The following is a 72089-nucleotide window of genomic DNA, read 5'->3' on the forward strand; positions in this document are numbered from 1 at the left end:
GTTCGGATTCATAAGTCAATACCTCTTGGTCAAAAATATATATAGTGAGACAATCAAGGGGTAAAATATTTACATACATTGGTTTAACATAAGTTCCAATCACATGTTGACCAATTTTACTGTGCAATCGTGGAATTTGGAAACATTTTACCATCAAAAGATTCAAATATTATGTGTGTCTTATGACCCACAATTTGTTTACATTTCAAGGCCATATGAATTGCTTCCATTCTTTTGAAATAGTATAAAATAAAAACATTTATGAGTTTCAAAATATTGCTTTCACCATATGAAACCTCAACTAGTTCCTTTTTTTTAATCCCAGGTCAAAACCACATTTGTTGCTTGAGGTTTCATTCATTGTGTTGTGTCAACTTAGATGAATAGTCTTGATGAGCTACATGGGTGGTAAGAGACATATTTAAGCAAAACAAATACATTAAACATTGTTAAGAAATATATAGGAAGCATGGTTTGAAAGAAGCAATGTGATGTTGATCCAATAAGCAAAGTAATGTAATGCAATATCCAATAGGTGTTTTTGATACATTTGACTAAACTAAACAAGAAGAAAGGAGGTGTGTGGTTGAGCTTGGTATGTCAACCCCCCCCCCCCCCCCGCCCTCCCCCTCAAGTGGATGACTACCTTAGTTTTTCTAAAGCTTGACGAATCAATGTTGTCAAACATTGTCCAAAAGTGTATGCTCCAAGTGCTTTAGGAAATATATTTGTTATTTTCCAATAAATTTGGATGCATTGGAGGTTGACATCTCCAAATATGATTCTCTCTTGGATGTAGTGGTAATGCATCTCCATTTTCACGTGGAACATTTAATTCTATGTCAATTGTATATTGCTATGGTTATCACAATATATCCAATTTGGTTTGTCAAATTGTACATTGAAGTCCTTAAGAGTCACTTGAGCCAAATGGCTTCACATGTAGAAGTAACATCCAAGACCCTATACTCTTGTATAATTCTTCTTGTTGCTCGAGGATATGGATTCACTTCACGAGAAGAATACACAACTCTATGTAGATTATCAATATGTTTAACTATTGGTCAATCATCATTTGTGTAGCCCTCAAGCCATATTGGAACGCTTGCTTTGTAGAACATGCATTGATATGTGGTGTTACTGACATATTGCATTGTGTGGTGGATTATTTACCAATACTATCAAATCGCAAATAATGGAAGTAGGAGTTGTTAAATACATCTTCTGTTGCAATCTAACAAGGTTGTAATTGGCTTATAATCCTTCATGCCAAACTTGAATAACAAGTTCAAGGTGCAATTGTGTTGGGAGAGCAAGGTTTGTCGACAATTATGATGAATCATAGGCATGACTTTCAAGACTAATCTTAAGGCTAATGTCACTGGTTTAAGAATAGTATAAGTGGGAAATCATTTATATCAAGGCTTGGGACAAAACCAATGAACCTACGATACATGGGAACATGTAGTGGTCTAGGAGCCTAAGGAGTCGGGCTATATAAAAGAGACTAACTACCCCCTTCATTATGGCATCTTGAGATGACGTCAAACCTCTTTCGTGAGGCAACAATTTGCCCTTTCGGTTTTGTTCTTCGCGACTTCCCATGTATAACATAAGGTAATATTCAGCGGTATGGGAGATTGATGATATTTCATGTTTGTCGATAGTCCATAACTTGATGGTGATCCATTTGGGTGACCACACTTAAATAATTGTTTTGTTGATCTTAATATTCATTTTTTATCATTAGTATTTCAATTCATAATACTAAGGAAGTAAAGTGTGCCCACATCCTTCCTTTCATTCAAACTTGGTAGTGGATGGAGACTTCACTTTCTTGATGGTAACCAAGTGTCAAAGTAATCGGAGGATAAATATGGTTCACATCTAGATGGCATTGTTCAACATGAACAAGCGAAAAGTCTATGCCATGCATGTAAGTCTTCATTTATGACACCCTCAGTGCTTTCTTGATGTCATACAATGACTATTGGGGCCTACATATTGTGCTTTCTTGAAACTTGTCCATGAATCTAGGTCGTATAAACCTCTTCCTAAAAGTTTCCTTGAAGGACGAGATTCTTCACCTCAAATTTATGGGGGGAATCACCCTTATGTCAAGGACAATGCACACAAAGGGTGCAGTGGGTGCAAATATCTCATCATGGTATATGTCATAATTTTTCATCATGAGTTTAGCTTGTACATGTTGATATTGTTAGTGGGGGTTTACTTCAAGTTTTCGACCAATCAACAATAGATGACCTTCTTATGTGTTAGAGGCGAGACAATTCCCCATGTCTCATTGTCATAGCTATATTACATTGCTTTACACTCGTCGAAGATGATGGGCCACTTTGATGAAGAATTTTGGCTCATGTACGATTGCTACTTATTGCACTATGTAGTTGTAGCCAAATGAAAATGTTAGGTTATTGTTATGAATATTTCTCGTGTCTTTTGTAGATATTTCTTCACATTAGGCATCCTCAACATACCATGATGTATTGTGATCAAAGCATGACAACTTGTTTGGTTGCCTCATCATGCTTGAAGTCATGTTGTCATTATAGTCATGTGGTGCTCGACTTGGTTTGATATTAGTATTTGCATTAATGTTAACATTGTCATGAATATGGTCGATTTTGGGGTATATCAATATGCCAATACATGAAGCACAATGCAAAATATCATGCTTGCTATCACAACCAACATGATACTAGAGATGAAATCTAATCATTTATATGTGTTAATGTATTTTATGGTTAGTCTGATGTTAAAAGAGTGGTCACAATGTCATTTGTATGCATTGTCTTCTAGGTGGCATGTCTTCAAAGATATATGCAAAGTGGCACACATTCATGGCCTATTTTTTGCATATTTGTCTTATGTAAAAAGGAGTCTTACCCTAGTTGTCCTCAAGGAGTCTGACAACTTTTAATGTCAGGGGTTTTAACACTTGTATACTTTATGTTAATGGGAGTATTTGATGAAGGCACACCTTTCTAACTTTGCTCAATCTTTGTTTATTGTTTATCAGGTAAGCGTGCATAAGAGACGTTGCCAAACTTTTTCAAAAGTGGAAAATCTTATGTTCTATTGTTGAGGCTCTTATGTATAGTTAGATAGTGCACTTTGAAACTTAGGCATTGATTCATCGTGTGCACAATTATGGACATTGCTTTCCCCCAACATGTGTGCAACATATGCTTCCCCTTTATCACAACCCAATCCACTTACATGATATACCAATTCTTCCTTTCCCCTGTGACATTTTTGCCACGATGTGTATCAACATTGAATTGTTGGTGTATATTCGACCGTTGCAAGTATCTCATTACTTCATCACAAGTAGTGTTTTTCCTATTACAAAACCAACGATGATAAATCTTTGAACCATTATGGTGCTCCACAAATATTTTGAATTCGAGAAAGTGATCAAACATGTCACTCATTGCAAGCATGTGGTAGATATATGTGATTTGAAAGCGGTCGTTGATAATGTTAACACAATGCATGCAATCGTTGAGCGTTATCGTTTATGTGGTTCCCCATAGATATAAGTGGATGACACTAGGAGTCCACTACTCATATTTTGATCATTCAACAATGGATGTCAGTGTTGCTTCCCACTTTGGCATGCTTCACACATACCACTCATTAAAATTCCCTAGATGTTCAAGTACATATGCTAATGACCCCACTTGTTTGCATCACTTGTGATTATTATGATTTCATATGGTTAATCCATTTATGCCATATTCCAATGTTGGACAAAACTTTTCGCCATTTGGAAAACATTGTAGATTAAACTATGTCGTCCTCAATTATGAAATATGCCCTTCTTTTCTTCTAGGAGTGATCAATAAACACTTGCCCTTGAGGTCTTCAACGATGCACCTTTCACAATGACTTGCATGCCTTGGTCCACTATTTGTAGGATGTAGGACTGACACTAAGTTCAAGTTTTAATTGTATGAACACGCAATACGTTATTGATGTTTGATGTGTGCCATCATCACCAAATGAGACATTGTAAATGTGGAAAAGCTCGGGTGTGGTATCGTGTTCCATCTCTATGTCATTTTGTCGCTTCACAAGTTTCATAACCATTCATCAAGATTTGTCATATAGTTAAGTTGATGAAACTCATGTCAATTATTTGGTTGGTCCCTTGAAATATATTCTCTTCAGATGGCTTTTACTACATGCAACACTACAAGTAGGTCAGTCATTGAAAGGAGATGTGGCAATTAGTCTTAGCCAATGTTGTTATTGCGGTGACATGCAGGAAATTATCAAGCACGCTCTCTGGTCGTGCTCAATAGCCCAACAGGTATGGAACAAAGTTATCTCTTTATTCCTGACAATTAATGCAGGTTGCCTCTTCTCTTAGGGATCAACGGTATGAGGGGTCCTCCATTCCAGTCTCATGTTGTATGAAGTAGATGATGCTCTGGAGGCTATAACAATCATCAACAAACATCTAATTATTGTCTGACTCCCCTTTTCAGCAACCTCGTAAGCAAATGCGTGCAACCCATGTATGGAAAACAATATCTACGGGTACGTTATGGATAGAAGTATCATTGTAAAAGACGACATGAGTCCATAATTCCTTTTCTCTTAGATATATTACTAGAATTATGGGGGAGCTTATTGGCGGTTGTGTGGGGGTAATATAACAATATGCCAGGCTCTTCAGAGGTTGTTTTGAAGAAAAGGAAAAAATTATGGAGGAAGTTGGCTTTGTTCACAGTCTCCTCTAATGGACCGTTATGGAGAAATCAAAACCCCTGGTCCTTGCCCTGACCATTTCTTTTGTATATAATAATACTCTCTGATTTTACATTTTTATAGCCCTCTGGCACTTTTCTTAATACTAATGAAGGAAATCATTTTGAAAAGAAAAAATAAATTACCTAGCTAATGTTTTTTTACTTTGACATTTGATTCATTACAAACATTCCATCATAATCATCGTGGTTGGAGTGGACAATATAGTCGGTGAGTTGCCAACTACTATTGGCATCACCCATATTATTGTGACAATTTGCCTCATTGTGGCCGACCTTACCACAATAGCAATGTTTCCATTTGTTGAGTGTTACCATCTACTGCCCAATCTTCTTCTTCAATGCCCACGGGTTGCAACCTCCATAATTGTGCAAGTAGAGCATTTGCCTATTTGACGTCATGCTCATCGTACCAATGTGATTTTCTTCTAAGAACAATATTGATAAGTGATCAATGAACGTTGCCAATATTTCAGACGTGGTGATAGAGAGGTATTCAATGAACCAAAAATTTGTCAAATGTTTCATTCAAAGGCATGTCTCCATGATCTCATCCTTATCAACCTTTAGATTATTTCAGACATGAAAGTCATACAATGATATTTCTCTTCACTGTAGCCTGAAAGACTTAACCTATCATAGTACATATAACATATGGAAGCTAATGACTTTAATTAATTAATTGTGGAGAATTCCAACCACACGTATGCATAAGAGGTTAAGCTTGAACACTTAAACTAAAAGCTTAAAGTTTGAGATATGAACAATCAAGAGTGTTAGGAGAGAGAGAGAGAGAGAGTTGATGGAAATTAGTAAGGTTGCCCGATGGAGACCAGAAGTTTATGGGTTTAACCCCTACATTCCACAATGGCATCTAGTAAATTAGGAGATATGGAGTAATAGAGAGGTGAGAAAATATAATAACGTACCATTAGGGTAACATGATTACATTAAAAGAAATTAGAGAGACTATATAATCTATTACATTTCAAATGACTTTCTTCCACTATCACTAGAAGCACAACAAAGCAATCAATGGTGTTATGAAAAACGATATAGTCCATAAGCCCTCTTACGTCTCTTTTCAACCCATGCACTTACCTTTTGCTTCCATTATACATCCAAATAGCATCACCATAGGGGGATTCACCATGATTTTCCGATAATTATTTATATTATTTATTTCTCCCCCTTTATCTAAAGGCTCGTGTCAATATGTATCTCCAATCATGAGGCACACATTGCTGCACTGCACAAGTAAAACATATCACGTGGTTCCTATCATGTCCATTATTCGAGCATCGTGGTCATGAAGTCTCGAAGATCTTTGCGCCCGTGAAGGGGAGGGATTCGTAAGCCCCCGAGTATACGTCCACAACAAGTGCATCGTCTTTTTCCAAAGCTGATTGCACCATATAAGTTCATACATGATGGGTAAACATATGTCCATCCATCCATCAGTGCGAATTCGCGACAAATGCAAGGAGAGACGAATGAGTTGAATCAATCACACACATATACACACATGTATGTACATATATATCTAATATCTGGACACATAGGGTTATGACACATGTGTGTGTATATATATGTATGTATGTATGTATGTATGTATATATATACATGTATACATAGATATATATGTATACATAAATGGAGACATAGAGTTATGAGGAAGAGGCTATATACGTAAATTTATAGAACTGAAGGTCTATTTATGTAATAACTTGTTGAGATGATATTTTAAGGTTAGTATCATTTCTTCTTCTTCTTCTTCTTCTTCGTCTTTCTCTGTCTCTTGTCTTTTCCACGCAGGTTTCCTGCCTCCCCTGCTCCCTGTTCTTCGATTCTTTCCTGTGTTTTCCTCCGCCATAGCCATAGCCATAGCCACAGCCTTCCCCTCTTTCCTTTATTGTCTCTGGCGACGCCTTCGTCTCTTCCCGTGTTCCTTCCCCCCCCCCCCCCCCTTTTCAGATCCCAGAACCTCCCGGACGACACAACAATCTTTGCCCTAATCCCAGTTTAGTTCTCCTTTTCTTGGAAGAAACCCCCGCCCCCCCCCTACGGTTTCGCTGTTCGAAGCACTCCTGTTCCTATTTCCAGGTATGGGCGAGGATTCCTTGCGGGAAGACATTCTGCACATTCTGCGTTCCCTTGGCTCCAGGGTTTCTCACTTCGTCTCCTTCTTATTTGATCCCATGGTACAGATAATTCTAGACCCTTCTGCTTGCTTTTCGTTCTTCAATGCTTACCATCTAGATAATTTCGTTTCATCTATCGATCACAAAGTGAAACTGTTTATGATAGCGAATTAGTCACAATTCCCACATTCGAATTGCTCTCACCATCTGTTTTTTTTGGTAATTGTTCCGTTTTTAACGTTTTTGTAATTTCATTTCGTTGTTTGTTTGTAGATCGGAAAAGACTCATTCTGTGTCTCATCTCTATAACCAAGTAAATAGCATGTAACTAACTAGTTCTATGTTTTAGTGAGTTCGTCATCATCTAGCTTGGGATTTTCCATGTTATATAATGTTAATTTTGATGAGCACATATCCTGGTTTTCTGCTCGATTTCCATGATATTGCACCATTGAACTGCTACATCTGACTGTTTTAGATGTGCCCTTCACGTTTTTACTCCATGCACGTCAGTTTGATTTGGTGAGCATATAATCATAGTAAAACTATTCCATGTACTCATTTTTCGATTTCTGCACATTTTCTCTCAGATTACATCTTGAAACTAGGAAGTTTGTATTCAAAGTTAGCTGCTTTGTTCTCATATTATTATAGTTTTATGGGTTTTGTTTCTTGATTATCATCGTTCTCCAATATAATATCTTACTAAAGTTTTAAGCTCATCACCATTGTGTTACTGTTGTATGTGCCTATTATCATGGTTCTCCACACGTCTCTCCTAAGATGATATCATGAAACCAGCCAACTTACAGTTAAAATTTGCATATTTGGTGAGCACGGTGTCCAAATAGTCCTGTCTTTTCCATTTGAATTGCTTTTTATCTTTGTGTTCAAGCCGTTTTCCTATAACATCACATCATAAAGCTTGCTATAGTTTTATGTTTAAATTGTAGGTTGTGTTGTTTTAGTGATAATGTTATGTTATATTAGAGAAACTTCTGAAGAAAGAAAGCTCCTTTTTGTCGTGATTGCTTCAGAATGCAACTTCAATAGGAGCATTGGCTGGCTTTGCCATTGCAGTCATATGTACATGGAAGTACCTAAAGGCACCTGCAGATGGCTCTAAGAGGTTAGACAAGAGAGATGGAACACCGTCAACCAATGGTTCTAATCACACAGCGGTGGCTGGTACATCGACTTCTGTCGAGCTTCATCACTCACAAACTGCACAACGCAGTGTCATTATAAGAGAACCTGAAGTTCCCATTCAAGTGTGTTCTTTACCTATGATTTTAAGTGTTTGACTCACATTTTTATAGACATTTAACTTAGATGAGCCAAACTTGCAATAAATTCATTAATAGTGCTAAATATTATGGTAACCAATATGAGATTGGAATTTCTTGATGTCCTGTTAAACTAAAGAAGATGTTAGCAGGATAATCTGTGTGGTAGTGTTTAATAATCATTTATTGTGAGCATTATCACAGTTAAATATTCATAGTTCAAATCATAATCAAAACATATGCTGAGAATTTGTGATACCACATTTGCAGCTTACGATGGCCCAAATTGTGAGGAAACAATTGAATGGTGGCAGGAAGGTAAATTAATTTGCAGACGATTGATCTTTGTCCATATCCAACGTTTCCATTGTTTGAGATTTCTGATAAACGAACTGTAACCTAGGGTTCTTGATATCCTTCTTTACTTTTATTAGATGACCTGTCAGCTGTTGGGAGTAATATTTGAAGAGACAACTCCCCAGGAGTTGCAGGTGCTTTTTGTGAAGCTGATAACTATTGTTTTTTATGTTGTATGGATCATCCAATTGATTGGTTCCGTTTTTGTTTTGTTTAGAAACATGCTGTTGTCAGACCTTCTGTAGTTGAGGTGCTCTTGGAGTTGGCTCAAGCATGTGATTTGTATCTCATATCAAGAGTAGTTGATGATGAAAGTGAGGTTAGTTCATCATGTTAGTCCTAACCTTTCCTGCATATGAATTTCTTTGTCTCATTGCTAGAGTCAAAAGAACGGTTATAATAATATTCCTTTAAGAATCTCTTTGATGGTTGCTATGCTTGTAAGGTCTTCAGGTACGAGAGTGATAATAGATGATGGTGGTCACTGTAGACATAGATGGTACAGCCTAGCCAAAGAATACAAGCCCAGTTTATAGAAGATGGTAGGAGGTTTAATGGTGTTGATTTGGCACCACCTCATTGGTTAGACAAGCAAAGGCATGAAAGCCCAAGCATCTGAGTATACCTTGATAGATGTCAATATTTGAAAATGAAGACGGCTTAAAAATAGGCTAATTGGGATTTGGAGTCACCCTTGAGAAATGAGAGCTTTGCCTTTTGCCATCTAACCACGTCCACCTTTGCCTTCTGTGAACGTGAGACTTATTTTTCCACCCTTTATCCTTCAAATCTGGAGGAATCATAGCTGGTTTATTTTCTTTGCGAGTGTGCTCAATAACTTTGGAAGCTTTATGGTATAGGATGCCAAATTCTTTGTTTAGGAGCAAACTGGTTTCTTGGATGTTGAATTAAGTCATAGTAAGCTGTATATTGGTGGTTAGATTGAAAATTTACCACCCTCTGGAAATTCCTGAAGCCCATGTGACAAAGCTATAAATGCATGGTTCCATGTTGAAAGGCCCATTTCAAGAGGTTTTACATTAACCTTGTGGAGAGGATGGAAACTAATTGAGCTTTCTACGTTTTGGTTATTGAAGATGGATTTTAGCAGCTCCATATGATGTTTTGATTGACCTAACCTCAAAATACTTGTCTGGTGGTTCGTACATAAATCAAATGACATTATTATTAGAGGTAACATTGCATTGAAGGAATGCTTCACAAAAAAAAGAGGTTTTCAAAGGTTATCAAGAAGTTTGTTTTAGCTCATTGAAAGAATGCAATGACTATCTTAGTGAACTCTTTGAAAGATATCTTGGAACTTTCATGACCACCAAAATGGTCCTGCTGGATGCTGGCCATATCAAATTTTGTTCTATCTTGCTGTTGGATTGCTAACCAAAACCTTGCTTTGCATCATAAATCATTTCACATTATTGTTAGAGGCAGCATTGCCTTGAAGGAATGCATCATCAGTAGAAGAGGTTTTCAAAGATCATGAAAATGTTAATTATTACTCATTTAAAGAATGCCATGGCAATCTTAATAGAGTTGTTGGAAGATATCTTGGAAGTGTCTGGATCACCAAAATGGCCCTGCTACAACCTGGCTGTTCACCACATTGATTATTGTTGTGTCTTGCTGCTGGACCACCAGAATTCTTTCTTCACATGTGTAATCATCTCACTGGCCGCCTCTTGTTTGTCCATCTCTTTTCAATGCTTTCACATTGGTTTCAAGTTTCTTCAAATTTGATTTAGTCATATGTAGGTGAGAATGTGGGTGGGGCTCCTTGCACTACAGAAATGAAATGCTATATTAACGTCCTCTTCAAAAGGCTCAAAATTTCCTAGACTCCAAATAAGTTACATATGAAATGCTATATTAGTGTCCTCTTCAAAAGGCTCAAAATGTCCCTAGACACCAAATGAGTTACATCCATGGAGATTTGTGAAATATCTGATAACAATAAAATAAAAAAGATATTTTAATGAGTTATTTTAATGAGTTACATCTGCTAAGAGAGAGAAAAGAAACATTAATGTCTCTAAACAGTAACAGAGTCGTGAAGTCAAATTTTGATTGGTCTGTGGGCCTAGAAGGTGGGTCCCCAATGCCTATGATGATGGCATTGATCTGATGAAGATATGCACATTTTGATTATGGTTCAGGTTGATGTTGGTGATGTCCACATCAAAGAGCCATTATCACTCCTAGGAGGCATGATTTCACTCTGCAAAGTCTGGTTGTTTGCTTATTTATCAAATATTAGTGTATCTAGTAGTATCCATGTGGATCAGATCATCAGTCATGCTGCAAGGAAAGCATCCACTAACATGTTAGGTGCCAAGTGCTATCCTCTCAACAACTTCAGAGATGGTGCTTGCTACCATTTTTTATAAGGAAGAATGTAATGTAAAGCTATCTGGGTCATAAATATGTAAAGAATGTATGTTTTCGCTCTCTTTCTGCATATAAATTTTTCTGATGAATGAAGGGCCTTTCAAATGGCCATATTTGTTAATCGCTTAGCCAGTATAAATCCTTCTAAAGACAATAACTATAGAATTTTCCCAATCCACAATTTGCATCCTACAAAGTGCATTTTAGTTATTAGATATAATATTTATTGTACACTCCCCATATCCACTACTAGTGTCAATTCCTGGCAAAACCAGAATCCTTATTATGCATAATGCATATTGCCTTTCCTAATTGAGTTGTTGTGTCTATAGACATGTTTGTTCCTGATCCGGATGCTTCTAGTATGTTTGTTGCCTTATTGCATAATAATAAAAAATGAAATAAGAATTCCTCTGTTTTCTGTATTAGATTTTTCATTTAATTCCTTTAACTGATTCGGAGAATAATAAATGACGAATGCAGGCCATTGCACTTGCTGCATTGGATGCTGTTGGTCTCTTCTCTACTGCTGGGCTTAATAGAGATAAGGTCAGTGTGGTTATTTGACTGCTACAAATTCAAATTTTTTGTTGATTAGGCCAATAGTTGGCAGGAACTACACATTTTGAGCTTCTGCATGATGCTGATGAAATATTCAATAAACAAATGAGATTAATGATTAGTTTAGGTGAGTGCATTTATTGGAACTAGGAACGGGCACAATTTTAGGCTGATTTTGCAGTAATATGGCAATGTGCCTCACATGTTTCTTTTCGTGTCCACAGTTGGGAAGTTTCTAAATAGTTCTATGTGCTTTGGTTTGTAAGCTATCTCAATTAGATTTTTGACCAGTATGATGAGGCAATGCATTATAGCGCATATTAAAAAATACTTATGCTAACACATAGTGTGTAAATCATGTTCCTAAGCTAATAAGTTAGGACCATATTATCAGGTGTTATTTTGCAGTACAGAAGCAGGAAGGGCATCATTTGTACGGCAACTTGAACCAGACTGGCATGTTGACACATCTCTTGAAACAATATCCCAATTGGCGGTATGTGTTTGTCATTGTTTCTAGAATCTAATGAACTGAATCAAAGTTCACTATCTGAAAATACATCACATCAAGTGTAATGTACAATAAATTGTACTGTAACTTGAAATGGGTTGGCTATTTCTAGAATACAAATGAAATGTATTGAAGTTCTCCAACTGGGAAATCATATTGCATCTAAATAGAATCTATGTATACTTTTCTTGAATTTATTGGATAATGCATTGCAGCGTTATATTCGGTCTGAACTGCACATCTCACCAAAAGGCACTGTCTCCACATCGTCAACTAATGTCGTGGGTTCCGAGTCTCTTGAGTGTTACTTTGGAAACCTCGACTCCAATTGAATGGTTGATTAGTGGGCAGCTTTTTCGACTTTGAACTTTTCAGAGGTGATTGCTCAAATTAATGAATGCTGTAACAGAGGTTCTCATCTGAAATATGTTCCTTCTTGAGGTGTGATTCACCTATTTTGGCTACAACAGCGTCTGGCTTATTTGTATCTACAGGTTACTTGTAATAAGAGTCAAAACAACTTAATGACTATTATTCTCCTTTGTAAGAGCTTCAAAATTCATTTTCATCTAGAATGTTTTACATTTGAGGTGAGCTTGCTTAATATTAATGTAGTTAATCTAAGATATCTTGTCTTTTCCTGCAAAACCTTTTCACCTAGAACTTTTATGATTTGTGAATTTTCTCAATTATAGTTCATGCAGTATCTCTTATAAAGATATTTTTAGTGTACGGTTTTATCATTGAATCTCCCTTCCTCACATGCAATTGGATTAATAACCTGATTTTTGGGAACAAAGTTGTTTCCTCAGTGATCTATCTATATGCATATGACCGAACTGGTAACATGATGAGAACACAGACGTTTTGCCCTCTGATAGTATTTTGTTGGTCGACACATCTTGATTACAAATTATGACTGTTATTTATCCTATGCAACATAAAAACATGTCATGCAGGTAGTGACTTATGATGCTTAAAACAATTTTAGGAATGAGCATGTAAAAATCCTTCGTCTCTTTTTCCAGGCATAGCACATGATACAATCTACTCTATCTAAGCCTCTACCTGTTCCATTCGCATTTGTACAATCCTTGCTCTAGTGGGAGGATGAGAGATTGTCCATCTCACCTTGAATGGTGTTTGGTGAATGTGTTTGGAGATATATGAGGTCTTCCAGGCATTTGTCTTCAGCTCAAATAGGATAACCATATTTCATTTCTGGAGTTTACGTTGTTCATACATGCAAAGAGATTGTGATATGATTGTTTCATCATCATCATTGTTCATACATGCAAAGAGATTGTGATATGATTGTGTTTGGAGATATATGAGGTCTTCCAGGCATTTGTCTTCAGCTCAAATAGGATAACCATATTTCATTTCTGGAGCTTACGTTGTTCATACATGCAAAGAGATTGTGATATGATTGTGTTTGGAGATATATGAGGTCTTCCAGGCATTTGTCTTCAACTCAAATAGGATAACCATATTTCATTTCTGGAGTTTACGTTGTTCATACATGCAAAAAGATTGTGATATGATTGTCTCATCATCATCATTTCAACCCAAATAAAAACAGTAAGTCTCATGGTAGATCATTTTGGGATTTTCCCAATCCCCCAAGAAGCATAGTTTCTCTTTAAATCAAATGCATTAGCTCTATATCCATCTAGGATTGTTGTGGTAGCTCCCATTGTGTGATATATTTATGATTGGCACGACCATCCAAGACATAGGAGACAACTGTTACGCACATGCTTCTAGATGCACCAAATGTGATCTTTTCACTCTAAATGTGTCATTAGATGTAATCATTGCCTTACATCCCCAGACTTTTGAATCGGTGCATGTTGCATCAGACTTAATCCAAGAGTCCTATAATAGGATATAGGACCTCTAATGTGTGAATGTGCCCTTATTTTGAAGGAGTTCTATTGATTGCTACAAGCTATCAAAATCTTGTCTAATAGCAAATATGCTGAATCTAATTTTGGTTCCAACTCCATCACTGATGCAAATGCACACTGTCCAATAACATCATTGACATGATACTTGCAAGTGCCAAGCAACGTCATCCATGTCATGACATTTGGTTGTACTGGAATGGTTTGGACAAACTCTTGAGCTTCAGTCAAGCATCCCACTCGACCAAGCATGTCGACAACACATGAATAATGTTCCATAGTGGGAAAGACAATAGAATCCACAATGGACATATATAACATGGTGTATCCTTCAGGTTTGAGACCCTTGTGGCTACATGCCGATAAAATTGGACTAACAGTGGCATCATCTGGTATGAAGCCCAAGTCTTTCATATTCAATAAGATTGTGATTGCTTCTTGGCCTAACCCATGTTGCGCATATCCAGCTATCATCACATTCCATGACACTTTATTTTTCTCATGCATCTCATCAAAGATTCGGCATGCCTCATCTATGCATCCACATTTTGCATACATGTCAATTAAGGTATTGTTTAGTGACACATCATCTTCACCTTGTCTCCTTGACTGCGCATGGATTCCTCGGCCTGCTTCCAATGATCCTAACACCGAGCAAGCTCTCAAAGCACTAATAAAAGTTAATGTATCCGGTTTCGTGAAACCATGAGACATTACTTCAAACAGCTCAAGGGCTTCCTTTTCATGCCCTTCTTGGACAAATCCAGCAATCAATATATTCCAAGAAACTACATTCCGGTGTGACATGTCTTGGAAGGTTTTGCATGCAAGATCTATACTTTCACATTTCATATACATGTCCATGAGTGTGTTCATGAGAGAGATGTCAGATTGAAAACCACATGCAATAGCATGTTTATGAACTTCTTTTCCCCATTGAAGATCCATAAGACTGCCACAAATTTTAAGTATGGTGATAAATGTGACTCTGTCTGGCTTCAAACCTCTACATCTCATCTCATTAAAGAGTGCACTTGCCTCATTCCACAGACCATGGTAGAAGTATGCTGAAATCATACTGGTCCAAGAGACAACATCTCTAATAGATAAGTTTTCAAAAATATGTCGTGCTTCCTCTACATTCCCGTGTTTTGCATACATATCAATGAGCGAAGTGGAGATAAGATTGTTGGATTCCAACCCACTTTTTATTATGTGAATATGAATGCCTTTTCCTAGGTCCAATCTAGACATCTTTGTATATGCTTTGATTTTGATGACAAACAAAAATGTGTCTGAGACTATTTTTTCTTGCTGCATCGTATTGAACAAATTAAGAACTTCATCACCGTAGCCTAGATCAGAATAAGCTGATGCAAGTGCATTCCAAACACTAATATCTTTGTTCTCAATGGAGTTAAAAACTACCAATGCATCATCAATGCTATGACACACTGCATACATTTCAATCAATGCATTACCTATAGAGATATTTGTCTCAAACCCATGTCTTATGATCAATGCATGTATCTGCTTGCCATACCCAAGGGATGTCAAACATGCACAGGATTTGAGAACAGTTGTGTATGTGATATAGTCAGGATCTACACCACTTCGGTGCATCCCTTTATAAAGCTCAATGGCATCCACATTAAGTCCTTCTTGAGTGTAGCCCATAAGCATCACATTCCATGTAACTATGCTCTTCTCCGATATATGCTCAAAGATTTCTCTAGCATCTTTTAAGCAATGGCATTTGGCATACATATCGACAAGAGTGTTCATAATATGAGAATGTGACTCGTATTCACTATTAACCAATTGAGAATGAACATACTTCCCTTGTTTTAGAAACAATCCTTTGGTGCATACTTTGAGCATACCAAGAACTGTGAGGTCATTTGGGCACACTCCTTCTTGCTTCATATCCTCATAAATAGCAATGGATTCTTCATGCATGTTTTGTTCACAATACACTAACATCATCGAATTCCAGACAACCACGTCACGCTCATTCATCGATTCGAACAATCCAAATGCAATAGACATGTCATTGCACTTCCCATACACTTCAATAAGACAACTTTCCACATGCATTTCCAAGGCGAAACCACTCCAAATCACAAATAGATGCAACTTTTTGCACTCGTCCAAACTTTGAAGGATACCACATCCTTTGAGTATGATGACAAAAGTACCTTTGGTTGGTTCTAATCCTTCTTGTAGCATTTGATTAAACATGTCTAGAGTCTTTTTACCATATCCATGGTTGGCATAAGATTTCATCATAGAATTCCACACAATAGTATCACGAAAATACATGTTATTGAACACACTGAAAGCATCGTACAATGAGCCTGATGTGGCATATGTATGTATAAGGTTGCTGCAAATGAACAAATCCAATTCCAGACCATATTCAATGATGAAACCATGTAATCTTCTAATATGTTCCCATTTTCCTGAAGCAACGTAATCCTTTACTTTAGAAATGATTTGTGCTGGTTTTACCTTCAAGAGATATTGTGGGTGCTCCGTTTCTTTTTGAGGATAGTCATTATTGATAATACTTCCGTATCCTGCAGAGATTCCCCGTCTGAAGAAGAGGAAGGGGCATTCTCTAGGGTTTCTATCGTATTTCCTGCAACACAGAACAGCTTTCATAGCTCAAACCCATAGCTTTCTTTTCTTTGTTTGAAATGGCGTCCTCTCTGTGTCTTTTGCAAAGAAATTCCAACTTATCATTATTTCCCCAAATACCCCTCCCATCAACACACTTCAATCCATTATTATTATTATTTCCCCAAATGCCCCTCCCATCAACACACTTCAAGTCATTATTATTATTTCCCCAAATACCCCTCCCATCAACACACTTCAAGCCATTTTTACTATTATTTCCCGAAATGCCCCTCCCATCAACACACCTCAAGCCATTATTATTATTATTTCCCCAAATGCCCCTCCCATCAACATACATAAACTTAACAATTTATGATGTCTAGAGGGTCCTCGTCGCACCATACATTAGCTCTCCAAGTGTTGTAGAATCAACTATTGCCAAGGACACCACCTCATTCCCTAACTCAAGACATCACCTCAACTTGTCAAAAAAAAGTAACAAAAAAAACCTTGTAATTGTCAACAACGTTAAGAACATCCCCACTTTCTCCATTGAGCAAAAGAGAAACATAGTGAATTCCACGATTGTCACTTTGAATTATTGTCAGTTGTTTGAATGTTTGTGACTTCCAACTATCGTTCAATTTTTTATGAGTCTTTGATTAGTCACATTGTTACTCTTGGCTTAGGAAGCTTTGTCGTGAACATACAAGATGTTACAAGTTTTGGGGAACTCAAAGTTGAACACAAAACATTTTAATATCTAATATCATGCATGTTTACATTATTGTGAGATAGTCTATTGTCTAAGTGTTAGAATTTTAGAATTTCTCTAGCCTTGAACTACAATTTTTTACCACCATATGATCCAGCCATATTGTTATTGTTGCCTTGATTAGCTTTGTAATGAACATACAAACTATCATCTATTTTGGGGGAACTTGAACCCAAAACATCTAATATCTAATATTGTACATGCTCATATTATTGTGGGCCTCTATTGCATAATTTCATGTGGTAGGTATCCATGATCCCCACTGGCATACGTGTATACATCATGATTAGGTGGTCAGCATGTATCAAACTAGGAGTGTTATATCTAGGCAAGATCCTAATGTTTTAGAACCATTTTGACTCAACATCGGTCTTGTGTGTAAATTTGTTGTTATTGTTTTTTTTTGTCTAACATTTGTTTCCTAGTTCAATGTTGTTTTTGGCTTCAACCCTCTACAAGCTCCATTGTTGACTTGGCAAGTCAATTATTAGTTAATTGCACCAAATCTTCAAATATGCCAACTCGATTGAGGGAAACTTATGCAAAATACACTTGTTGTGCCATGATTCAATCTTCAATTGCCTCCAGTCAACATCATTCTATTAAGAACCATGCTCCTCCAAATCCTCATTAGTTTCTCTTTCACCTCTCATTGGGCGTCCATCCATGCCTGATACTCTCTCTTGGATTGAATTATCATGCTGTGTTGTAATAACTAGGATCTGTTGTTGGATTCAATGCACTTCTTTCTTATTCTTTGCCTTATGGGTTTTCCCTCTTACCTTGGTTACAATTCAAATGATGTATTGTAAAAATAATTCCTAGGCTAGAGTATCAATAATGTATCCTTCCATGTTTGATGCACGTTTTACCAAAATTCCCACAAATTGTGGGTTTCATATCCCCAAATTTTGCTAGTAGCATGGTCTGGCAACACCATAAATGTTACTTGCTTGCAACTTGATATTTGAGTCCATTAGTGATTTGAGGTCCATCTCACGACTCACATTCAACTTGTAAATGATTGACGGGAAAAAGTTAACGGTTCACTAGCAATTGTTAATGATATTATCATCAGATATATACTCTACATCATATTGAGAGGGCACAATCTTTCCACAAAGTGTATATGCCTCACTTTGGTTCCTTCTCTTACTTGTTACACCAAGTTTCAAGTTCCAAATTTAAGAAAAAAAAATCAAACTTTCTAAATTGCATTCCTCCACTTCCATCAATGATTTTCCTTCCTCCTGTTCTATCTGTCTTGATAATTTGTGAGAACAATAGGAAGGAGTAACATACAAGATGACACGTTTATTTGGTTCCATACATCAAATTGTTCCTTCTCATGAACGATAAAAATTCTATTCTACTGTATTGATAGTCTCTATTTAAAAGCTAATCCTTCTCTTCCTTTATGTTTACTTTTGTTGTTATGGATCAATTTGTCATTGCCATGTGTTCAAGCAATATGTCATTACCTGCCTTTTGGATTTATGGGATGACACTTTTTAGGCTCCTTTTTCATGGGTCAATGGAATTGCTTTGAGGTTGACACCATCATTACTACCACCAACAAGAACATTGTTACCCCTAACAAGATTTTCAAAGTACCGCCTCCCTAACTGCACCTCACAGTACTATTCTCTAAGCCAAATCAACAAAAACACAATGGCAATCAAGTGCGATGGTGGTTCTACATATCATCTAATGGTTACCTTCTTCTTGACAATGTAAAATGCTAGACCCAGACCAAATCTTACCTTATCATTGACGATCCTCTTATTCTCATGCACAATTAACTCAATATATGGAACTCCCCAAGAGAATGCCTCCCTCTTACACTATGTGGTTTCTCTCTCTCTCTCTCTCTCTCTCTCTCTCTCTCTCTCTCTCTCTCTCTCTCTCTCTCTCTCTCTCTCTCAGAGGATATCATCTCACCAACTTGAGATTGAGAATGGTCGTGCTAATAGAGTCCCTAGAGAGGAAAGGATATGTAGATTATGTCACATTGAGATAGAGGATGAGTATCACTTTACATGCAAGTGTCCAACTTACGCCGAGATAAGGGCCAAATACCAAGACATATTAGGACCTTCTCCAAACTATTAGATACCCTACATATATAGAAACTAGGCAGGTATATCTTAGAGCTAAAACAACATAGAGAGAATAAGCTATAAAATGTTAACCATAACCATTCTAATATTCACCAACATGTAACTAATTAAACTTTTCAGGAACAAGGGAGATGATGAATGTGCACACAGCTACACCACTCGGCCTCTCCCTTGCTGAAGTAGAAAAGCAAAGAACAACTAAATGCCTCAAATGTCGGGCTTCAAAGCAACTCGGATTGGAAACAAATTAAGAAGATAAAGGAACATGAGTTATGCCGCCTAGAAGCTATGGTTGGGGTACCTTTTACATTGGGACCACGGGCCACATCCACATCGAAACCCTTTGACTTCCCGCTTCTTTCCGAGAGACTTGGTTGGAAATGAAACTAGGCCTAGTATACAACCATTTCCTTTATAGAATATGTTACACCATAACATGTTTTTGTATAATACTAGAGCTCTTTAGCTTAAGTTCTATTTTATTTTATTTTATTTTTACTTTCAATGAATGGGTAAATACCCCATTTTGTTGTAAACCAATCATTGTCTCATGGGCCATTTGGTTTTGAAGACGTTAATATTTCTTTCTTTCTTTCTTTAAGTTGTTACGCTACATCTTAGGTTCAAAACCTAATTTTTTCACCCTCTATCACTTCATACACATCTCTTAATTCACTAGATGCCACTATGGAATGTAGGGGTTGAACCCATAAACTCATGGTCTCCATTAGGCAACCATACTAACTAAGCTACATCCATCTAGGCTCTCTCTCTCTCTCTTTTATTATTATCGTAATTACCTTAGCACTAGAAGCACTGCATTGCGGGTTCGAAACCCAACTTCCTTACCTCTCTATTATATACTTCTTATATACTTCTTAATTCACTAGATGCCATTGTGGAATGTAGGGGTTGAACCCATGACCACCTGGTCTCCATTGGGCAACCTTACCAATTGAGCTCTCTCTCTCTCTCTCTCTCTCTCTCTCTCTCTCTCTTTCTTCTTAGCCTATATTAATTGTATGTAAAATCCACTTAGTTACAACACTTCTTAGTCTCCTTTACCTATCATATGCCTATGTAGGGAGAGGGATGTCTTGTAATGCCATTAAAAAACCTAAATATGCATTTGAGGAAATTATTCCCACATGCTCTAGACTAACATCCAAAAATTCCACTTGAGAATACCTTTCAGCTTCTTTATATAGGCTTTCACCCCATGTCTATTATCAAACATGAAAGCATTGCACATATTCGAATTGTGTTGTAGTCCCCAATAACGTAAAAATTGGAACAATATCTCCATCTCATCATTTGAACCATTTTGAACATATTGAGAAAAAATCCATTGTTGAGGTCGCAAACAACAACGGGTTAAAACTTGCCAAATGTCTGATACGTACTTCCAAATGGTACACACTATAGGACATTTAATGAACCTATGTGTACTATCCTCCAATGGAACGGTGCAAAAGAAAAAAGTGTTAGACCCTAGTCCTCGTGTCTTTAAGGCCGACCCTAATGGGAGCCCACCAATCATGACTCTCCATATCAATACCTCTGCACGAAATGGTAGATGGGAATGCCAACCACGTTGTAATATTTTCCACCACCTTGCATTTGACTTAGTACATGCATTCCACAACTTCGTTGCTTTAGGATATAGCCAAGATAATGATGCCATCACATGATGATACAATATATTTGTAGTGACCTGTAGCAAGCGTGTACCATCTTGCAATCGCCAATCCACCCAAGGTGAAAATTTTGTTTTCAATGGCAAAGATCCTTGCAACAATGGTATATCTTGTAATTTCTCCCAAATAAATCCATACTTTGGGGGAATACATAACCATCGTTTGACATCTTCAAAATCCAACAACCTTTGAGATTCATTATCAACCACATCTTCCAAATGTACAATACCCAATCAGAATAAACGATTGAATTGAGATCTCAACTTCTCTTTCCCATGCCAAAACAACACTCGAGAAGAAACAAGCAATTCATTTTGTAATGAATTACAATATTCTCGATCACTTGATGGTCCCCATTCAAAAAGAGATAATGCATCTTGCCATGATCGTACCAAATGTTGTCCACATACAGAATGCCTCTCTTTCTCTAAAAAGTTTGTCTATCTCTCTCAAAACAAGACGGTGATACAACCCTTGCTATCTTCACAAGATGATAATACAACCCTTCACTACTTTGTTAATAGTGATATGGCAAGGAGAAGCCTCTCAAGTGTCGTAATACTAGATAATATAACTCAACCTCGTCTTGGAACAACGTCCCCATACAAAATAGTTGCGAAAATTGCCAAATTAACTTCCCTTTCATCCTACGGAGTTGTTGTGTTATCCTAAGAAGTTCATCAAACAAGAACTCATTTCTCATGGTCCAAATAAACCACATCCCCCAATACCTAAGGTAGTTAAACACAACATGATATGATGGTGTGGGTATAGCGTTATCATCATCAATAGAAACCCACTTAAAAGGTGACAAAATACTTCATCTTATTGATGCCCAAATTTGTGATATAACCACCCAAATGGCTTTAGCAACCGAACATCTAATGAACCTATGTCTGGCATCTTCGTCAACCACCATACAGAAAAACATGTCCCATTCGAAATATGTCTTCGTTTTAAAGCCATCACCAAAGGCAACCCACCAACTATCACATGCTAAAGAATACTGACATCTTGCGTCTAAAACTCTACGCCACCACTTTACATGTGGAGTAATGTACCATGTCTCTAAAACTTTATTCCCTAACCAAGCTCTATCTTCAACCAGCTTATGGATCTATACATCATAAATGTGCCCCACAAAAATGACCAATCTTTCCATGGTTCCTCGACCACCAACTCTAGAATCAGAAAACTAAATTAGGCAATGCCAACATTGATTGCCAAATACACCCATATCCACGTGGTATATGAAACTTATTTCGGATTGTCCGAAAGGCCATCATTTTCATACGTTACTCTAAGATATCATCTTCCACAGCTACCAAGCCAGACTTGCCGTTCCTTTGAACTATGAGTTTACACTTTCTTTTCCATCCCAATGTATTATATTGGAGTTGCTAACACCACTTTCTTTCAATGACTAGATGGTGTGGTGGGTGATGAAGATGGAGGGGATTAGTGATTGATCAAAAACTATATAGGTAATTAGTGATTGATTAGAATAAAGAGCAAGACGATAATATGTTTTGGGGCTTTGTGGATTGATTTTTGGCACTAAACAATTGTATAAGGAATTGTATATATATATATATATATATATATATATATATGTAATAAAACAAAAGTTAATGTTTAGCAACACAATCTATAAAAAAGGGGTATCCATAAAATTCATGTTTAGTTACATATGTATTTAGATGCATCTTATACATAACCAACTCAACAATTTAGTTCTATGATAACGAGAATGACACGATGGTGCCATGGATTGGGTCAAGCATGTGTACATGGCATCGCATAAGGGACAATGCATGACCCCTATAAAGTCCATGAGCTTATACTTTCGTTTGAATCTATATTGTCATTCACAGATTATTATAAGTATGACACGACCATGCACGTGGAGTGGGTTGATGAGGCTAGCACTAGAGCATGTGAACATGGTATCGTATAAAGGGTCAATGCATGTATGTAGAATGATGTCCTTTTGCAAAGTGCAAGGAGGGGAGACAAACACAGGGATAAAAGAAGACCCAAACCCATACATAGACTTAAAGGGAAAAGAGAAAATCTCGATAGAGACAAATTAAGACCTAGGCCTAAAGCCAAACAATGATAGATTGAGAGCGACATGGACAAACAAAGACCGATAGCCAAACAGGGACAAGTATAGAGAAAGAGGACACATAGGCGGTGGACTGAGACCGAAATGGGAATAGAGACATGCAAAGACGTAGACCTAGATGCAGAGGTAACGATATTGGAAGCCCCGACCAACCGAGGTATGAATGAACACACAAAGACTCGTAGCCAAACGAAGACTAAGGCACAGAAAGAGGAGAAATTCGAGGACCACTGGCGAAAATGGGAACATGGAACAAATGTAGACGCCAGAAGGCCATATTGAGAGAGAGAGAGAGAGAGAGAGAGAGAGAGAAAGAAAGAAAGAAAGAAAGATATATTAACGTCTTCTAAGGCCAAAATTGGCCCATGAGACAAATGGTGTACAACAAAAATGGGATATTTACCCATTCATCGAAAGTAAAAATAAAAATAAGATAAAATAGAGTTTAAGCTAAATAGTTCTAAGAAAACAACAAACATGTTCTATATAAAAAACATGTTCTACAATGAGAATGATTCTATACTAGGCCTAATTTCATTTCCATCCAAGTCTCTCGAAGAGAAGCGGGGGGTCAAAGGGTTGCCATGATGTGGATGTGGCCCGTGGTCCCCATGTAAGAGGTACCCCAACCATAGCTTCGAGTCGGCGTAGCTCACGTTCCCTTATCTTCTTAATCTTTTCTACTCCACGTTGACTTGTGTTGAAGCCCAACATCCGAGGACGTTTGGTTGCTCTTTGTATTTCTGCTTCCTCAAGGGAGAGGCCGAGCGGCATAAGTGTATCCACATTCATCGTCTCCCCATGTTCCTGAAAAATTACACTAGGTACATGTTGATGAGTAGTAAAAGGGTTATGATTAACACTTTGTAATTTATCCTCCCTATGTTGTTTTAGCTCTAAGATATACCTGCCTAGTCTCTTTACACTCGGGGTATCTAATAGTTTGGAGAGGGTGGGAGAGGGTCCTAGTATGTCTTGGTATTCCGCCCGTATCTCGGCATAAGTTGGGCACTTGCATGTGAAGTGATACTCATCCTCTATCTCTATGTGGCATAACCTACATAGCCTTTCCTCTCTAGGGACTCTATTAGCTCGACCATTCTCAATCTCAAGTTGGTGAGATGATATCCTAAGTTGTCCAATGGCCACCCTTAGTGCATTTGATAAGAAAGTATCTAGGTATCTTGGTCGTGTAATAAACCCTAACTTAGAGAAGTGCAAGAAGTGTTCCTTATAGTACACCATTTTAGATGGGAGTGGCTCTCGTGGGGTGATCCATTTGTATCGAGTGTAGATTTGCCATATTTCTTGGCGTATCACTTTATTACGATCTTCACGAGAGATTAAAGTTTGATCAGTCCCATGGTTGTACTTAAGGGGAGGTAGGTTATTAATGTCTATGCCATTTGCAAATAACCAACTCACCACAATGCTATACCAAGAGTTGGTGTCTCCAGACACATGTAAGGATCGGGATGCCTCAAAGGCTCGACGGGATATCCTATCTTGTGGTTGACTATGTATCCGATGAATAAAAGCTACCACTTGAAAGAGTGCTTCTACTAACATCGGGGGTAGGCTAAACTCCGCTCTAATAATGACAGAGAGCAAGAGACATGATAGAGAGAGGGCGAATGGGAGCTCCATCTCGCTTCATTACATATACATACATACATACATACTTATTGACATACATACATACATACATACACACACACACACACACACACACACACATGCATACATGCATACACACACACATATACATATGTACATACATACACACATATATACATACATACATATGCATACATACACACACATACATACTTAACATACATACATACATACGTAACATACATAGATACATACGTAACATACATACATACATACATACGTACGTACATGCATACATACATACGCATACATATACGGATAGATATACACACAGATAGAGCGCCTCACTCAACTCTGTTCATCGAAGCAACGGTCTCTCTCTCTCTCTCTCTCTCTCTTCAATTGTGTCCTGTGAGAGAGAAGTACAAACGCTCCTATGCGTTTTCCCCCAAAAAACCCTAGCATTTCTCTGCACCTACCTCCCTTACCCTAACCCTAACCCTAACCCTAACCCTAGCCCTTCTTTCACTCCTTCTGTTCCCCCCAGGAAAGCCTCCCTAGTAATAGGAGCTGAGTTCAAACTAACTAAACCTTAGCAGAGACCCCCCTTAGAGAAATTACCACATTTCAATTCACTCTAGCAGAGACCTTCGAAAAAACCCAGAGTCTTAATTAATCCGATCAGAGAGACCTCTAGACTAAATTACTGTGTCCAATTAACCCTAGGAAAAATAACAGAGCTCATTCAATTAAGCATAGCGCGAATCTTAAAAAACCACTGTTTTTGAATTCTAGCCAAAAATCCGAGACAAAACCGGGTTCAATTGAGCCTCAGAAACCCTGGAAGAAAACCACAGCGTAAAACCTAGCCAAAACCATATAGTTTCTTTTTAGAAAAACCACCCTAAACTCTAGAGACCCTCCTTTCCATCGCTAACCCCAAATTATATATCTTAGTTTCTCTAGCGATCTGGGAGCTTTATTCACTATCTCTCTCTGGCTATGGAGAATGGAGAGAACAGTCCTGCTGTGCTAACAGAAGAAAAAGCAATAGAAACAGAGGAAGCAGACTCAGAAGCTCAAGTTGAGGTCAAAGAGGAAACACCAACTAAGGTTTCTTTGAAAAAGAGGAGGAAGAAGAATAATGATAGTATTAAAGAACCCGTCACTCCGAGTAGTGAAAGGCCATCTCGTGAAAGAAAATCCATTGAACGCTTTTCGAATACGATTGAGAAGGAAAAAATCAAAGAACTCAAAATTGAAAAGGTATGTGTCTGTCCTTATTTTTGTGGAGTATTAATATATTCATGCCATGATTTTGAAGTCAAGAAGTGAAATTAAGGATGAAAATGTTTTTCAAATTTAATATATTTGTGCTATGGGTTTTGGAATTTATACATGAACGTACGAGTAAAAATTCCTTTAGAGTTTAACCCGTGCAATTCATGATTTTAGAGTCCAAACATGAACTGGAGGATGAATTTGGCTTAATTCGTTTGTTGGATTCATGTGTTTTTGGATCCTAACGTATTAAATTTCATGCCATCAACTTTGCAGAATTTAATGATACATTCATGCTATGATTTTAGAGTTAATACATTAAATTAAGGATGAAATGATTTTGGAGTTTCATTCGTGCATGCTGTGATTTTGGAGCAATTCACAAAGTCAAGGATATCATTTGTTTCATTCAATGATGAATTCTGTGTAGATTCTCAGATGTTTTTGGGTCTGAAAAATATGAATTTAATATGAAAAAAACTCATGGTCATTTGAGTGGTGCATACATGGAGGGGGTCACTAAATAAGCTTATATTTTGGTTTCAGGGTAATGGATATTGTCTTAAAGATATTCCCAATGGTGAGTGAACTCTATAAGTCTCTCTAATTTACAACTTCTTTGTATCATGGCATAATTGGAGACATGTTTTAGTGAATGTTTTATTCCCTCAATGCGGATTCTCTTTGTATATGCATGTATAACTGCATAAATAGCTCCGATTGATTGATATAAGTAATTTGTGGGGCAAAAGAAATCCCAGAATTAACTCGTCTTCTCTGTAAAGTGTAATGTGTGTCATCTTGTGGTATACTATATGTGTACTTGTACTATTAAGACATTGAGATTTTAGTAGCAATCCTTATTAGAAGTATCATTGCTTAGTGAAAGGGCAAAATAAGAAAATTAAATCCTAAAATGATATGATAAAAGGTGTAATATATGGCTTCGTCTATGGAACATGCATGCCAAATAATATTTACGAAATATTTTATTTATTGTATCAAGATAATTCCAGGTAAATAAGAGGCACCATCTTTAGTGGGATTGTATGTTTTGGGTTTCTTAGGTGTGCTTTATTTTTTGTGGAATTACGTTGTGTTACATTGCACCTGAAGCTTTGATTGCATCTACTTTCAAGTTTCTTTGAGTTAACACATCACGTGACCTTGGCTTATCTATTTACTAAACTTGAGTTACAGTTGTATTTAAACTCTCCAAGCGGAAAAGGAATGATGAATCGATGCAACTTTTGCACAAGTTGATTTATGGAAAGCGTGTAAAGGTGAATATCTTTGAGCAACTATTTTATGATGATTACTTGATAATGCTAAACATTAGATATGATGGGAGTCATATATGCTTCTTTACATGTAAACATATCATTATTATTACTATCATTGTTAGTAGATATGTTGTACAACTATAGTTTGTGCTTGTTTTGTACTAAAATGTTAAACTCAAAGAAAACTTTGAACAGGAATTCGGTTTTAGATACAGCTATAAATCTTCGCTATAATACTGTCTCTTTAGAAGAGAAAAATGATAATCATCACGATTTTCAATTTATAAAGATTTTCTTCTTTTTGAAGGCAATATCGCACTTAGAAGCATCAAAGGAAAAATTTCTATCTTCATCTGAGTATTGGATACTTCCTATAAAACAATTGAAATTGTTTTTCTCTTATTTGATATTTCTTCTCTCTATCTTCTCTAGTGTATTGCAGTCTACATTATTGAAACCTAGTGTCTATGAATAGAAAGAGCTAATCAATAGATATCTCAATCACTAGCACTTCTAGATGTAAATCCTATTGTACATACTTTTCACGTCTTTTTATCAATGCAGTAATGAAGTTTTATATCTATCTGCTATTTCTATTTGTCATCTATTATTTTCCTTATAATTTGCCTCAGAATCTCTTGTCAGTCACATTTGATCATTTGTTTTTTGTATTTTCTAACGCCAACAGTTCCTGGTCTTACAAAGACATATCCTGGAATTAATAATCAGGGTTTGTTTCCATACTTCATACGACTGCAAAGTTCACAATGGAATTGTACAGATGTGGTTGACATGTTTCAAGCTAGGCGCAATGTCTCCTTTTTCAAAAGCTTTAAAGTTGACCTCATAAATTGAAAAAAATGAATAAGCTTGGCCAACTATTTCCACACATTTCCACCCTGGTCTTTTTTGCTGCAGCACTAAATTTTCCTATTCGTCTTCCTGATTCTAATTTCAAGGTCTACAACACTCCTCTTTCTCCTATCTAATTCAGCGAAGTTAAGAAACATTCTATGACTCTTGGATGTTCTAGGAGGATTTTGGTCATTTTAAAAATCTATGTCTACTTTCTAAATACTAAGTTTTTGTTTTGTTAATCTAGTCTATAGAAGCTTAATGTTTGGGATATGTTTGGGCATTCGAGTGGTAGATGTTCCAGCTACATTCCCCTAGGTTCGAGAATCAGTTTGTCTCTTCATTCTTGATGTCAGTTTGTCTCTCATTGTGAAACAGTTTCACATTTGTCACTTCAAAGTGTCAGATTTGGTTTTGTCTGAAAAATGTGATATGTTCCACCTTATTGCTTAAGGCTAGTACAAGCTCTTCAGCATTAACCTTTAGGCTTTTTAATCCATGTTCAACCTCACTCCTTGCTCTAACATTTGAAATTCATGCTTCTAATATTGTTCTAAGCTAAATAAACATATATTAGAATTTAACTGTTTAAAAGACTTTTTTTTATTGTTTGACTGTGCTTGTTCAGAAGAGAACAGGCGAAATTGTTGGTATGAACTTGCTATGACTTTGATCTGCCTCTTCATTTTGACCTACCTGTCCATGAATCCATAGTACCTATAGTTTACGATTTTAGCATTTTCTTTCGAGGCTTCCTCATCTCACAACACACAACCCAGGGTTTTTTGCATGTATCCAAATTCAATTTGTCTTCTTGGGAAACCGCTGTAGCCACATCTGTAGCTGCGGCAGCTTAAATCTTCTTAAGTTTCTTTGATGACTTGTTGAAAGGAGATTCATTTGTCATCTGCAAATACAAAGTGCTTTTCAAACTCATACTTGTTTGAGAAACTATAATCTCACAAGTAGAAACCTTAAACTTCACTATTTTGATGTTGTTATAGGCTTCTTACCTAATGTTTAATTTGTCGGGTAGCTGTATATAATTGTTTGGAATAACAACAGAAGCAAGAAATGAGACAGAAGACATAAATGACCTCGCAATAACCAGGGAGAGAAAAAAAAAAGGCTATATTAGCAGCATGTCTGAGGTTGAGAAGCCTAGACAGGGGTTGTAGGAAACCTTGAAAAATAAGGATTTGATTGGTCTTTCATTGTCCAATTGGCATACTAAAGAGATAGAGTATATGGTGGAAATTAGATGAAAGCTGCTTAAGAACATGACTAGACTATGGGCCTTTAATGTAGGCCCCAATTGAGAGTAGTTGGCTGGCTATAAGACTCCTTAAATGGGGTGAATAAGATAGGTATACAATCCCACCTAACTCCCAAAATTGAGGAAAAGTAATTGAGTCTGGTATCCAAACCTAGCTCCACAATCAACTGAATATATAAGCAGTTAATATGGCAGGGAATATCCTTATTAGCTTGCTATTGTAGCACTTTAGCTCATTGGGTGTCAATTCTTGTAACAACTGCCCCAGTAAAAACGCAGACATTGTGCTCAGATATACTATATAGGATAAACCACTGTGGTGGTGAATATCCTCAGGAAATGATACCAATTTTAAATTAAAGAACAGGGGCTCCCAATCTATCTGGAAAAACTGCCTTTTTTCTGAATTCCAATGCCCAGAAGAACATGAAGATACACCTAGTCACCCTTCATAGGTGCAAGGCAAAATGGACAAAGTCTCTAACCAATATTAAAATCAAATAACAGGTGCTCCCAATCTATCAGGAAAAACTGCCGTCTTTTCTGAATTGCCCATGCCCCAGAAATGGAAGATGCATCCAGTCATCCTTCATAGGTGCAAGCCAAAATGGACAAAGTCTGTAATGTAGTCTGGTAACTGCTGTTCACCCAATGACATTAGCACGCAATTATTGCGGCATCAATAAAGGGGATTTTCAGATTTTCTACCACAGATAACATGTATTTATGCATATATTATATTTGTTGTATTTATGGAAAATTAAAATTTCAAAGCCACCTGTTTGTATATAATTTGTGTTGAGTCTTCATTACATTTCCTTGGGGAAGAAATCATCATTGTCCATCAGCTTGTCCAAATGAACAAGACTTTGCACCCTAGTGCAAACTTAGGCCAACCATAATAATAAACAGAGAATCTTGGTTGGATATTCAATGCCATAAGATCAGACAAAAGAATTGTCATGCTGCAGCTTGGAATCTGTCTCCATGTACAAAAATATCAAATAAATAAAGAAATATCACAGGGGTACCAAGGTTTGGAGTCAATTAGTTCCTGGAACTGTGTATGTTAAGGGTGAAAACTCTATTTCTGTTCTATGTTGGGGACTTATTGAAGATTGGTGTCTGATTTAAAATTAGCATAATCTCTTGAGGATGCTGCCACTTAGAGATTCCCGTTTTAGAAGACTTTGGCAGTGTTAGGACTCCATGTACAGAAATTTGAAATAAATTAAGAAATATCATTGGGGTACTGAACTGTGGAGCCAATTATTTGCTGGAATATGGTGTAGATTAAGGCTGAAAATTATGTTTCTGTTCTATGTTGGTAGATGTAAACTTAAAAATTAGCACAGGTTGTCGAGGATGTGCCCTATTAGACATGATTATTTTATAAGATTTTAATAGTGTTTGTGTTATATGCTTGTAAATCTAACTGAACTCAAATACCTCTCTGAGTTTCTAAAAATGCCATAAATGAAGAAAGATAAGAAATGAGAGTCAAGAATGCTAGATGAATTGCTGGTTAGTGTCCCCAAATGGTACAAGCACATTGTGGTCTGCTTCACATGTATTAGACAACCATTGTAGGGATGCACATGGCATCCTATAGTCATGCATATGTTTATGACCATTTTGGTGTTATGCATTTTGGAACCCTTGCATGGTCAAGTTAGTTACCTCAACAGCATATTACTGCCTGTCACACTATGGAAGCTGGACATGCTCGGAGTACTCTTATTTGGCTGGTGTTCAAGCTACTGAATTCCATTCACAGCTTTTGTACGATGCTGTTTTATGTGGATTACATTCTATGTTTAAAAATAGCAATATGGCATCTAAAAAACGAACAAAAGAAAGGAAATTTCGAAAGACGACTGATATTGAATTATCTATTTATTTTGTTTTGTTTCTTGTATCTATCAAGGCACTAATGCACATTTTCTCATTATTATTCTAATCGACTGATCTATGATTGTCTATATCAGAAGCACATTTGATGTATATCCTGTATACATCCATTACACTATCATTAAAAAATTAATGTGTAATGGTGTAAACTACTTATACTCTTTTGACTTTCAGTGATTTGAAGAGGAAAAAAACTCTACGTTACTGTAGAGTCTTTGAGATAATTAAAAAACAAAATAAATAATCCCTTCTGACAACATTTGAGGAATTTGGGTAACCTCAGTCTGTATATCTCATTGCCACTACGTATATTTCAGGAGTCAAGCAAATTCATATTATTCACATGTTTCTGTCTCGGTTTTAAGAGTTACTTGCTTATTATAGATCAACAAAGTTGATAATATTATCAATTGACTAGCATTATTAATATTTTCTACTTTTTGTAGCCAACTCTTGTGAAAGCGAACTTGCTTGAGTTTTCAGGTTGTGTCTGGGGTGCCAATGAGGTATGAAATCTCCGAAAGATATTTATAGTAGGACTATTTAAAGACATTTATACTAGGAATATTTTCATGTAAATAGATGCACTTTCTCTCTCTCCCTCTCTCTATATCTCTCACTGCTGGAATGGTTGGAACCCTCTAAGGGAAGAGAGAGTGATAATGAGAATTTGAACACATCCTTGTTTCTGCATATGAGTTTTTATGAGGTTTTGATGGATTTCATCTGGTTTTTCAGGAAAAAGAGAAAGCTCGAATGAAAGAAAAGCTTGAGAGGTGTGTTAAAGACAGTCTTTTGCAAGTTGGTGAAATCTTGGACTTAAATTTACCAAAAACAAGTAAGAAGGTGAGAGGTGTATTCTTGTCTGGTGAGCACTGCAGTTTATTTATGTTCTAAATATTTTGACGATCATATCATTGTCTTTTCGATTTCAGGAAGATGTAGTGTTAAAAATGCTAGACTTTCTCGATTCTCCTCATTCGACAACTGATAAGCTTCTTGAAGAGAGAGAACAGGTGTGTTCTTTTGATTTCTAAAGTTGACATTTTTATTTTAAGAGTATATGTCTCTAACTTTTATTCCCTATTTGTGAGAAGTTGAAAGACAAAAGGCGTAAGAAGACACCTATCAAAGGAACAAAAAGAAAATCATCTGGAGGAACACCTCGCAAGGTACGTATTTGCTGTACCTAATCTTTGGATTGGAGTTCATAATAATAATGTATATCATATTGAAGATCTTGCTGATGATATACAATTTTTCTTTATCAGAGACAAAAAGTTGAATCCATAGATCAACCTGATGAGGATGAAGATGAAGAGGAAGAGGAGAATGACGATGACGAGGAAGGGGTTGAGGAACCTGAAGAAGAGGAGGCAAAGTTGGAGAAGAAAAAAGCTTCAAAAAGAAAATCAGTGAACGGCCCCAAAAAGGCTGTTCAGAAGAGATCTGCAAGAAAGAGTTCAAGATCGGAAGATACTGAAAGTCAAGAAGACCTAGAAGTAGAGGAGGAGGAAGAGGAGAAAGAGGACGAGGAAGAGGAAGAGGAAGAGGAAGAGGAAGAGGAAAAGGGTGAAGTAGAGGAAGAGGAAGAGGAAGAGGATGAGGAAGAGAAAGACGAAGAGCAAGAGGAAGAGCAAGAAGCAAAGGAAAAGGAGGTTGGGTATTCAAGAAGCAAGAGGTCAGCCCAAAAGCCTGCAACAAATGATGCTGAGCTAGAAGACAAATCTGATAAAGAAGAGACAGAGGGGCCAGAGGAAGAGGAAGAAGAAGCTGAAGGGGAGGATAATGATGTGGCTGAAGAGGATTCCGAAGAAAAATCACTGAAGAGAAAACAGATATCCAAGTCTGCAAGCAAAGCAAGTGATGGAAAATCTAAAACCCCTAGAAAAGGCAGAAGTAAGCCCCTTCAAAAGAAGTCAGTCTATGATCCTGATGAAGACTTGGAAGACGAAGTAGAAAGTAAAAGCGCAAAACCCAAATCTTTAATGAAAGTATCTAAAAAGCAAGACTTGAAAAAAGAGGGTTCCTTCACAAATAAAGACAAGAAAAAATCAGCGAAATTGTCTAAGAAAACAAGCGGAGAGGAAACTGAAAAAGAGAATAAAAGAATAAAAGAGGGGTCATCGAAGAAGGCAAAAGGTTTGGGGTTCTTTGCATAAAATCAAATTAAACATATAGTTATCAACTTATGGATAATGAATTTACCCAAACATTCATTTCCAAGCACAAACTTTTGTCATGACCTCCTATCAACAGTCGTAGGTTTCACAATCTTTTGCTTGTGCACTGAACTCATAGGCTTTCAATTATGAGATAACCTTCTTTTGTTTTTGTTTGCTGATCTGCACTGCAATTTTTTGTGTTTGGAACTATCTTTGAGCATCGACTTGCATCCTTCTTCTGTGTCCACATAACGAAGATGTACTACTGAATTGATTATGTGCAGAGGAGACTAAACCAGCCATACCTTCAGATGATGATCTACGTTCAGCCATATGTGACCTTCTTCGTGATGCTGATTTTGGCACGGTACTAAATTGTTTGCAAAATATATATGGAACACAGCATAACATCCTTAAATTGTAGGATACTTAAAAGATTACCTCTGAGTACCAAAAACCACCAGAATACTTCTGAAGCACTTTGTCTTACTGAGGTGTTTGGAGTTAATTTTGTGAAAGACCTTGGGGGTATGCTGGTATTTTTTGGCATTTTGATCAGTATTCTTATCATTTTATTTTTCATATATTGTATTGTTGTATTTCAGATATCCTACAATAATTTATAACTAATCATATTGGATTTATCTTTTGCCTCTCTTTTATCATGCAGGTCACTTTTACAGACGTCGTGAAGCAACTAGGTATAATGCTAAATGGCAATTACTGTGATGTGTGTCTTGAGTTGTTTTAAGTGACGCTTCTGACTTCTTTGATGATATTATAACTTTTTTGGTGTATGTGATGATTTTTCAAACAGGAGCCAAATTCAATGTTGATCTATCTCAGAACAAAGCTCATGTCAAGATCCTTATACAAGAAGAGATTAGCAAACTTGTTGACGAAGATGATGAAGTTGAGGGCGAAGAGGAAATGGATGGTTGATGGATTTAGGTTTAGAAGTATATTCTTAGCTCAAAAGCTAAGGAGATCATGTAGCAACAAACTAACATTAGACTAATGAGGCGATCAGCGTGAGTTTAATGGGCCACTTGATCATGCATAGATAGGATTATAATACTCTCGACATTTGAAATGTCAAGAATCAGTTGCGATGATTATATGGAACCATTTCTTGTACAACTTTGTTCAGTTCTTGTACAACTTTGTTGTGTTCAAGGGAATTGAGAGTGCACCTTGTTGGGGTGAATCACATTGAAATGTCTTAACGAGTAAATTTAGCTCTTGTTTTGAGTTATTCATGGTGATCACAATGGGTTTCTTGCTGTATATTTCCTCTGCAAATGAAATCAACTGTTATGACCATTGCACCGATTTCAATACACATTGTCATATATAGCTTTCAGTTATTGATGATTGTGGTATTATATATTAATGAGTTTGGGAGCTTAATAACTTTGCATACAACTATAATAGAAATAGTACGCTTATTAAAATAGCCTGGATCTCTGTTACCAAGCTTTATGATGTGTTCCCAATTATATTTGGATTTCTTGTGGCCTCTATTTGTAGTGTATCCATCATTGATCTCTATTAACAATATTTGTAATGTGATCACAATAAGATTTGGATGGCTTACGACCTCTATTTGTAATGGATCCATCATTTATCTTTGGAAAGGATAAATGATGAGAGAGAGAGATTCGAAATCATATACTTGTGGATGCTTGTATGGTGGGGTCTTACTGGCATCACCACAAGTGGAATAAGAGTAATATGCTAAACAACTAGAATAGTCTCTTTTAGTGGTATGCAAAAATAATAAGAGATCTTATTTGACATAATTTGCTACATCAACGAAGATTCAAACTCAAATCTATAAGTAGAGAACTTTGTAACCTGATCCTTAACATATTTGAATGCCTTAATGACCTCTATTTGTGTTGTATTCATTGATTGTAGCTCTCCAAAGGATCCATGAACAAACGATAGAGAAGACAAGACAAAGCTAATGATTTTGGCAAGACAACATGATTTAGGATAAAAATATGCATGATGATGAAAATAACTAAATTGCATATTATTTTCCTCTATAGGCATTAAGATTTGATGTGGTATTTGGAAATTCCTCTTGATTAGTAGCTACTAACTTGCTCTTATTTAGATATGTTCAAAGCAAGTAGTCTCATAAACTCTAAATCTCATAAACAAACATTCCTTAGAGGCTTTCCGATAGGGCTAAATTAAACTCTAAGATGACTTGAGTATCTATTTAACCATTTCATAGGAATCTCTTTTTGAAAACCTATACAGGCATGTGCAAGGCAATGCTATATAGAGATTGTTATTCGTGTTTTGGTGTCTCGACAACACTTTTGGCAATTGTGATGATATTTCCACATATTGGATTGGTAAAGTAAATGGCAACATGTATTAAGTAAATAAATGATCCTTGGTTACAATATTATCCTCTTATCACATCCAAATTCTAGATATCTCATGTTTATGCTCCATCATGCTTTGCTTCAATCTTGTGCAAAAGCTTTTATTGCAAAGGAAGAAAACACATGTTTTGACATGATAGAAGACCTTAGACAACGTTGTAGATGAGGATCATTCAACAATCTTGGAAATTGGCACAAGTAACTTTGCACATGTACTTGATTCCTACTGTAAGAATGTCTCTGATTTCCATGAAAATGTAATAGATTGTCACATAAAGTGAATTGAAGAAAGTGTGTGAGTACCAAATGATCAAAGGTGAAAGATCAAACAAGTGAACAACCTAAGGGAATTGATGGAAGGACTTTGATCCTTGCTAGAAACAACAAAAAAGATGCAATAAGAAACCATTGTGATAGGTTGTGGCAAGAAAATGGAATTAGATTGCACAAAAGATACATTGGAAATGTTGAGAACTCCTAGTAGATGGCTAATTGTTCCCATACATGCGATTCTCGGATCAAGAGGATTTGAATGAGCATGCCATGATTTCTTTGAGTATCTGGGAATCTAATCATAAGTTTCAAATACTTAATACAAGGGAGTTCACACTTCAAAGAATCAATGTTCTTGTTATTTAAACTAGCAAGCAATGTGTTTGATATAGGATATTTGCCATAATCTCAATAATGTGGAAGCGTTAATATATCAAATATGTTAGGAGCTGACTAACTTAGGCACACTTTCCTAGGTAGAAACTATAAATGATCAAGATAACAAGAGAGATTTTGCAACGTTGGGATTGTCACCCATGGGGTCCAACTTCAAAGTATGTAATGGTTGTAACTCACCAAGTCATGCCATGTGTTAGGACTTAACAAACTTGGACTATATTGGGGAAATATGTTATGGTTTTATATCTGTTATAAGGAGTAATTTTGTGGCTTTGAAGTTATGCTAAAAGATCAATATTGGTAATTTAAATACTTACTTCTGTATTGTTTGTTATTTATTTTTTTCACATATATTCTTTCTATTGTGAAAAAACCAGCCTAGTTAGCTTCTTACTTCTTACTCAATTTATAGTTGATATAAAGGTACCCATTTGGGTTGGCTTAGCTAAAAAGGGTATGCTAAAAGGGTGGGTCGGCTTAGGTACATGCATCCTAAAAAGGGTGTGCTAAAAGGGTGGCACAAAGGAATACATGCACACCACATTTCCCCCCTAAGAGAAACAAGAGTCTGAGGAGCAGGAACAAGAACAGGAGCAGTGGCTTGTCATAGGAATAGGAACACGAACAAGAGCAATGGCTTGTTGAAGGAGGGGGGCATCTGTTGGAGATAGAGCTCCCAAGTGGCACGATTCATGTTGACAAGTTTTGAGTAGACATCAATGGACGATTCTGGTGGGAGGCGAGGGTCACACCCATAGAGTGCTCGAAAAGGGTTGATCAGTGTCGACGCCTGTAAGGATGTATTCTAGGCGTGAGTGACGAAATGCAAGATTTGATCCTAGGTTTTGTTGCATGGATCGATGTAAGCGGCAATCTCCTTCTTGAGGGTCTTATTGAGGCGTCCAATGAGGTCATTTGTCTGAGGATGGTATGGGGACTTAAGCACCTGTTGGACACCTAGTTGAGTTGCAACGATGTTGAGGACATCCCTGTGGAACTGACGGCCCTGATCAGATACTAGTTAGATGGGGCTAGTGACGGAAAACGGACTAGCAATTGGCAGATAGAGATCAATCCCTCCTGTGGACTGAGGGCCACTTGGACTTGGTTGAGGTGGGGGACAGGAGGACTATAGGCGGATAGAGATCAATCGCTCATGTGGTCTGAGGGCCACTTGGACTTACCTGAGGTGGGGGACAAGAGGGCTATCGTGTAGGAGTGGGATTGAGGAAACTCGTCGTACAAGAAGTTAGTGGGCAACCTAAGGTGCGGGGGAAGAGGTGGATGCTTGGACGGGGGGCATTGGTACCCCGCGTCTCCACCAATATGTGAAATGCACATAAGAGATCAAAACCAACCTAGTTAGCTTCTTACTTCTTACTCAATTTATAGTTGATATAAAGGTACCCATTTGGGTTGGCTTAGCTAAAAAGGGTGGGTCGGCTTAGGTACATGCATCCTAAAATGGGTGTGCTAAAAGGGTGGCACAAAGGAACACATGCACACCATACTATCTATATCTCATTACACTATCCAAATATTTTTTTTGTCATTGGTATCTCATTACATTCTAAAACTATTCTTTATGTTATATGTATCTCTTCAGTGTGAGAAAATTAAATTTTCGCTAATGGAGAATATTATCTTCGAATCTCAATGCTACTTATTAGGTTAGAGTTCCATCGTGTTAGATGGTTTGTAATGTTGATAAGTACCTTAGATAGTATGACACAACAATCATAAATCATCCCTATAACACCAATATGGACAAGTTTATGTTCAATTGATTTCTCAATGATATCGTCAAAAAACTCAAAACACCATGATAAATATTTAAACCCATGGCCCCTTAAATGAGGATGTGTAACCTTGACCATTAAGACATAAATGTATTTTATAAAATATTGTACATCATATGGTTTGGTGTCTTCATGATTCCTACCCTACTAACTGCAACCTTTGCATTCATGATTGCTTTCGTCATAGAGTGCGATACATGTTAAACGTCGAAGGGGAAAGCATGCACATGTCCGAACCATCCTATATAAGCATGTGTTTGAGCATTGATGAACCATTTGGGTTCAAAGCTTGTCTTCATCATATTCTTGTATATCTTGTCTTTCTTGTCAATGCATTGTCGATCTCCACTTATTTCTCTTCTCATTCTTTTTTTCAATTTTACCTTGCACTTGGCTACAATCTTGATAGTTTGAACTAGAATAAACCCTTCTTCTCTATTTCTTTCCCTTTAGATTTAGAAACTTCTCACCTATCTTGTCATAACCATGACAACAATAAGTGAACAAGAATATATGTGTGTTCTAGTTTATCTAGAATGTTTAACAACCAAGATCACGAGGAGAAAGAGAATCAAAGGCTTCTTAGGGACTTACAATAAGTGAATGATGAGAAATCTCAACATGAGGAATTCACTAACTTGAACCTTATGACAACAAGCTCGGAGCACCATGTTTGCCAAAATAACCCATGATAAATCTCCCAACAAAGTTTGATGGTACTCGGTCACAATTTTGAGTATTCCTAAATCAGGTGCGACTAGTTTTACAAATGTATCCCACTTGATATTCAATTGATACGACACAAGTAGGGTTGGTTTGAGAGTCTATTGACTAGTACAACAATAGGTTGATTTGCGCTATTTATCGAGAAAAGTTACCCTATATTAGATAAATTTGATGAGTTTATGAGGAAATTCAAACTTGTTTTGGAGATACTAATAGTTTGAGAACCAATATCAATGAGATTCGAAGTTTAATGGTCATATTATAACTTGTGGAGAACTATTAATGGCCAACGGGCTTGCTATGTGAAAGGGTCCTATTAAGGTTTTCAACTTGTATAAAAAGGCAAGAAATCCCGTGTGAAAGGGGCCTTTGATGCCTCAACTTTGGGCTACCTTTTCGTCCTCATTCTCTCCCCTTTGTGTTTCTCCTTGCAGCTTTTCCCTACTAGTTAGTAATTATCCATTTATTAAGACTAATATATTCCTTAATTATTATAGTCATTAGGTGTGTTAATTCCATATTAATTGTAGAATCATTTGAAGCTTCTAAAGTTACATGGGATCGGGAAAAAAGTACTTTTATGTGTTGATGTATGACTTGGTGTTTGCCATTGGGAGTGATGTCTTGTGATCCCTCGCTTAGCCCAACAAGAAGAAGGTGCCCCCTTGGAACACCAATGACCATTGGAAGTGCAAAATTCCAAGGTATGAGTTAGGGTGGTCCCTTGTGGAAAACACTAATATCTCGTAAGTATGACGACCTTTATAGTTCTTTACAAAAGGCTTTGTCTCCTTTCACATTGGGATGACCCTAAAGCTGTAGATTTATAGTACTGCATGTATCCTCCTCTTTTGGTCCCACATTTGAGTCCTTGGTACCAATGTTGATTATCATTGAGGGTGTGTTACATACAACAAATACTTAACACAACATTTCTTCAAAGAAGAAGACCTTAGATGGCAAGTTGTCGTGAATAGGTGAACTATGTAGTAGTCTATTATGTGAATAGGCATGAGTTTAGCTAAGGTGGAAGTGTGTTTAGCTCGCCAATCCAAACTAATAGTATTACCGCCACCGAACTCCTACCAGGTCATCTTAGTCATCATTTCCTCACGTGGAATTGCATGCATGGGAATCACCAAGGGGTTCCTCTTGCCTCAAAGAAGAGGACGTTTGGAGGCTCATAAGCTCAATGGAACCAACTTTGTGGTATGGAGACTATGCAAATGCAAAGTAATCCTTGCTTCATTCACATCTTGACTCTTGAGCTGACAACGAAATAACCAAAATTCAAGTTAGCTACATTGGCACTTATCCCTGCTTCTTTCACCTCTTGACTCTTGAGCTAACAACGAAATAACCAAAATTCAAGTTAGCTACATTGGCACTTTGGTTTAGATTAACGATTCTTGTATAATAATTCATGAATATTCAAGCCTTCTTAAATGAGGTATTTTGTTTGATTAGCTTTGACCTTTTATGAATTTCATATATATTCCCAAATGATTTTCTTTCAACCAATAGGGAAAAGGCATATTTTGGGGAACTTTTGTTCTTAAGTTTTAGAGAAGGACAAACCAAGTTTACACTAAGAACTCTAGATGCTAATTGAGTGGTCCTTGGTGTATGATAATCCTCGCACTAAGAACTCTAGATGCTTTAGATTTCAGAGTAAAAGGGGTAGGGGGTTCCTAGGGGTTCCCTAAATGTGATATATATGTATTGCAATGGCTTTGGAAAACAAGGATATTTGTTTCTTTTCTCCATTATTTTCCTCAGGTAGTAACTATTCACCAATACGAACTCCAAACATATATTATACATTACACAATACAAAAGTGTATAATCATTATATACACAAAAGGAGCATGTTTAAATCAATGAACATATGGAAAATTAAGAGATAATTATTTACAACGGGGATCACCTTGACAATGGAGGCACGTAGAAGAGAAGCAAATTTATTTTGTGAAAATTGATGAACAATGATTTTTTTAAGAAAATCTTTGAAATTTAAATGTCACATTTTTATGGCAAGGCATATTTAGTCTTTATTGCCTTATTAGTTGGTAAATATAAATTTAATGTTTCCTCTACGATCAGGTGAGAACATTCTCTTTAGGCCTCCAAACAAATTTGTAAAAAACTAAATAGATTGACTTTGAAAAACTAAAGAAATGTAGGCAATGCTTGAAACAAGGATATATATACATATATATTGTTCATACATTCATTATTCTATGTTTGGTGGGATTCTTAATAACCCATTGAGAGATGATTTGCAAATGTGTTATCTCCTTATTTATGTTTTGGTTTGTTTATAAGTAGGATATGTGTACGTCTCATTGTCCCTTCAAATGGAACATGACATAATTACTTCCTCCCCCAACTTATTGAGACAACATGTATTTTGTGCTTAAAGCCATATTTCCGTGTCTCCAATTTAAGTGCTGGATTTTGGAGTTAGTTGTGAGCGTAAAAACATTGGCGCTTGTAAACTCACTCTTTACTTGCTTCCAAATTTCCTTCGGGAGGTATTAAGTATCCTTGCATACATGCATTGGTGTTTGCCCAACACTGGCTCTTGATGGATTCACACTGCTTAGAAGAGTCATGAGCTTGAACAACGTTAGAAGTTTAATTCAATCATCGTTACATGTCTTTTAGATTTTAATAGGATTTCATTTGTCATCAAGGATGAATGAATCTATTGACACTTGGTTTCTCACATACAATAGCTCAACTTTTGGTGTTTCTAAGCTAGTCTCATTGTTTTGACACTATATATTTGAATTCAACTAATAAGAAACATGAAGCTTTGCGGCTTCTTAGACTTGTTCACATATTTGCTATTTACTTGACAAGTACATGTTACCTAAGTAGTTATAACACCTCTTTGCTTGACCTTGTGCCTATAATATATAGTAGTATATGCTTTGGCACTGTCCCACATTTCCTATATTTGTGTTGCTCTCCATAATGTGTATTCCCCATCATTCTAACCTCCAGAATCCTCAAACTCCTACCAAAACCGAGGTAATTGTTCTCTAAAACTTAGTCCCATAGGCCAGAGTGTTGGCCCAAGGATGTGAAAGAAATATCTCAGAGGGTAATAGATCTCAATAGATCTCTCCGCCGTGCTAGACTCCATCATGTGGCTACTCACCCCATGGTTAGCATTTCCACCACCCTATTAAAACCTATGGAAAAATCATTATGTCTTCACTTGATTACATGGACCACATTTCGCCTCATCAAATGATGCAAGTAGAGCTCTCTCTCTCTCTCTCTCTCACACACACACACACACACACACACACACACACACACACACACACACACACACACACACACACACACACACACACACACATATGTATATAATTCATATCAAGGAAGATAATAGGGTTTATCTATCCATCTCTATGACTATGTAAAAAGTTGCATATGACCTTGGGGAGATGCTCCTCGAGCAGAGTTATAGAATGAAGATTGAGGTTTTGGGATAGATAAACCGAATGTGAACCCCAAACCTTCTTTCTAATCACAATTAAGTGCTAGCTAAAACATTTTCATTTCTCGAACAAGCGAGACCACATATCGAGAGTGTTTACGACAATTATACTGTATTGTTTCGGCCGGATGACCTACACTCTAGGCCTCGTGGCCTCTCTCTTTTGGGCGCCCGGACATACACTTCTTCTTCTTCTCCATTTATTTTCTAGTTCCTACTATACTTTCTTTAGGATTGATTTTCTAGTTTCTAATTCTTACTTCTTCTTCTTCTTCTTCTTCTTCTCTGCATCTCTTTGTCTCTCATCTAAACCCTAAACCCTAAACCCTAAGAGCTCCACCCCACCATAGCCCACCAAATCTCCCATTTACTGTCGAAGCGTATAATGGATCGGAATCCATCCTCAGAGCATCCAACCACCCCTTCCTTCCTCTCTAGCTTCCTTCAATCTTGCAAATGCTTCTCCATCCTCCGCAACGACCAGGATGATCCCGATGACGATGCCATCTCACCCTCTGCTCGTCTCTTCTACGATCCCCACCCAATCTACTCTGACGAGACGACAAAATTTACGCAGCTTCATCTCTGCAGGTTTAATGGTATCTTTGAGGAAGAGAAGAAGAAGAAGAAGGCCATGAAAGCTTCCATTTCGTGTCATTCTCGCCGTGGCAAAGCTAGGAAGATTCTATTGGATAGTAAAGAAAGATTATTGAAGAAGAAGGAGAAGCAGAAGAAGATTGGTACAAAGGAGGGGGATCGTTTCTTACGGAATCTATGGTCTCAGAATGAGAAGGATTGTTCTAAACCTGCATGGGACATCGTGAAATCCAAGCTTTCATTAGAGAAGAAGGAATCTGACAACAATTCGAAACAACGTTGCCATATGAAGCATGAGGCCATGAGGTGCAGGGTTTTGAAGGAGATGGAAATGACAAGGAAATGTTGCTACCACGAGAATGGGGCTATTATTGGAGGTTTCATGGATGAATCAAGGGATGCATCATGTGATTCTGCTAAGCAGAACAAGAATGGGGTTATCATTGGAGGTTTCATGGATGAATCAAGGGATGCATCATGTGATTCTGCTAAGCAGAACAAGAATGGGGTTATCATTGGAGGTTTCATGGATGAATCAAGGGATGCATCAATTGATTCTGCTAAGAAGAACAAGAATGAGGCCATTATTGGAGGTTTCATGGATCAATCAAGGAATGTATCATGTGATTCTGCTAAGAATGGTGGCACTCAGTCATGCTCTTTGGAGGAGGAGGATCGTAGTCATCGGAGGCGTCACAAGGTGAAGCGCGGGAAATCTTCGAGAGCTTTGGGCAAGTGTGAAACGGACGCCGGACACTGGTGCACACATGATGGTGGGTTCGGAGTATCAAATCCGATGATTAGCCGGGCCGGGTGCACACATCCCGAGGAGGACCACACATATCGGGGGTTCGGATCGGACCACGAGCCCGAGCTTGGGCCGAGCCCAATGAATTGCTTGAAAACCACTAGAGCTTGGGGGAACTGCATCCCCATGGTGAAGTATTCTTATAGAGCCTATGATGATTTCTACGAGTCCATGTGGTGTCTTGTTGTCCGAAGGCGGAGCCTCGCGAAGAAGACGGACCTTGGAGACTTGAAGGACTTGTTTGCTTGCTACCTCCTTATCAACTCCCCAATGCATCACCACCTCATCGAGGAGGCCTTCATTAACCTCTTAACCTACATTTCACTACATGCAAACAGCCCACACTCCATGGATCAACCTTCGAAGCATTAAGTAGATGTTAATTTTTTCCAAGGTCTTTCTAACCCACGAAACATGTCATCCACGACCACCATTTGCTTAGACCTTGTCGAACCACTAAGTAGTACTACCCCCAACAAAGTCTCTTAAATTCTTCTTATGTGCAATGCATATCAAACTCAAATTTCTCGACAAATAGTCCTGCTCTATGTTTTTCTCTCTTTGTTCCACTACCCACCCACATGACAAATCTTTCAAATGCTTACAAATCGCCACATAGTATTTTCTAAGGTCTTAAAATTTACCATAATGCACATAGGTTTGTTGTTCCTTCCTAATGCCGTGCATTATCATGGTTTTGAGTGCATCTTGGTGGTGATCGAGCAATTCGTGAAAGTGACACATTTCATCAACCAACAAGAAATCATTTCCCAATCTTACGTTGTCTCATAACACATTTACAAGTATCACGATCCTCTTGCCTTATCATGACACTTTTAGACAAAATATTATGTCAACTTAACTAGAAAAGATACTTTTACATTGAATTTAGGAGGCTTCAAAGATAAATCTTGATATACATAGCTAATGATCCTTAGGATGATGATATTGTACTCTTTGAAAAGAAAGATAAGTTCTCAAAGCATTTCAAGAAAGGGTGATAATGCAAGAAACATCTTAGATATCGTTTTCGTGTCCTTAATCTTAATTTTCGTGCAATTTAGCCTAATTAACATTATAATTAGTGCTAATTACCACAATTTGTATTGCAAATAGCAAGTTAATTTGGGTGGTTAGTGCTACACATTGTTAAATGCCATAGTAATCACGATATTACTTGCAATAAGTTGCAATTGCATCACTAATCACAATGTTAATTCCTGTTTTTTTTACTATAACCATCATTTCTTTTTACCAATGCATACTGCCTTATTTTAAAAATTACACACGGTGGGCCAAAACATTTTGTGTAATATATTATGGGTAACATTGATATGATTCTCATTATAACAATGTTGGTATATTATACATTTTAGATAATAGTTGGAAATTTATATCTTCAGTTAAAAGTTGTATAAGTTGCAATGGGATACAATTTAGTTAAGTTATTATAGGAGACAAGTATATTTGGTATGGTTCCTGACCCCAATGACATCATAATGGTAAATTGTACAACTAGGATAATCTTTAAACGCCACTTTTGTACTTCTACTTGGATAAGCAAACATGTTGTCCCTATTATTTCCAAACAATAACTTCACCTTTTTTGTATTGCTTGTCTTATTGAATTATAGACCATTGCTGAAGTGAGAGAGTAAGAGTGCTAGGCGACAACATATTTCGGCAGTTAGTTCAAGGAAGCTACATATATTTGTAGATAACTTGCTTTGCATACCAATAAAAAGATATCTTCTATTTCCTACCCAATAAATGTTCAAGTTACGTAGCCAAGGAAGCTCCAATAGTTCTTAGATAACTTGCACTCCAAATAAAAAAAGGGATATCTTATATTCCCTAGACCATCCATAAATAAAAATCTCCAAAGGTCATAAAAAACTATAGAATTATTGACCAATCACTACCGAGAGGTGTTCCATGTTTGGCCATTGTCAATGTGTCATCCTTAATGAATCATGGCCTGGTGAGGAATGGCTAGCTATCCAGTTGAAGGATGAGTTTAGTATCTTATACTAGGAGATCGACAACATTGTCTCATGAATGTATAAATATTTAAAACATCTACAATTCTCTAGTAGCTTTTGATCTTAACAAAATGGCTAGTCCAACAACTTTGAAAATAGTTTCAATCAATGGGCTTGAGAGATAGGAAAGACTCGGGACTCAAGCTTGCTACTAAAGATACGGAGAACAATGGGCATGTATGAGAAATGCGCAACTTGGATAAGGAAAAATTGTTAGTGAAGAATCATAATTGTCAAGACACACATGGTAGCAAAACATATTGTAGATTGATGTGTGCTTTCACATCGTAGCAATGCATTAATTGCCATTGAGTTATGTTAAGCTAGTCTTAACTAGTTTTGTAAAAAAAAGGAGTCACAATTTCTTTGGCTCCAAGATATCTAATTAAAGAGGCAATGGTGTACACATTTGATTGAATTGCATAGGAGGCGCATGCCTTCTAAAGTAAGGAAAATGTTTATGTTCAAATAACATCATAGGGATAAACCCTAAGGAACAAGGAACATACAATAAACCATCCAACCATGTTCATGGTACTTTGAGTATATAATGACACAACAATTTACATACTTTGTACTTATTACACATCAACAATACCCAAAGGTGTGCATGTCATCTACTTGGAGTCACTAAGTTCTTATAAAACATACTAGAAAAAATGTAATGTCTCAGTAAGAGAGGAACTTGCACAAAGGGCTATCATTGGCACACATTCAAGTGAAAGGATGATAGTCAGAATAGGAGCCAAAGTTTGATGACGAGCATTCGATCCAGTGAATGTTGTTGATGGTCATCTAATCAAAAGATTCAACAATACAATAGAGATCCATGCCAAAAGACCGCCAATAGGCCTACAAGACAAAGGTTCTTGTTGAGCATTCGAGCTAAACGACAATCAACACACACCCACACGTTGAAGGTGTTTGTTGAGCATCACCCAAGCCAAAACACCATGCTCTTGGTCGAGAATTTGAACCAAAGTCGAATGGGGGGGCATCCATTTGAGTGAGGCGCCATCTTAAAAAACAAGGGTAGATCATGGGCACATCATCATACAATAGCGAGGCGAAAAGAGTCACCAACCAAGCGAAAAGAGTCACCATCCAAACATGAGAGCCAATGGATCATTCACAAATAAGGAGCCAATGGACTATTCACAAATAAGGGCTCCATACCAAAAATGTACATTGGTGTGTGTCTCTCTTTGTTGGTAGCCAAGTTCGTGTTCATACTAGTGGGTCTTGTCGGCCAAAGTGTGGGAATTCATATAGGCATATGGAGGAGATGAGAGATGAGAGATGTGTATGCCACTTGGATGTGTGGGTGATGGTTGGGTGAATTGAGGGCCACATAGCAAGCCAACATGTCCTCCATGTCTTGGAGGTGTGTGAGCTCCATGTCCATCACCATGTCCACCATGGACATATAGAACTCCTCAATTGGCTCATATGTGAACTTCACCTTGGTCACACTCCCACCCATCAATTCCCTCATAACCCTAATCTCATCACTCTCCTCCTCCTCCTCCTCCTCCTCCTTGCCTTCTCCCATCAAATCCTTAACCCTAATCTTGCCCTTGTTAGTGGCTTCTTTCATCACTTGCCTAACCCTAATCACATTGTTATTGTTGGTCTCATCCTTCTTCAGTACCCTATTCCTTATCTTCTTATTCTTTTTCTTGTTCTTGCTCTTGCTTTCGTCCATCATCATATCCCTAACCCTAATATTACCCCTTCCGCTGTCTTCCCCATCAAACAAAACCCTAGAAGAAGCTACATTCCCTCCTCCTCTTTCCTCCTTTCCCTTGCCCGAAACCCTAAAACGCCCCCCCCTGTCAGGCTCAGGGTTCTTGAACTCAGGCTCGCTGTGGAGAAGTGTCAGCTCGGTGATCCTCGATCGAACGTCATCGTCTGAGAAGCAGCGCCATGATCTGAGGCAGCGCAGGAAAGGATGGAAGAAGTCATGGCGGGAGTAAGAGGAAGAGGAAGAAGCAGAAGAAGTGGAAGTGGAAGTGGAAGTAGTAGAGGAGGAGAAGGAGGAAGAAGAAGAAGAAATCAATGCCGAAGAAGAGCAGGAGAAGGATGAAGATGAAGAAGAAATTAGTACAGAGGAAGAAGAAGAAGAAGAAGAAGAAGAAGCCATGGATGAGCAGAAGGAAGCTTTCATGGTGAGCACGGGAGAAGCAGAGGGTGTGAGGGGTGGGACATATATATAAATTTCTGAAACAATAAGAGAGGAGTTTAGCCTCTTCTAAGGTCTAAAACCTTAGGAAATAGATAGATAATACATATAAGAGAGAACAACACATTTGAACCAAATAAAAAGATAAAAAAAGGAGATTTTATTATAAAAAGCTAGCTAAGGACCCCCTTCACCTTACAAACACCTTTTATTTTTTTATGAGGATAAAATATCACGAGGTTTCTATGAAACTTTGCACCCCTTGGTTTGTTTTGGCCTTGTTTCTCTTGTTTTTTTCTCGTCCGCGGTTTTTCTGCTTTCGGCTTCACACACACATGAAACTAAATGGTTTCATCTTCACATTCGGCTTTCGCGGGGGGGGGTTTTTTCCTCTCTTTCTTTTTGGTTTCTGAAGCACATGATCGCAAACCACATAGGATTTGTTTTTCTTGCGTTAGAAACTCTCGGTTTTATCTATCTACTCTTAAAGAGCGAGCAAATTCTTGGCTTTACCACCCCCCACCTTGGGAGTGCTCCTTTACACTTCCAACTGGAGAGTACATATTAGTTTTTAGTTAGTTTGCGTCGATTTACTTGTGGGCCAAGTACGTGTCAATTTGGGAAAAAGCGAATCTTTCATTGTGCCAAGAATGTGAATGCCTAAGCTTGTGTATTGTCTGATTCCCTACATTTGGAAGAGGCAATTCGAGAGCCTCCTTTTGAGTAAACTCTTATTTACCCATTGGCAAGGAGAACATGAGCATTATAAGTCGTGATTTATTGCAAACAACACTTATAATGGTGTAACATATATTCAAGATGTCATGAATCGCAATAGATAATGATCAATTGATGCCACTTCTCTTGATACTTGGAAGATACAATGCACATGTTCAATGCCAAACTATTTGCCATCAGATGGATAGTGGATAGAAGAATGTTGTTCCTTATGAATGTTCTTTTGATGTCAAACTATTCGACATAAGATGGACAATGGATAGAAGAATGTTGTTCCCTACGAATGTTCTTTCGATGTCAAAGTATTTGGCATAAGATGGATAGTGGATAGAAGAATGTTGTTCCCTATGAATGTCCTTACTTTTCTTACAACACACTCCCGACTTGGAAATTACAAAAGAGTTTAAACCATTTTGATAGCATGTATGGTATACACTTTCTTCTCTCATCATGGACACTTATTGTGGAACATGTGTACATTAAATGTGTGAAGGAGGTAATGCTCAAGAAGTGAAGAAAGAAATCCACATTACTATTAAAAGATAGTTTTAAGTTTTTGCCTTACTTTTGGTTTATTTGTTCTCATTTGTACGACTTTCTAACATATAATAAGATTGCCCCAACTATAAACAAAAGATTGTCGGAATGCCTTGAAATCATTTCAAAAAACATATTATGGCTATGTAAAAGTACAAAATATTTCTTGGAATGATATGGGATCATCTCTACACCAATTGATGGGGTTCACTTACAGAAGAAGTTTTGAAAGTCCAAGTCAAAGAAGTATTGATAAGTTCTTAAACCACCACATTGTCTATCGTGTCTTTTGTCTCTCTTAAGCATAACATTGCATCTTATGTATTTGAAACCTTTTGCGGAGTTTTGCGGCATCATTTGATTTCTCAATAGTAATATAAGTGTTATCCATTACAAATCATTTGTGGTAATTTACCTCATCATTTTGTTTCTCAAACATAATATAAATTGATATTGAAAAAGCCAAAGGAACATATAAGCAACCTCATATTATGGTTACAAGCAAAGTGATAAATTGTAATGTTTATAGCCTTCTAGTCTTTTGTAATGGTTGTAGGCTTAGTGGTAAACCTCAGTGTTTGAAACTTGACAATCTTTTATAGTCGTTGTAGGCGAATTATTAAATCATACCATAGTCTTGAAATAAATTTATAATGGTCTTAGGCTAAGTGCTAAACCATAGAGTTTGTGATCAAAAGCTCCAACCTAATAATTACAAATATTGGTTGGGATATAATCATATATTCTACATGTAAGTACATTTTATGTTGCGATACATTTTACATGTTCATAGTATAGACATCCAGTTTAAGGTTTTATGTTATTCAAAAGGATGAAAACCAGTAATTCTTCCTCAAATGGGGCTTTATATGAAATTCAATTTTCATAACTCGAAAATTAATGCCTTTCAATTTCTTCATGTAGGCTTTCACCCCATGTCTATTATCAAACATGAAAGCATTGCGCATATTCCAATTGTGTTGTAGTCCCCAAATACTATAAAAATTGGAACAATATCTTTAGCTTGTCATTTGGACCATTTTGAACATACTAAGAAAAACCCATTGTTGAGGCATCAAATAACAATGGGTTTAAACTTGTCAAATGTCCGATAAGTACTTCCAAATAATACATGTTTTAGGACATTTAATGATCCTATGTGTATTGTCCTCAACATAATGGTGCAAAAATAGCACATACTTGACCCTAGTCCTCTCTCTCTCCCTCTCTCTCTCATACAAGAACACATTTGAGTCTTTAGTGGGCTTTTCCCTTTTGATACTAACATCCCATGCTCTTAAATTTGTTGTTTCCTTCTGATTGTTAATGACTTGTCCCTCCAATAGTGACCTTCAATACCCTTGCATGATTTCCTTTCCTCTTGTTTCATTCCTTTTTCACAAGCTCCCAATCACCCAATCTCCCTCATGTTTTCAAAAGTTCCTCCCATAGTTCATTTTCATGGTTATAGGAAAGTGTTTTTTTTTTCTATCTTGTTACTATTTCCCCCTCCCCCCCCAAAAAAGAAGAAGAAGAAGAAGAAGTGACTTTCCCATTAGTTAGGAAAGATTATTACATACATACTATACAATGTGACTTATACATAAATAGGGGAATCACCCTCCGACCAAGTTCAAGAATATTAGACTACGTACATATCATTTCAAACTGACTACTTAATGTAAGTTGGTACCTATAACTATAAACTAGTGCCCTTCATCACCGGCCAGTACAAGCCGGATCTTGTGGCCTACAATGAAGGGAGGGAGGTGAGTAGGAAACAACCATCATGGGGGTTAGTAGTTCCACCTCGGGCTTCTGTCTTGTTAGTATGTTACTATTATTTGTAGTATTATCTAAAAGTAGAATGCTTGTACATAATCATACAAAAATTTTGTTATGTCGGTGGAAAGCAAACAACTTGCACGGAAAATGTAATGAAATTTTTTGTGGGGGTAAATCCATTGTACTAAATTTTAATCGATCAAAGGTTTTGGTAAAAATCAATCATGTGACCTAATTAACACTTTATTGAACCAACTGTCCAAGTGCCTTTATAGTTACGACATTTGCTCTTCAACGGTAAATTTCTTTTAACATTGATTTATGTACTACGATTGTCACAATCATGCTTGGTCTATGAAGCTCAACAAAATTTTGCAGATTCATTGATATGGTCCACGAAGTTCAAAAGAATTTGGTAAGTTCATCGATATGGCTCATCACTGCAAAAGGACGTTCCAAATTGTTGGTCAATATGTTCATGCTATAAAGAATCAAGTGTATATATGCATCAAAAGAAATTAAGATGTGTGTGTCTGTGCGCGCACCCCAATCATTAAGGAACTTTTGTAGTGTAGAATTGTACAATACGTCAACTAGTCAATGCATAAGTTTGTTTTATCGTTCATTTTGTCAATGTCTTCACATTGATTATAGCAAGTTTTGTTACAAAGTGTTGTGTATGTCTATGAATGAAAGCAATAACTAAACACTACGAAAATAATATCAATGAAACATGAAATGACAAATCTCATGGCACGAGGATGATGAAATATAGATGCGTTTCGAATCTAGAAAAACCCCTATATGCCTAGGGTAGCACAAGCATGAAATGCAACTAAAATATTGCTATCAATATTGTGAAATGCACATAAGAGATCAAAACCAGTCTACTTAGCTTCTTACTTCTTACTCAATTTATAGTTTATACAAAAGTACCCATTTGGGTTGGCTTAGCTTAAAATGGTATGCTAAAAGGGTGGGTCGGCTTAGGTACATGCAACCTAAAAAGGGTGTGCTAAAAGAGTGGCATAAAGGCATACATGCACACCACAATATAATATATATATATTGAGAGAGAGATGAAAACAAAATGTGACATTAACTTCTACAAAAGTTTCAGCATATATAACCTCAAACTTTCTTCTTCGCCTCTTGTTTTAGAGGGAAGAGTTGGTCTATGGCGTTCAACTTCGCCCCTTTTTTTATGAGTTTGTCAAAAACTCTTCTTTATGTCAAGGAAGTCACTCAAAAATTGTCTTTAGAAGTGTGTTAAACCAAACTCCAGCTTGGTCTTCTAAAGTTAGACCAAGTATGATTTTTAAAATCCACTCGTCCCAGTAGAGAGCGGTGTCATGTTGCCAATGGCACACATTGTAAAATCGTCTCCAACAGGAGGAAATTATTTATTGTAAAATATGCATGAGGTAGAGTTCCAAATCTGGCTCTTTTTCTTTTTAAAGAAATGTAAATACCACTAGATGAACCATTATATACTAAATAAAGAAATTCTTATAAATCTACACATTTAATTATTGTATATAAGATTAAGCATGAATTCTAAGTGGGGACATACTCTTTGCCCTTAGTGCATCTGACATCTTAGTAAAAGGTAATCTTTTAGATAGGTGCAAGGGAGAATACAAGTGCAATGGGGCTGACAAATTTTAGAGAAGAGGGAAAATATGCTAAGATGTATGTCATTGTAAACTAATGCTTCAAATAAATAAAAACACATTGTTTTCATTCATGCAAGTGTTTTCTAGCATATTGGGTAAAAGTAATCTTACTTGCTGAAATTTGTCAATCTTTGATGTACTTTGTTTGCTAACTAATGCTAAGTAGTGTTTTTTTGGGGAAAAAATAAAAGAAAAGAAGTAATCTTATTTGCATTAAGGTCGTGGATTAATCATTTAATATGCATAAAGAGTTATGTTTGTTTAATCATGTGTTATGCTCCATTGATGGAGCATATATAAACTATCTTAAAGTTCGTGGTTTTAATACATAACTCACAAATGGCTTTACAGATCATCTTCTCACTCCTTGAATCTCCACTTGTGAATAGAGGCCCAATGCCTATCTACATTCATGCAGCGTGCACTTCGCTACGGATGGCGCATTGGCTCGTGTAATTTGCTTGAACCTCTCTATAAGGTCATAACCACTAACAATTCCAGTAAAGTAGGGTATGAGCTTGCCTATTTGGGTAGGATTGATTGTTACTACCATTTATACTACTAGGAGATTATGCAGGTCTTTCCTCTCTCTCTGCCAAAGTTTGCACCATTTGAATGGATTGGAGTGTGGCAACTAGTTTTGGGTTGGGGAGTCAATATTTCTTGTGTTTGTGTTACATGGTTAGGATTAGGTCGCCTAACATGAGTTTGTGAATGTCACAACATAGTGACATCAAATACATAATTGGGGAGGATTAAACTTGCAACCTCACATCAACAAGATCTCATGCTTGACCATTTTGATATGAACATGTATTTGCATATAATAGTTTTATATCGTATAGTCTAGCACATGATAAATTTTAGAATTAGAATATTCTAGTTGTTAATATATTCTAGAAATATTGTACGGTATATTCTAGAGATATTTCTCGAGTATATTCTAGAGATATTCAATCTCGAAACTTGTATAAATACTTGTAACCTCTTTAATCCCTTTCAGGGGATTCTAAAACAGAACCCATACTACCTCCCATGAATTAAAAGTCCATGACACCAAGCGCTATACTATACCCCATTGAAATATTCTATACTTGTTTGAATAACATCAATTAAACCTATTCTTCTCTAGGAAGCAGTAATACGATTCTGAGTGGTATTCGCGAACCCGTGTCTGGTTCCTTGCTATACGGAAACAACATCATCTCTGGTGCTATCATTCCTACTTCTGCAACTATCAGGTTACACTTCTACCCTTAATGCTTTTTCGGCACTGTGGTCTTATACTTAAAGTTCCAAGCCTGGAAACGGGAAAATTCATAATCTAACTGATGGGATTCTATCCCGGCGCAACGCCAATCATTGACACATCAATCTAGTATTATTGTTTCATTCCATCTTGTCTCGTTCTTCATCTCTGTCTTCATGCTCTTGTGTTGTTCCCAGCTTCTTAAGTTCCACACTCGTAGCCCCATCATCCATGCTCTGTCTGAGTCTGTTGTGGGTGTATCCGTGACAATGAATTGCAGACCCTACTTGAGGTTACTCTTATCTTTTTGAAGTGCAAGAGAAATTGAAAATGGACCTAATTATGGTAATGTTTGGTGTTCACGAGCCTTGGCTATTCCAGTGTTCAACATTTCTATTTAGGATAACAAACTATTGTGAGATCCTAGAGAGTCTCCTAAGATTGGACTCAATCTCATCTAAAATTTCCTTAGGATGGTAGCCCTTAGCAAGCATCTTTAACGAAAGAGCAATTTCTTTGTTTAAAAGCTTTAACCTCTACAATTGCATGTTCTTTGTTTTGTAGTAGGTTTTCTAAGGTAAACTTTGACCATCCCTTTTCAAAGGAAGGAAAAGTTGAAGTCTTGATTTCTTCTCATTTGGTTTCCAAGGTTCATTGAGGTCTACCGATTTTTACCAACCCTATAGGCCATCACCTACTTTCTTATGGGTTACTATGATGGCCAAATTAGTGTGGTGGCCATGTCAAATGGAAAATTGAAGGGAGAACCTTTACACGATGATCAATGGGTCATTATGATGGGAATTTTGTATCTCCACACACTGTTAGGTATTTGTAGGACATCTCAGACACAAAGTTTTGGATTGGGGATACATTCAAGATTTTTGTTAGAGGTTAACTAATTATTTAAGCAAAACATAAAATTTTATGGATCAAAGGTAGAAAAAAAAGATGCCATACCATCTGACCACCCCTATTGATGACGTGAGACAAACTCGAACCTCCTCGATGTCCCATACCATCAAGTGTTGATAAAAGTCATCCTTAGGTTCCACGAGGATCGCACATGCTTAGCTAACAAGAACCACAAACACAGTGACATATTCTCAACATAGGCCTAGTCTCTCTTGATAAGAAGGTATATAGCCAAAAACCATAGGCCCTAGTGTATTCGCACATTTGACTACTTTATGTCAAGTGGTCAAGCGATAGCACACTTACTAGTTACCTCACATTGTAAAGTTGCAATTCAATTCATACCATCATTCCTTTTGGGATTAACCCATGTCTACTTATCATAAGACCAAGTATTAAAACGATAGAAAACCTATCTCATGATTATTTATGGTCATGCGCATAATAATATCTAATAGAAGTACAACAATAGAGATCGAGACACTAACATTGCAAATGGGATATAAATATTAAATCCATAAAGCTTTGTATTGTCCTAGTGTGAAAGAGACATACGCCTCATGTCAAGGTGTGCACTATCGAGAGTATGTCTATGGATCAACGAAGTTTTACCTCCACACTGATATCATGAGCTGAGGGAGTTGAAGTAGGCAACAATGGTTATCAATCACCCTCGAGCCTCTAGATTCCCAACCTATAATAGTTTACAACATAGATACAAGAGAATGGGTGATTAGGGTGTAGCTAATTAGCACATATTTATTGATATAAGGGTTTACAAATGACATACAAGAGGATGAATGATTTTGGTGTACCTAATCACTTACTAACTTAAGTGAATGATTAAGAAAATGAGATGAGAGTGCTCTGGCTTAAATTATAGGAAGAGAGAAACTCAAGAGGGAAGAAGAGCCGCAAAAGACACCAGAAGTTTATTTTATAGCATTTTACGAGGTTTGGCCTCTTTCACATTCGGGTGGCCCTTTAACATAAACCATTGAGGGGAGTTTTATTTACTCCTCTTTTCCCTATTGTTCCATTGAACTCGGTGCCTACCTCTGTGGTACAACATATACTTAACAATGTAGTTATAATTTCACTACATGAAGGGGGAAGTATAAAAGTGAAACTATAGACTATTTACAAGGGTTCTTCCTCTTTGTAACTCCCTAATGCAAAAACTTAAGCTTTTCTCTCATTAATCAATTTCTTAATCTCAAGCCCTACACCTAATTCTTATAATATATTTATGCTTGTATTTCATTACATAGACTAATAAAAGCTATACCATGTTGGTATTTCTAAGTGCTTCATTGTTATATTAAATTTGAAATTGTGTCAAAGTTTCATCATAAGTACGTGTTCAAGTCTCGTGATTATAGCTTGCTTTAGTTGTTAATCTACATGTTAGCAACTCGAGAGTGATTGAAACCCACAAAAGTCTATACACTATTACTTCCAACCAAAACAACATTGAGATGGGTCTCAAGAAGAACTAAGATTTTGGTACAGGCAACAAGAGACATTATGTGATATAATTAGTTGTGTCATGAGATTCTAATATGAAAACTTTCCAGGGCAAGTTATGAAATTCTCTTCTTGGCATTTTAGGTTTAAAACATCAACATCATGATTCATTCGCACGTGCACATATTTGATTAAAGTTGGCATGTAAAAACCTCAACATGATAGCATGGAGTGCTTTCTACAATATTGTTGCTAGTCAATTTCTACATCCCTACACAATGGTTCACAAATAGATTTTTGCATCAATTTTAGGACCATCACACAATGGGTGAAAATACTAGTCACTATTACAAAATAGGGTTTTATCGATGAGAAAACATGACACCATACACGTTGCTCACTACTTTGCTTCCATACCATGGTTTTGTGACGAGTTTTTAATCATTTATTATTTTAATAGTTTATGAGTTTTTAATTGAATCTTTTAAATTTAGTTCCATGCATTCCCATAGTTATAGGGTCACATGATCTAAACCGAAAACAAGATGCACCATCAAAGCCATCAAACAATCTTATAACCACATAGAATGAGAGTGTCGTGGAATTGGAACTTTCTCTTTACATTCTCATAGAGTCCATTGCATCCAATCTGTGTTTAGAATAAAGAGATCTCCCTAATTGTCAGTCTCTCATTGGTTAGACCACCAAACACATAAACCTTTTCTTCCATGGCAACTGCTACATGCCTATGTCACCCCAATTTGAGGGTATTGCCATTGCATTTTATCAAGCATAAGCACAAAAACATCTCCTCATGGCTTAGGGTTTAGGGTTTAGGGTTTAGGTAGGATCCTCCCTACCTCCAATCATAACCATCTTATTGCCAACAAGAGATGTTGTATGGCCCATTCTTGGAGTGGGTGAATTGTTTTGCATTAATAGACTGCACCACACTATCTTTAAGTGTTTTGACGTCCTTGCCTGAGAGAGCCCCCAGATCCACCAAAACTCAGAACTGATTTCATTTGACGTACCACCAAAACACTAAAAATTTGTACCATCAAATCTGTGCATTAAGGAGAAACTTTGGATCCAATATTTACCCAAACACTTGGTCTTATGAGGATTTTGTTTGTAACTCATTGAAACAGTCTGTTTGAACAGTCTCAATCTTGTGGAAATAGAGGATTTTGCAACAAAATTTATTCATAGTAATATGTCCATATATATCCATAGTAATAATAGGTAGCAGTATTTATGTAGTGTTCAAATCAACAAAATGAACAAAGAGAAAACACTAGTTCCTAACGCAATGTTGCATCAGCACTTCTAAATAGGCAAATAATGAAAATCTGACTAGTTTGATTGTCAGCATAAGAAAACTAAAATATGCCTCTAACCACATAAAATTGAAATCCTTTACTAAAACGTTATCCATCAATGATGAAGAGTGAAAATACCTACCTCTCTTTCAGAGACAACTTGAAATCTGGTCAGATTGTCAATCAATAGTAATACTCCCTGATCCAATTTTCAAATAAGACAATTCCTCCATACCTTGTTTAGATTGTCAGTCCCTTTTCAAGTTCTCTCATGGTTTCTCTCATACCTTGAAAGCTTTCTCTCGTTGAGTTCAAACCTTGTTGATTTACTATTGGATTTTTCTGAAAGGTAACTTTTTTTCATGGTTTAGGTGTTTTTGTTGCTTGAAAGAGACAATGGGCTCAATTCCTTCTCCCTGTAAAGTAATCTCAACCTACTTAAATACACCATGAAAAAGCAGAAAAAATGTCATTAAGAATGTCTTCTTGACGAGAATAATAAGCAAAGTGAAAACTTTTGACACCTCTTGGATGGAAGAAGATAAAACATTGCTTGTTTTCTGATGATTGCTCATCAGTTTAGACTTGGCCATATGATTACAGTAAAGCTTATGTAATCTTGAGTAACAAGAACAGGGTATCCTACTACAGTAGGAGCCTCAATACACATTGGACATCAAAACATTATGTGTTTTCTCATACTGGTGATACCTAAAAAGCCATTGTATACAAGGTTAAGAATCCCTTTGTTAGTCATTTAGAAATTAGAACACAAACATCAAAGGAACCGAAGAAGTCATAAACTTCATCTTAACATCACATAAACTTAAGAAACCTCATCATTACATAAGCCACAAGCCACAAGACTTAACTAAAAGCGAGATTTTGGACTTAATGAACAGAATAAGCTCCTGATTGATATTAATATAGAGCATGAGTGGACAGTAAACCAATGTACCGACAGGAAGACCAAGACACATTTCAAAACCTGTTGCCAGAGGAGCATCCATGCCCTCGTTTCGACATAGCTCTTGCAGTAGCTTCTCATGGAAGCGCAGGAAGCTCTCTCTCTCTCTCTCTCTCTCTCTCTCTCTCTCTCTATACGTTCCATTAAAGATTACATTTGGGACTTCACACAAATTTAGAAAGGTCTTCAAACATTTATCGACTTACAAAGATGTAAACATAGTAAAGTTTGAAATAGGGAAGGTATGTACTGAATAGTTGTCCTCAAGATTACTAAGATTTGTTGATATTTATGTAAAACCCAAACTCGAAAATTCTTTTTTCGGCCCCAAAAATGGTGTGCATATTAGAGCACATCTCTGGAAGTCCTAAGTTTTCTCAAAACATATGACACGAGACACATGAACAAAATAGAGGAAATTCCCTTTGTGACTTGGAAACACTCTTCACTTGAAATTAAAGAACAAAATTGGATACCACTCACATCCAATTGCATTCACACCATGATATTAATCACTTGGAATAATATAATTTGAAGCCACAAGCTTCCCACCCTCGGCTCTTAATATGGCTCTTGACTTGGTAGCATATACAAATTTGGGCCTACTTTACTTTGCCTTTTGACCCAGATTTCTTACCATGTTGCTTACCTGAAGGTCTTGAGAATCCACCCTTCTGACCTTTGTTCTTCGGATTCCATTTTTTCTTATTCATTCCTGTCATATTTGCCTTATGTGCTTGCCTCTCTTCTTCAACATTCAAAACACTCACAGCCTTATTCACATCCACAATTTCATGGCTACTCTGTGCCAGCAGTTTATTTAGAACACGTTCAAATTGTAGTTTTTCTTGTTGTCCAATCCCTGAACCTTCTACAACTGGGAGGAACTTTCTATGCTTCCCAGGGTTCTTTGCAGGTTTTTCTCCATCTAATTTGCGATCAAATTTTCCACCACTTGCAGTTGCACTGCTAGCAAGACCTGCTGCGAACCCTATTTCACCTTTTCCTATCTTTCTAGGTGCTTCCTTAGTACCAGTGATAGGCAAACTTGTTGCAGCCAATTGTACAGTGCTTGGCAATGCTCCTTTGCCCCCAATCTTTGCAGACCTCTTCAGATTTTCCAATTGATTCTTCTCTTGTTTTGCAACACGGGATTTCTTTTCACTAAGCCGTTGAGCAAATGGATCTGAACCGACTTCATCTGATGCCTTTGCTTCAATGATGGGAATGTCGTTCTCGTCCCTTACTCTCTTGTAGCCATATCGCCGCCTCCAATCATCGGTCTGTTCATCAAACTCAAGCTTGCTCCGCTTTCTCTTCTGAATCCCTTTTCTTTGAGCAAAAATCTCCCATTTGGTAGGGGGCCTAGGTTTAGGCAGAGGCTTCTCCCGAGGTAGCTGCATCAAGGGAGACGGAAGCTTCACGAGACGTCCGATCTTCTCTGGAGTGGAAGGAAGCTTGAAAAGCCTCTCAGCCAAAGCCTGAAGAGCTTTCGCTCCTCTTTCTAAGCATTCCCGTGAAATATCATCTCTGGAAGATGAACAGGTAATGGCGGTGTCGCGAGAATCAGAGACGAGAAGATTTCCTACGTCCACGAAGAAGAAGACTCCCTGTTCGTCCTCCTCCTCACGCTCAGCCTGCAAAGCTTCCATTATTTCTTTATTTCTTTCTTCTGGCTCTGTGTCTGTGCGTCTGTGTGTTAAACCCTAGACTGTGTCTCTGTGTTAAACCCTAGACTGTGTCTCTGTGTCTCTGTGTCTCTGTGTTAAACCCTAGTCTCTCTCTCTCTCTCTCTCTCTTTCTGTGTCTATTGAAACTCTGAACGAACTATTCATAATTAGCCTTAACTAACTATTATTAGCAACAAACTAACACTTATTTTGCATTAGTTTGCTTAAGTAGCTACAAGCTTAAAGTTAATTATAACAATTAGGCTTCCTAATGACCCTCGAGCTCGGATTGTGAGACTATTTGTGGCCTTAATTATGGGAACTATTCATAATTAGACTTAACCAACTATTATTAGCAGCAAACTAACATGTAGCTTAAGTAGCTACAAGCTTAAAGTTAATTATAACAATTAGGCTTCCGAATGAACTTCGAGCTCGGGTTGTGAGACTATTTGTGGCCTTAATTATGGGACGGTGTCGTGAAGAAAACCGTCCATAGGCGGAATCGGAGCACCTAGGCGTGGGAACCGGTTCTTCACGCGCGCGAGCTCCAAGTTGTACATAGAAGCGAGTTAGGAGGATAACCGGCAGGAACGGGCCCTAACACAAGTGGAGACTAAGACCGCGCGAACAGTCTTTTCGGTCGCGCGCGCGAGCGAAGGAACTGTACGAGTCGGCGGCGTAACTACGCGGACGCGTGAAGGACGGAGCGGATCCCTGTCCAAAAGGGACAGGGGAATAACGCTGACAGGACGGCCTGCTCGTCGGGCTATAAAAAGAGGAGGAAAGAGCTGTTGCAGGTATCTCACGCGGAGAGGACGAAGTGCTGTCGGACCGTTCCTGGACGCTTCTCTCCCTGTTTCCTTCCTTCTTGAGCTCCATAGCTTTTCTGTGCAGGGTTCCGAGGAGGCTCGTGCTGTTTCGAGGAACGCCCGAGCGCTTCCGGCAGCACCTCCGACCTGCTTCCCCCCCCCCTTTTCTTTTGTGCATCGAAGCGAACAAGTATCGGCATCTGTTCGCCGGCTTGTTCGGTTGTAACCAACCTGAGCCCCATCGAGGGTTGTAGTCGTGTTAGCCATTTTTGTTAATATACATATTTAGTCGTTCGCATCTGTCTGTGTCGGTGTCTGTTCGCGTTCTCCGTGCTGGAGGGCCGTGTCCCTGTGTATCCCCGGCCCTGCGTAGCCGGTTCTCTCTCTTTCTCCTCCCTCGCTTGCTCTTTGGTTCGAGACCCCCGCGGTCCCGCCTCATATCCACACGCACTTGCGAAATATCTCGACATCTTTGGTGAACCCGACGTGAAAGAGGCGGCAGAAGAGCAGAAGATGAGGGGGTCGGATCTCGCAGAGGCCATGGCTTCGGCCGTGGATCGGATTGTAAACGCGCGCGAGAGCACCGGTGCCCTCGACAGAGCTATTGAGGCGGTCGTCGGCACGATCGGCCGGTTCGACGGGAAGGATGCCACGAAGTATTTGGCGTCCTACGGTGCAGAGATGCTGATGCGGGACATTCCGGAAGAAAGGCGTCTTGCCGGATTTCCCCGAGTGGCGATGCCGAGCATCCATGCGGAGGTGCTCGAGGTGCGGACGGAGAGCCGTACCTGGGAGGAGTTTGAAGGTCGGCTCCTAGAGAAATACGGGCTGGACGACGCGCTCCGGCTTTCGAAGCGAAGATTCATGGAATGGGTGGAGTCCCCGGGGAAGGGAAGAAACGCGTCGGCGCTCCTCCGGGAGTTCGAGGAAAACTTTGCGCGCCTTTCGGCGCTCGACCGAACCATCCTGGACACGAGCCGGGTCTTGCTGTTTGTCAAGTCGGTCGACGAGCGGGATCGGGAGCAAGTGGGCCTCTTGCTGGAAACCGAAGACGGGCTCACTACCGACTGGGCGGCTGTCAGGAAGGTCTGTGGCCGTTTCGACAAACGGCGAGAATGGGCGGATAACGGGGCGACCGGGTCGGACTCGGTCGCAGCAAGGAAGCTCGAACCGGCGCCACAGGTGCGCATGGAAGAGACCTGGGAGTGGTTGGAAACCGGTTTGGCTTCGACCGGCGTAGTCAGAGGCTCAACCGGAGGAGCGGCGCTGGAGGAATTGACGAAGGCGATAAAGGACCTCCAAATCGCGCAGGCCCGAAGGGAAGGGGGCGAACCGGCTCGTGACCGACGGCCGGCGGCAGGAAACAGGTGCATGTGGTGCGATGAAGTCGGCCACATTCGGAAGGACTGCGGCGACTTCGCGGAGGCGCTGAGGAACAGGGTGGTGTACCTGTGGGAAGGACGGGTGCATGCCAGCGACACCCGAAGGACCCTGAGCCGAAACGACGGAAAAGGTGGTATGAAAGGGTTGATGGAAGAGGCGGCGGCCCGACACGCGGAAACCGTCCACTACTCGGCGTCGGCCGGCATTCGAGTCGGGGGCGGCGAGGCCCGAAGGGAAAGCAAAGCCGGATTCTGGCCAACGATGCTGGAAGGCCTTGCCGGTGCAAGGCTTAAAGGGGAGCAATTGGACCGTGCGGAGAAACGGGTACGGGGGATGACCGGGTGGAGCGACCCGGTCGAGGAAAGGACGGGCTTCGTGGAAGCCGCTTGCCAGAACTACGAGGCTCTGGTAGAAGAGAAGCGGGTGGGGAGACCCGGGACGACCGGGCCCTCACAACGATACGAGACCCGGTCCGGGCCACGACGGGACGAAGCCGGCGGGGCCGGTACGCAAGATAAACCGCAGAAGGGCGGGTACCGTCTGGGGACGGAGATAGAAAGGACCACGGACTTACGGAAGGTCCTGGAGGAACGGATCCTCGACAGCAAGGTGGAGCTGTCGTTACGAGAGGTGCTGGGAATCGCCAAGAAGGAGTTCCACGACTCCATCGTGGACTTGGTGAAACGGAAGAGGCTGTCGACGGAGACAGAACCGGAAAGACCGGTGGAAGTGCGGACGACGCACCTAGACGACATGGCGCTGGGAGACGAGTGGGCGGAAAGCCACTATTCGAGACCACACTGGGCCCGAGCGACCACGGAAACCCCGGTGAAGATCGGCGATGTCCAGGAACCGGTGGTAGCTTTGGTGGACCACGGATCGGAGATCAATTTGATGTCCATGGACTTCTATAAGAAGGGCAAATGGCCGATCAACACCAAGCACGGGTGGAAAATAAGGGCAGCAACGCGCGCCACCGAGGAACTGCACGGGGCCTGTCCGAATGTGCGAGTCAAGATCGGCGACGTCGAGATTGACCAGCACTTCTTCGTGCAGGAGACGTCTTCGCATCCGGTCATTCTGGGAGAGCCGTACATCACGGCGGCGCGAATGGAGACCAAAGTGCTGGACAATGGTTCGGCCTACGCGAGGGTCAAAAGCCAAGACGGGCGCCATTCGGTCTAGTTTCTGACGGTACGACCGAACCACGAACGTAACCGCGATTCCCTCGGTTCCGAAAACCGAGAGGATTTTTAGAGAGGACTGCCAAGGCGTGGGGCCGCGACAGTCCGGATGCTCCGGGAAAACCCCACATCTGTACGATAAAACCGTGTACAATAGGTAGGGAATTTTGCTTCTCCGACAGCGGAGCATGTACGATGGTCGGCATCACCGGCCGAGAGAAAACAAAGACGGAGGGGAGACTTCGGGCGTGCGGAGTTCTCGGCCCTGACGAAGGAATCAACGGAGCCGTGGAGGCAGTCTCTTTCGACGACACCTTGGGAATGCTGGGGAAGGTAGTCGAAGAAGACCTTAACGAAGACCGGACGATACCGGTATGTTCCGAAGAAATGTACGAAGTCATCGCGGACTTCGGTCGAGGGCTCGAGTCGGAACGGACGGCCCGAGTGAGCACCAAGTACAAGACGGTGGACCGGAAGGTGAGGCCAGTTGCGGCGCCCTTACCGGAGGGCAGTGAATCCCGGATTAAAGGGGTTGCATCGGACCCCTGCTTACGAGATCGGGCCTGCATAGGACACACCTTCACCAACGAGACGCTCCGCGAGCTGAAGATCGGTGGGGGCAGGTTCCTACTGCCGGCGGAGGAAGACCGGTTCCGGAGAATGCTCGGAAGGCACGGGAAAGCCTTCGCATTCTCGCCGGAGGAAATCGGGTGCGTGGACCCGACGATCGTAGAGCCGATGGTGATATTCACGGTACCGCATGTACCGTGGAATCTCAAGCCAATTTCGGTTCCGAGAGCTCACATCCCGAAGTTGATGGAGCTGTTGAAGCAGAAAGTTGATATGGGCATTCTCGAGCCGTCGAGTGCCCCGTATTCAAACCGCTGGTTTACCGTGCCAAAGAAAAACGGATCATTGCGCTTCATTCAGGACCTGCAGCCGGTCAATAGAGTGACCATTCGGAACGCAGGGATCGGACCGACCATAGACGAGTTCGCGGAGGCCTTCGCCGGAAGGTCGATTTACTCGGTCGGTGATCTATACTCAGGGTACGACCAGTTCCAGCTAGCCGTGGAAAGCAGAGACATTACGACGATGCGAACTCCCCTCGGCCTAGTGCGGATGTGTACGCTGCCGCAAGGAGGGACCAACTCGGTGGCCCACATGGTGAATGCGATGAACAAGGTGCTGAGGGACTGCATCCCGGACATCACCATGCCGTTTCTAGACGACATCCCGATCAAGGGATGCCCGGTAGAAGAGAAGGACGAGACGGTCGGGCCGGACGGATGCCGGCGATTCGTGATGGCGCACATCGACGACTGCGAGAAGGTGCTGCAAAGGCTAGAGGATGCGAGGCTCACCTTCTCGGGGGAGAAATCAGCCTTCGGATAGTCGGAAATCATGGTGGTCGGACACTTATGTGGACCATATGGCCGGAAACCGTCTCCGGCAAAGGTAGAAGCCATCTCCGCGATGAAGCCCGACTGCAGCTCGGTCACGGAGGTACGAAGATTCCTGGGGGCATGCGCATTCTACCACATATGGATCCCGCATTACGCCCATGTTGCGGAGCCGCTATACGGATTATTGAGGAAAGGGCGAAGATTCGAATGGCTAGACAAGCACAAGGAGTCGGTCCGGAAGCTGAAGGAGGCTCTCTCGGCAGCACCGGCGCTCCGAAAGGCCGTCTACAGAAAGGGCACCCCAGTGTACATAACGGTTGACACGAGTCCGACCGGAATCGGGTGGGTCGTCAACCAAGAAGACGAGGACGGCAATCGGTTTCCGATCCGATTCGGCGCGAAGGTCCTCAGCGAACGGCAGCGAGGATACGCCCAGGTTAAACGCGAACTCTGGGGTATCGTTTCGGCGGTGAAGGCCGACAAGGACTATCTGATCGGGACGGAGGTAATCATAGAGACGGATTGCATGCCGATTCTCGGCATGGTTTCCGGATGCGCGACGCCGGACCTGGCAATGCTCAGGTGGATAGCGTACATCAAGTCCCTAGACCCGGTAATGCGACACATTTCCGGGAAAGACAACGCCATGGCCGACATGCTTTCAAGGGCGAGATTCGATGACGAGGGCGGCATGGTTTCGGAGGATGAAGAGGTCGGCGTGGACTTCTTCGAGACTGCGTATGTAACAACCGACGGGACAAGCACTCCGGCGCTTAACGACTTCGACGCGAGCAAGTACGACGGGGAGTGGCTGCAGATCGGTGGGTTTTTGAAGACAATGACGCCCGATGCGTCATGGACGAAGGACGAGGCCAACCGGATCCGGAAGAAAGCGTACCGGTTCTTTCTCCGGGATGGCTATCTATGGAAGCACCCGAAGAAGAGGGACGGCGCTCCGCTCCGGGTAGTGGCGATGAAGGAAGAACAGGAGGAGCTACTGATGGCTTACCACGACAGCCCTTGGGCTGGACACCGTGGAACATGGGCTACGTTTGAGAAACTGAAGGGGAAGTATTGGTGGTCGGGGCAGTACCAGGACGTGCATCGGTTCGTGACAACTTGCGAGAGCTGTCAGATGCACTCCATAGTCCGACATCGAGACGAGCTTCACCCTACGTACCCTCCGGCCATCCATTTCAAATGGATGGTAGATCTGGTAACGATGCCAATGGGAGTAGGACAGATGCGGTACCTGGTCCTAGCGCGGGAGGATCTGACGAACCAGGTGGAAGGCCGGGCCCTTCCGAACAAAACGACCGCGGCCGTGTGTCGGTTCCTAATCGAGGACGTGGTATGCCGGTACGGGTGCGTCGGGAAGATCGTGGCTGACCGAGGGGAGTTGGACGCCGAAGAAGCCGCGGAGCTGTTCGACCGGCTGGGAGTCAAGCTCTCGCTCACCACTGCGTACAATCCGGAGGCGAATGGAAAGGTGGAGCGCGGACACGGACCGATCGTCAAGGCGTTGGTTCGGGCATGCGGAGGCCGAGTCGGTAACTGGCCGCGGCTGCTACCTTATGCTTTGTGGGCAGACCGGACCACGCACAGTTCGGTAACCGGGTACATGCCGACGGAGCTCATGTTCGGCCAGAAGCCGATCATGCCGATGGAACGGACGATCTCCTCATGGGCAACGGTCGATTGGAGGGACGAGATGAGCCGGGAGGAGTTGTTGGCCGCGCGTATACGACAACTCGAGCGGAGACCGGAGGACGTGGAACTGGCTACGGAGAAGCTCCAGGTGGCGAGGACAAAGAACAAAGCCAGGTTCGACCGAATACACCGGCTCCGACCGAAGAAAATCGAAGAAGGTGACTGGGTGCTCGTCTACGACAGCAGCCTCGACAACCAGCACCGAGCCACACGGAAGTTCGCACGAAGGTGGTTCGGGCCTTACGTGGTACGGAGCGCCAATGACAACGGGACATATCACCTGGCGGAACTCGACGGCACGAGAGTGGCGATACCGGTTGCAGGGAAGCGGATCAAAGCGTTCAAGAAGCGACACGACGACGAGCCAGACCCGGCTCTTCTAGTCAGCAGTGACGAACGATCCGAAAACGAGGAAGAACCGGCGGGCGAGGAACGAAGACAGGCCGGTTTTCTCCGTCCCAACTCTCTGGCGCATACCGGAGGATGCGCGGTTAGGTGGGGGCGGATGTCGTGAAGAAAACCGTCCATAGGCGGAATCGGAGCACCTAGGCGTGGGAACCGGTTCTTCACGCGCGCGAGCTCCAAGTTGTACATAGAAGCGAGTTAGGAGGATAACCGGCAGGAACGGGCCCTAACACAAGTGGAGACTAAGACCGCGCGAACAGTCTTTTCGGTCGCGCGCGCGAGCGAAGGAACTGTACGAGTCGGCGGCGTAACTACGCGGACGCGTGAAGGACGGAGCGGATCCCTGTCCAAAAGGGACAGGGGAATAACGCTGACAGGACGGCCTGCTCGTCGGGCTATAAAAAGAGGAGGAAAGAGCTGTTGCAGGTATCTCACGCAGAGAGGACGAAGTGCTGTCGGACCGTTCCTGGACGCTTCTCTCCCTGTTTCCTTCCTTCTTGAGCTCCATAGCTTTTCTGTGCAGGGTTCCGAGGAGGCTCGTGCTGTTTCGAGGAATGCCCGAGCGCTTCCGGCAGCACCTCCGACCTGCTTCCCCCCCCCCCTTTTCTTTTGTGCATCGAAGCGAACAAGTATCGGCATCTGTTCGCCGGCTTGTTCGGTTGTAACCAACCTGAGCCCCATCGAGGGTTGTAGTCGTGTTAGCCATTTTTGTTAATATACATATTTAGTCGTTCGCATCTGTCTGTGTCGGTGTCTGTTCGCGTTCTCCGTGCTGGAGGGCCGTGTCCCTGTGTATCCCCGGCCCTGCGTAGCCGGTTCTCTCTCTTTCTCCTCCCTCGCTTGCTCTTTGGTTCGAGACCCCCGCGGTCCCGCCTCATATCCACACGCACTTGCGAAATATCTCGACAACGGTAGTGGAATATAATTCATCAACCCCTACAATGCATGTGCCCGCTCATCAAAAGCTCCCCGTTACTACCTTATGTTCATCGACAACCCCTTCAATAATTAGCGTGATTGATTCCACATTGTTTCTTACGAAGATAGCCCAACTTTCATTCCTTGTTGTCTAGCCACCAGAAGAAACGGCATATCTGATACTCCAAAAATGTGAGATGAACTGAACCCCTCAAAACCTCTGACAAAGCTCTCGCCAATGTTTCAAATTTCAATCCTTAAATTGATGGTCAAATAGAGTGGACAAATCAAATTCTTGAATAATACCTTTGACGCGTCATTCGTATAAAAGTCAACAAGTTTAATGTGGATATCTTGACAACATTGGTAAACCCTTCTATTGAGGAGCAAGAGAAGATAATCGAGGAGGTTTTGTGCCTCCATTGCAACTTGTTTGGTCAGATGGTTTACTTGTATCATCTAATGAGAGCAAGATAAAATAAGTGGGCATTGTAGTTGTTCTAACCTTATCACAATGCAACAATGTTGAGCTATAATAAGAATCCTATGGCTAGATATCAATCCACATCGTCAACTTCAAAGCTCTTGTTTACTAGTAATTGCATCTCATGTTGTACAATCTTTGTCCAAGTGATAATAGTTTTGATGTCCTCCAAACTATGGTTGGAACTTGGGAGCAATTCAAGAGTCATATACTGCTTTGTTGACATCTTGTACACTTAGTCATAGTTGATGTGTTTGACTTATTTGTGTTTTCCTCTAGTGTTATCATCTACAAGACTGCCCCCTCAAAATAAAAACATATGTTATATTTGGCAAGCTTGAAAAGGAAATAAAAATAAAAATAAAAACAGTCAATGATATTCCGTTTGAGATGTGGTCTCTTGGATGTATGCTATGTGTTGATCTCTATTAGATACACATGATATATTTCATATTCTTGCAAACAGAGATGTTCTCTTGTGGAATGCATCTATTACAGGATAAGTGGACCATGACTCAGCAGAGATTTTTTGTGGTTTATTTGGTGAGGCACAAGAAATATTTTCAACTTTGATTTCGAGATACAAGGATGTGGGATGCAGTTATTTTGGCCTTGAGAAGTTTGCCAAGGTGGCTGTGAAAGAGTGATTGACATGCATAGAAAATCACATTGAAATTATGAGTAAGAGGCTGTTAGAAGACAATATTGAGCTTGGGAATGCTTTGTTGGACATGTATGCTATATGTGGCAATCTTGAAAAAACACAAAAAACAGTTGATGATATTTCAGTTCGAGATGTAATTGATATTCTTGCAAACAAACATGTTCTGTTGTGAAATGCATCTATTACAATATATGTTGAGCATGGCTCAATGGAGATTGGTAGTGTAAATGCGGAGCAATAATTGAAGCTTGAGCATAGTTTGAGATTTCATTACTACTGGAAAGAAATGGGTGAACCTTAGGATGTTCGTGAAAGTAATGCTAATAGGAAGGGTCAAGGTTTTCATTTCCAGCAAGGAGTGGATGTGGCAGAACGAAGTAAATTGAAGAATGTTCTGCATGCTATGGGTCTCTGAAATTGTCTAAGCATACAAATGGTTCATTGTCTTCATGCATAGAGGGTAGTTTCAAGAGAATGGAGGGAATATAGAACCAAGTTGGAAGCTTGTTTACTCATGAGATACAAGACGTTGTGAAGCAATGATTGAAGCTTCGATTGGACCTACGGTTTTAATACATGATGCAACTTTTGATGATAGCATACATGGTGGAGCGATCATGAATAATCATGTACGACAAAAGAAGCACTATAAGTTGCAAAATCTTCTAGAGTGTATCGAGTCGTTCTCACACATTTCAGTCAATGTAACCCAAAAATTTATATTTTCAGTGACTGAAATAAAAGCAACTCGGGATTGAAGAGAATAGAAGGATATTAAAACCTGGGTAGTCATACCTCCATGGCTAGTCATTGGGATAGTCATTTTTCCTCTTCTTTTTCATTTCTTTTGTAGTTTGTACTTGATAGGTTTTTTTAAAACTAATGGAAGGAAATTTTGTTTTGGAAAAAAAAAAAAAAACTGCCCCCTCAAGACTTGTATGTCTAGTTTCCCCAAGAAAATATCATCCTCAACCTCACCATGTTTCCCCACCACCATGTAATCTAGTTCAAACTTCACAATACAACTATAGATTTGTAAACTCATTCCATCAATTTCTAGCATGGACAACCAGCTCTTGTTCATGTTTCTAGGAGCTCACTATATGTTCTATTCCTTCTATCATCCTTGTTTGGACCACTAATCTAGCTAATTTTATTTCCATGAGCCCATAAAAAACTTCCCCACCTTTCACAAACGAGAGGCATTCTAGAGTCTCAACAAAACCTTCACCTCAGTCCTAGAAGCCATCCCAATTTGACCAAACCCCTCATCATGGAACCGAATGCACTTAACTTTGACCTAGCATCGCCCTATAATGGTAAAATTATTATGGTATATCCTATACATTTTTGTATATTAACCCAAAAACTCACCCATACAAAGATCAATTACCTAGTGTATGATAAGGAATAAGTGGTTAAATTTTCCAAGATCAAGGAATGATATCCCTATTTGGTAGGGGCCAAATCAAGTCCAGGTTGTAAAAACCCCAAAAAAACTTGTTTACTTTAGCATCACCTCTTGTTAACAAAGATTTTTGGTGCATCTTCTTAGTTCTGACTGCGATATGACTTCAAAATCTTGTTCTTACTAGATATCACAAGGTGAAGTAGACACTTGTTTGTTGTACAAAGTTCATGCTTCCGTGGGAAAAGATGTTAGAAACCAACAATTATAGCTCCTTCTCAAACAAGAAAAGCCAAAATATGTATCAAATAGAATTATCAAAGGTATTATCACAAATTAAAAGGTTTGTTGGATCCAATAAAAAAATCTTCTACTCTAGAAAACCTGGCCTACATCTTCGATAGTTCTAGTTGGAATAAGAGCATAGCAAAGTGCCATTTTAGTGTCACAAAGGCCCTTAAACTTGTATCATGAAACTATTTGTGGCCTCAACGGTCGAAGCTAGTGAGAGAATTCATCAACCCTTGGGATGGATGTGCGCACTCAAAAAAATGCTCCCCACCATCACCCTGGTCCCCAATAGTGGATGGCACAATAGCCCTTTCTTCTTAGTGATGTCATAGCCAATCATTACACATCTAAATGTGTCCCTTTTGAAAGACATACATTTTTGATTGGGCTCATTATTATTGCCTCCGACTCCTACTCGTAACTCCACATATCAAGTGTGGATTAGAATTGTTGATCCCTTCTAAAGGTTCTTGCTAATCCACACTAGTCATAAGCAAGGTGTAAGCGCTAACTTAGGCCCATGCCAAAACCCTTCATTTGCATAATCCAAAATCCTAGTTTGTCCTAGGATACGTAACGGTCTTCTAGGCTTTCTCCTTCCCGAAACATGGAGTCCGTGAATAATAACTAGATGACAAATTCATAGCAGAGACCACCCAATACC

The 72089-nt window shown here is 39.3% G+C and overlaps 5 protein-coding genes across 6 annotated transcripts; 2 read left to right on the forward strand and 3 right to left on the reverse strand.

Moving 5' to 3' along the window:
• The first annotated feature begins 6833 nt into the window (after positions 1 to 6833).
• On the forward strand, positions 6834 to 12637 carry PEX22 (peroxin 22). Its single transcript, XM_087322624.1, has 8 exons — positions 6834 to 6997; positions 7975 to 8208; positions 8494 to 8541; positions 8658 to 8714; positions 8798 to 8899; positions 11467 to 11532; positions 11939 to 12040; positions 12271 to 12637. Exons 1-8 carry the CDS (start codon positions 6902 to 6904, stop codon positions 12385 to 12387), a joined length of 822 nt encoding a protein of 273 aa, XP_087178750.1. The 5' UTR covers positions 6834 to 6901; the 3' UTR covers positions 12388 to 12637.
• A 946-nt stretch (positions 12638 to 13583) lies between these two features.
• On the reverse strand, positions 13584 to 16635 carry LOC147861581 (pentatricopeptide repeat-containing protein At3g09040, mitochondrial-like). Of its 2 annotated transcripts, XM_087323119.1 has the most exons (2): positions 16474 to 16573; positions 13584 to 16348 (listed from the first exon to the last, which is right to left on the reverse strand). In XM_087323119.1, exon 2 carries the CDS (start codon positions 16282 to 16284, stop codon positions 13990 to 13992), a length of 2295 nt encoding a protein of 764 aa, XP_087179245.1. In that variant the 5' UTR covers positions 16285 to 16348; positions 16474 to 16573; the 3' UTR covers positions 13584 to 13989. The 2 variants fall into 2 exon arrangements, with proteins under 2 accessions (XP_087179245.1, XP_087179243.1); XM_087323117.1 differs by having other exon boundaries at positions 13584 to 16635.
• Positions 16636 to 25255: 8620 nt separating this feature from the next.
• LOC147861582 (uncharacterized) lies at positions 25256 to 34899 on the forward strand. The gene is made up of 11 exons (XM_087322148.1): positions 25256 to 26187; positions 26749 to 26782; positions 27403 to 27485; positions 31974 to 32033; positions 32266 to 32373; positions 32463 to 32543; positions 32625 to 32699; positions 32799 to 33669; positions 33977 to 34059; positions 34363 to 34393; positions 34510 to 34899. The coding sequence occupies exons 1-11, from the start codon at positions 25924 to 25926 to the stop codon at positions 34632 to 34634; spliced, it is 1815 nt and encodes a 604-aa protein (XP_087178274.1). The 5' UTR covers positions 25256 to 25923; the 3' UTR covers positions 34635 to 34899.
• A 12123-nt stretch (positions 34900 to 47022) lies between these two features.
• LOC147861583 (uncharacterized) lies at positions 47023 to 48436 on the reverse strand. The gene has a single exon (XM_087322047.1). The coding sequence runs from the start codon at positions 48417 to 48419 to the stop codon at positions 47517 to 47519; it is 903 nt and encodes a 300-aa protein (XP_087178173.1). The 5' UTR covers positions 48420 to 48436; the 3' UTR covers positions 47023 to 47516.
• An 11103-nt stretch (positions 48437 to 59539) lies between these two features.
• LOC147861584 (ribosome biogenesis regulatory protein homolog) lies at positions 59540 to 60795 on the reverse strand. Its single transcript, XM_087322800.1, has one exon. It carries the CDS (start codon positions 60740 to 60742, stop codon positions 59693 to 59695), a length of 1050 nt encoding a protein of 349 aa, XP_087178926.1. The 5' UTR covers positions 60743 to 60795; the 3' UTR covers positions 59540 to 59692.
• Between the last annotated feature and the right edge of the window lie 11294 nt (positions 60796 to 72089).

This window comes from Azolla caroliniana, unplaced genomic scaffold, assembly GCF_043228905.1.
Source record: "Azolla caroliniana isolate FFs.n. ecotype wild unplaced genomic scaffold, voAzoCaro1.0.p SCAF_7, whole genome shotgun sequence".
NCBI classification, from domain to species: Eukaryota; Viridiplantae; Streptophyta; class Polypodiopsida; order Salviniales; family Salviniaceae; genus Azolla; species Azolla caroliniana.

What these genes read in the sequence shown, in the direction of transcription:
- LOC147861581 (XM_087323117.1), bottom strand. Translation starts at nt 16,626, where the DNA reads ATGAAAGCTGTTCTGTGTTGCAGGAAATACGATAGAAACCCTAGAGAA.
- LOC147861584 (XM_087322800.1), bottom strand. Translation starts at nt 60,742, where the DNA reads ATGGAAGCTTTGCAGGCTGAGCGTGAGGAGGAGGACGAACAGGGAGTC.
- PEX22 (XM_087322624.1), top strand. Translation starts at nt 6,902, where the DNA reads ATGGGCGAGGATTCCTTGCGGGAAGACATTCTGCACATTCTGCGTTCC. An exon ending in CTGGGCTTAATAGAGATAAG is followed by an intron (nt 11,533 to 11,938) that starts GTCAGTGTGGTT and finishes CCATATTATCAG; the next exon opens with GTGTTATTTTGCAGTACAGA. An exon ending in AAACAATATCCCAATTGGCG is followed by an intron (nt 12,041 to 12,270) that starts GTATGTGTTTGT and finishes AATGCATTGCAG; the next exon opens with CGTTATATTCGGTCTGAACT.
- LOC147861583 (XM_087322047.1), bottom strand. Translation starts at nt 48,419, where the DNA reads ATGAAAGCTTCCTTCTGCTCATCCATGGCTTCTTCTTCTTCTTCTTCT.
- LOC147861582 (XM_087322148.1), top strand. Translation starts at nt 25,924, where the DNA reads ATGGAGAATGGAGAGAACAGTCCTGCTGTGCTAACAGAAGAAAAAGCA. An exon ending in TACCAAAAACAAGTAAGAAG is followed by an intron (nt 32,374 to 32,462) that starts GTGAGAGGTGTA and finishes TTTCGATTTCAG; the next exon opens with GAAGATGTAGTGTTAAAAAT. An exon ending in CTGGAGGAACACCTCGCAAG is followed by an intron (nt 32,700 to 32,798) that starts GTACGTATTTGC and finishes TTTCTTTATCAG; the next exon opens with AGACAAAAAGTTGAATCCAT.